The following is a 72089-nucleotide window of genomic DNA, read 5'->3' on the forward strand; positions in this document are numbered from 1 at the left end:
AAAAACTAGACAGTAGCTTTCTGAGAAAACTCTTTGTGACACTTCCATGCACCTTTACGGGTTTACCATTTCTTTTCATTGAGCAGTTTGGAAACAGTCTTTTTGTTCAAACTGCAAAGGGATATTTCTGAGCGGTTTGAGGCCAATGGAGAAAAATAAATGTCTTCACATGAAAACTAGACAGAAGCATTTTGAGAAACTTCTTTGTGATGTGTGCATTTATCTCACAGAGTTGAACCTTTCTTTTGATTTAGCAATTTGGAGAAAGTCTCTTGGTAGTGTAAGCAGATTTATATTTGTGTGCAGTTAAATGCCTAAGGTCAAAAAGGAATGACCTTCATATAAAAAGTAGACGGAAGCTTTCTGAGAAACTTCTTTGTGATGTGTGCTTTCATCTCACGAGTTGAGCCTTTGTTTTGATTGAGCAGTTTGGAAACATTCTTTTTGTATAATCTGCAAATGGATATTTGAAGCAATTTGTGTTTTATGGTGAAAAAGGAAATATGTTCACATAAAAACTAGACAGAAGAATTCTGAGAAACTTCTTTGTGATGAGTCCATTCATCTCACAGAGCTGAAACTTTCTTTGATGGACCAGTTTGGAAACAGTCTTTTTGTAGTATCTGCAGAGGGATATATTTGAGTGGTGTAAAGACTATGGTGAAAAAGGAAATATTTTCACATAATAACTAGACAGAAGCATTCTGAGAGACTTCTTTGTGATGTGTGAATTCATCTCACAATGTTGAAAGTTTCTTTTGATTGAGCAGTTTGGAAACAAAACTTTTGTAAAATCTGCAAAGGGATATTTGTGAGCCCATTGAGGCCTGTGACAAAATAAGAATAATTTTGAGATAAAAATTAGACAGAAGATTTCTGAGAAACTTCTTTGTGATGTGTGCTTCCATTTCAAAAAGTTGAAAATTTCTTTTGATTGGGCAGTTTGGAAACAGTCCTTTTGTAGAACCTGCAAAAGGGTATTTCTGAGCCTATCGATGCCTGTGTTGAAATAGGAAATATCCTCACCTAAAAACCAGACAGAAACCTAATGAGAAACTTCTTTGTGATGAGTGCATTCATCTCACAGAGTTGAACCTTTATTTTGATTGAGCAGTTTGGAAACAGTCTGTTTTTGGTAACTGCCGAGGGATATTTGTAAGTGATTTAAGGCTTATGTTGAAAAAGGAGATGTCTTCACATAAAAACTAGACAGAAGCATTCTGAGAAACTTCTTTGTAATGTGTGCATTCGTCTCACAGAGCTGAACCTTTCTTTTGATTGAACACTTTGGAAACCATCTTTTTGTAGAACCTGCAAATAGATATTTGGAGCGATTTGATCCTAGGGTGAAATAGGAATTGTCTTCAAATAAAAACTAGACAGAAGCTTTCTGACAAACTTCTTTGTGATGTGTGCATTCATCTCACAGAGTTGAACCTTTCTTTAGATTGAGCAGTTTGGAAACACTCTTTTTGTAGGATCTAAAGAGGGATATTTTTTAGCAGTTTGAGTCCTATGGTGAAAAAGAAACTATCTTCATGTAAAGACTAGACAGAAGCATTCTGAGAAACTTCTTTGTGATGTGTGCATTCATCTCACAGAGATTAACCTTTCTTTTCATTAAGCAGTTTGCAAACAGTATTTTAGAAGAATCTGAAATGGGATATTTGTGAGCCCTTTGAGGCCTATGGTGAAATAGGAAATATCTTCACATAAAACTTGTCAGAAACTTTCTGAGTAACTTCCTTTTATATGTGTGTTTATCTCACAGAGTTGAAATTTTCTTTTGATTGAGCAGTTCGGAAACATCTTTTTGTAGAATCTGCAGATGGATATTGGGTGGGCTTTGAGGCCTATGGTGAAAAAGGAAATATCTTCACATAAAAACTAGGCAGAAGCTTTCTGAGAAACTTCTTTGTGATTTGTGCATTCATCTCACAGAATTGAAACTGTCTTTTGATTGAGCAGTTTGGAAACAGTCTTTTTGTAGAATATGCAGAGGGAAATTTGTGAGCAGTTTGAGGACTAAAGTCAAAAAGGAAATATCTTCACATTAAAACTAGACAGCAACATTTTGAGAAACTTTTTTCTGATATGTGCATTCATTTAATAGAAGTCAATCTTTCTTTTGATTGAGCACTTTGGAAAAAATCTTTTTGTAAATCTGCAGAGGGATATTTGGGAGAGGTTTGAGAACTATGGTGAAAAAGGGGATATCTTCACATAAAAACTAGACAGAAGAATTCTAAGTAACATCTTTGTGATGTGTTCATTAAATGCACAAAGTTGAACCTTTCTTTTGATTGAGCAGTTTGGAAGCAGTCTTTTTGTAAAATGTGCAAAGGGATATTTTTGAGCCCTTTGAGGCCTATGGTGAAATAGGAAATATCGTCATATGGAAACTAGACAGAAACTTTTTGAGAAACTTCTTTGTGATTTTTTCATTCATCTGATAGAGTTGAACCTTACTATTCATAGAGCAGTTTGGAAACGGTCTTTTTGTGGAATCTGCAAAGGGATAGTTTTGAGCCCTTTGAGAACTTTGGTGAAATAGGAAATATCTTCACATAAAAACTAGACAGAAGCATTTTGAGAAACTTCTTTTCGATGTGTGCATTCATCTCATAGATTTGAATCTTTCTTTTGATTGGGCAGCTTGGAAACAATCTTTTTGTAGAATCTGCAAAAGGATAGTTTTGAGCCCTTTGAGGACTTTGGTGAAATAGGAAATATCTTCACATAAAAACTAGACAGAAGCATCTTGAGAAACTTATTTGTGATGTGTGCATTCAACCCATAGAGTTGAACCTTTCTTTTGGTTTAGCAGTTTGGAAACAATCTTTTTGTAGAATCTGCAAAGGGATAGTTTTTTGTCCTTTGAGGACTATGGTGAAATAGGAAATATCTTCAAATAGAAATTGTATAGAAGCTTTCTGAGAAACTTTTTTGTGATGTGTGCATGTATCTCAAAGAGTTGAAGCTTTCTTTTGATTGAGCATTTGGAAACAGTATTTTTGTAGAATATACAAAGGTATATTTGTGAAACCTTTGAGGCCTATGGTGGAATAGGAAACGTCTTCACATAAAAGCTAGACAGAAGTTTTATGCAAAACAGCTTTGTTATGTGTGCTTTGTTGTGTGTGCATTCATCTCACAGAGTTGAACCTTTCTTTTGATTGAGCAGTTGGGAAACAGTCTGTTCATGGAATCTGCAAAGGGATTTTTTTATTTTTTTGTTTTTATTTTTATTTTCGTTTCATTATTATTATACTTTAAATTTTAGTGTACATGTGCACAATGGGCAGGTTAGTTACATATGTATACATGTGCCATGCTGGTGTGTTGCACCCATTAACTTGTCATTTAGCATTAGGTATATCTCCTAATGCTATCCCTCCCCACTCCCCACACCCCACAACAGTCCCCAGAGTGTGATGTTCCCCTTCCTGTGTCCATGTGTTCTCATTGTTCAATTCCCACCTATGAGTGAGAATATGTGGTGTCTGGTTTTTTGCTCTTGCGATAGTTTACTGAGAAAAATGATTTAGAATTTCATCCACGTCCCTACAAAGACATGAACTCATCATTTTTTATGGCTGCATAGCTTCAGAGAGAATAAAATACCTTGGAATCCAACTTACAAGGGACATGAAGGACCTCTTCAAGGAGAACTACAAGCCACTGCTCAATGAAATAAAAGAGGATATAAAGAAATGTAAGAACATTCCTTGCTCATGGGTAGGAAGAATCAATATTGTGAAAATGGCCATAGTGCACAAGGTAATTTATAGATTCAATGCCATCCCCATCAAGCTACCAGTGACTTCTTTCACAGAATTGCAAAGGGATATTTGAGAGTCGTTTGAGGCCTATGGTGAAACAGGAAATATCTTCATATAAAAAATAGACAGAGGCTTTCAGAGAAACTTCTTTGTGGTGTGTTCTTTCATTTCAGAGGGTTGAACCATTCTTTTGATTGAGCAGTTTAGAAACAGTCTTTTCATATAATCTGCAAGTGGATATTTGGTGGGCTTTGAGGACTACGGTGAAAAAGGAAATATCTTCACAAGAAAACCAGACAGACGCTTTCTGAGAAATTTTTTTGTGATGTTTGCATTCACCTCCCATAGTTGAACCTTTCTTTTCATTGAGAAGTTAGGAAACAGAGTTTTTGTTCAATAGGCAAAGGGATATTTCTGAGCGGTTTGAGCCCTGTGGTGAAAAAGAAATATCATCACATAAAAACTAGATAGAAGCATTCTGAGAAACTTATTTGTGACGTGTTGATTCATCTCACAGAGTTGAAAATTTCTTGAGATAGAGGAGCTTGGAAAAAGTCTTTTTATAAAATCTGCAAAGGGATATTTGCGAGCACTTTGAGGCATACCGTGAATTGAAAATATGTTCACATAGAAACTAGACAGAAGCATTCTCATAAACCACTTTGAGATGTGTACACTCATCTCACAGAGTTAAAACCTTCTTTTGAATGAGCAGTTTGGAAACAGTCTTTTTGTAGAATATGCAAAGGGATATTTGTGAACCCATTGAGGCCTATAGTGAAATAGAAAGTATCTTTGCATAAAAACTAGACAGAAGCTTTCTGAGAAACTTCTTGGGGATGTGTGCTTTCATCTCACACAGTTGAACCTTTCTTTTGATTGAGCAGTTGGGAAACTGTTTTTTGTAGAATCTGGAAAGGGATATTTGTGAGCCATTTGAGGTCTCTGGTGAAACAGGAAATATCTTCATATAAAAACTAGATAGAAGCTTTCTGAGAAACTACTTTGTGATGTGTTCTTTCATCTCACAGAGTTGAACTTTTCTTTTGATTGAGCATTTTAGAAACAGTCTTTTTGTAGAGTCTGCAAATGGATATTTGGAGGGTGTTGAGCGAAGGGTGAAATAGCAACTGGCTTCACATAAAAACTAGACAGAAGCTTTCTGAGAACCTTCTTTGTGATGTGTGCATTCATCTCACACAGTTGAACTTTCCTTTGATTTAGCAGTTTGGAAACAGTATTTTTGTAGAATCTGCAAGTGGATATTTGCAGCGCTTTGAGGCCTGTGTTGAAAAAGAAATATCTTCCATAAAAATTAGACAGAAAATTTTTAAGGAAATACTTTGTGATGTGTTCATTCATCTCACAGAGTTGAACCTTTCTTCTGATTGAGCAGTTTTGAAAAACTCTTTTTGTAGAATCTGCAAGTGGATATTTATGTCACTTTTAGCCCTATGTTGGAAAAGAAAATATCTCCCCATAAAAACTGGACAGAAGAATTCTGAGAAACTTCTTTGTGGCGTGTGCGTTCAACTCACAGAGTTGATCCTTTCTTTTGATTCAGCGGTTTTGAAACACTCTTTTTGTAGAATCTGCAAGTGGATATATGGAGCGCTTTGTGGCCTAGAGTGGAAAAGGAAATATCTTCACGTAAAAACTAGACAGAAGCATTCTGAGAAACTTCTTTGTGATGTGTGCATTCATCTCACCGATTTCAAACTTTCTTTTGATTGACCAGTTTTGAAATACTCTTTTTTTAGAATTTGTAAGCGGATATTTGTGGTGATTTGAGGCCTATGTTGCAAAAGGAAATATCTTCATATAAAAACTAGATAGAAGCATTCTGAGAAACTTCTTAGTGATGTGTGTATTCATCCCAGAGAGTTTAACTACACTTTTGATTGAGCAGTTTGGAAACAGTCTTTATGTAGTATCTGCATGTGGATATTTGAAGCGCTTTGATGCCTATGGTGGAAAAGGAAATACCTTAACATAAAAATTAGACAGAAGCATTCTGAGAAAATTTTTTGTGATATTTGCATTCAGCTCACAGAGTTGAACCTTTCCTTTGATTGCACAGTTTTGAAACACTCTTTTTGTAGAATCTGCAAGTGGATATTTGAATTGCTGTGAGGCCTATGGTGGAAAAGGACATATCTTCACATAAGAACTGTAAAGCAGGTTTCCTAAAAACAGCCTTGTGATGTGTGCATTCATCTCACAGAGGTAAGCAGTTTCTTTTCTCTGAGCAGTCTAGAAACTCTGTTCTTGTAAAATCTGAAAAAGGGTATTTTTGGGCACTTTGAGGCCCATGTTGACAAAGGAAATATCTTCACATACAAAGTATACAGAAAGATTCTGAGATACTTCTTTGTGATATATGCATTCATCTCACAGAGTTGAACCTCTCTTTTGATTCATCATTTGGAAGCGGTATTTTTGTAGAATGTGGAAAGTGATATTTGTAAGCATTTTGAGGCCTATGCAGAAAAAGAAGTATCTTCACACAAAAGTATAAAGAAGTTTTCTGAGAAACTGTTTTGTGATGTCTGCATTAATCTCACAGAGGTAAATGATTTTTTTCTTTGATCATTGGGAAACTCTCTTATTTTAGAATCTGCTAAGGGATATTTGTGAGTGTGTAGAACCTCTATGGTGAAAAAGCAATTGTCTTCACATAAAAACTAGACAGAAACATACTGAGAAACTTCTTGGTGATGTGTGCATTCATCTCACAGAATTGAAACTTTCTTTTGATTGAGCAGTTTGGAAACGTCTTTTTGTGGAATCTGTAAAGGGATATTTCTGAGCACTTTGAGGCCTATGGTGAAAGAGAAAATATCCTTACATAAACACTAGACTAAAGAATTTGAGAAACTTCTTTGTGATGCATCCATTCATCTCACAGAGTTCAACAATTCTTTTGATTGAGCAGTTGAGAAACCGTCATTTTGTAGAATATGCAAAGTATATTTCCGAGCCCCTTGAGATCTATGGTTAAAGGGAAATATCTTCACATAAAAACTATAAAGAAGGTTTGTGAGAAACTTCTTTGTGATGTGTGCATTCATCTCACAGATTTGAACCATTCCTTTGGCTCAGCAGTTTGGAAACAGTCTTTTTTTAGGATCTGCAAAGGGATATTTTTAAGCACTTTGAGGCCCATGGTGAAAAAGGAAACACATTCACATAAAAAAAGATAGAAGCTTTCTGAGAATCATCTTTTTGATATACGCATTCATTCCACAGAGGTGAACCTTTCTTTTGATGAGCAGTTTGGGAGCAGTATTTTGTAGAATTTCCAAAGTATTTTGTAGAATTTAGTTAGTGTTTTTTGTCCTATGTTGAAAAATGAATTAACTTTATATAAATACTAGACACAATATTTCTGATAAACTGCATTGTGATATGTGCTTTCATCTCACAGAGGTTACCATTTCTCTTCCTTGAGCTGAATATCTTCTTGTAAAATCTGCAAAGGGATATTTGTCAGCATTTAGAGGCCTATGGTGAAAAAGTAATTATCTTCACGTAAAAAGTAGACAGAAGCTTTCTGTGAAACATCTTGGAGATGCGAGAATTCATCTCACAGAGTTGAAATATTCTTCTGATTGAGCAGTTTGTAAATAGTATTTTGGTATAATCTGCAAAGGGATATTTTTTATGCTTTGATGCCTATGGTGAAAAAGGAAATATTTTCACATGAAAACTAGAGAGAAGCTTTCTGAGAAACCTCTTTGTGATGTGTGCATTCATCTCACAGATTTGAAACTTTCTTTGGATTGAGCAATTTGGAAACAATATTTTTGTAGAATCTGTAAAGGCATATTTTTGAGAGCTTTGAGGCCTATGATGAAACAGGAAATATCTTCACATAAAAACTAGACAGAAGCTTTCCAAGAAACTTCTTTGTGATGTGTGCATTCATCTCATAGAGTTCAACCATTCTTTTGATTGAACAGTTTGGAAACAGTCTTTTTGTAGAATCTGCAAAGGGATATTTATGAGTGCTTTGAGGACTATGGTGAAAAAGGAAATATATTCACATAAAAAGTATAAACAAGGTTTCTCAGAAACAGCTTTGTGATGTATGCATTCATCTCACAGAGGTAAACGTTTCTTTTCTCTAGTCAGTCTGGAAACTGTTCTTGTAGAGTCTCTAAAGGGATATTTGTGAGTGCTTTGAGGCCTATGGTGAAAAAGGAAATATCTTCACATAAAAACTAGAGAGAGGCTTTCTGTGAAACCTCTTTGTGATGTGGGCATTCATCTCAAAAAGATTAAACTTACTTTTGATTGAGCAGTATGGAAACGGTCTGTTTGTCGAATCTGCAAAGGGATATTTATGAGCGCTTTGAGGCCAATGGTGAAAAACGAAATATATTCATATAAAAGGTATAAAGAAGGTTTCTTAGAAACAGCTTTGTGACGTGTGCATTGCTCTCACAGAGGTAAACGTTTATTTTCTCTGATCAGTCTGGAAACTCTGTTCTTGTAGAATCTGCAACAGGGTATTTGTGAGTGCTTTGAGGCCTATCATGAAAAAGGAAATATCTTCACATAAAAACTAGACAGAAGCTTTCTTAGTGGCATCTCTGTGATGTGTGCAATCATCTCACAAATTTGAACCATCCTTTTGATTGACCAATCTGGAAGCAGTCTATTTGTGGAATCTGCAAGGGATATTTATCAGGGCTTTGAGAGCTATGGTGAAAAAGGAAATATCTTCACATAAAAAATGGACAGAAGATCCCTGAGAAACCTCTTTGTGATGTGTGCATCCATCTCACAGAGTTCAAGCATTTATTTGGTTGATCTGTTGGGAAGCAGTCTTTTTGCAGAATCTGCAAAGGGATATTGCTGAGCACTTTGAGGCCTATGGTGAGAAAGGAAATATCTTCACATAAAAACTATAAAGAAGGTTTCTGAGAAACTTCTTTGTGATGTATACATTCATCTCACGGAGTTGAACTATTTTTTTGATGGAGCAGATTGGGAACAATCTTTTCATAGAATCTGCAAAGTGATATTTTTGAGCGCTTTGTGTCCTAGGCGGAAAAAAGAAATATCATCCCATAAAAAGTATACAGACGGTTTCTGAGAAACAGTTTCCTGATGTGTGCATTCATCTCACTGAGAAAAACCTTTGTTTTCCTTGATCAGTCTGGATTTCTGTTCTTGTAGAATCTGCTAAGGGATATTTGTGATCAGATGGAGGCCTATGGTGAAAAAGGAAATGTCTTCATATAAAAATTAGACAGAAGCCTCCTGTGAAACTTCTTAGTGATGTGTGCATTCATCTCACAGAGGTGAAACTTTCTTTTCATTGAGCCGTTTGGAAACAGACTTTTTGTAGAACCTGCAAATGGCTATTTAGAGCACTTTGAAGCCTATGGTGAAAAAGGAAATATATTCACATAAAAACTAGACTAAGCGTTTCTGAGAAACTTCTTTGAGATGTGTGCATTCATCTCACAAAGTTCAATAATTCTTTTTATTGAGCAGTTTGGAAACAGTCTTTTTGTAGAATCTGCAAAGAGATATTTGTGAGGGCTTTGAGGCCTATGGTGAAAAAGGAAATATCTTCCCAGAAAAACTATAAAGAAGCTTTCTGAGAAACTTCTTTGTGATGTGTGCATTAATCTCACACAGTTCAAACTTTTTTTTGATAGAGGAGTTTGGAAAAAGTCTTTTTAAATATTCTTCAAGTGGATATTTGTGAGCACTTTGAGGCTCGTGGTGACAAAGGAAACATTCATATAAAAACTTAATAGAAGCTTTCTGATAAACTTTTTTTTGACGTGTGCATTCATCTCACAGAGTTGAACCTTTCTTTTGATGAGCAGTGTGGAAACAGACTTTTTGTAGAATCTGCAAACGGACAATTTTGAGTGCTTTGTGTCCAGTGGTGAAAAACGAAATACCTTCACATGAAAACTAGACAGAATGTTTCTGAGAAACTGCTTTGTGATATGTGCATTCATCTCCCAGATGTGTCTGTTTCTTTTCAATGAGAAGATTGGAAACTCTTTTCTTGTAAAATCTGTAAAGGGATATTTTTGAGCCCTTTGAAGCATATGGTGAAAAAGGAAATATCTTCACATAAAAACTACACAGAAGCTTTCTGAGAAACTTCCTGGCAATGTGAGCATTTATCTCACAAAGTTGAAACATTATTTTCATTGAGCAGTGTGTAAAGAGTCTTTTTGTAGAATCTGTGAAGGGATATTTGTGAACGTTTTGAGGTCTATGGTGAAAAAGGAAATATCTTCACATAAAAAGTAGAGAGAAGCTTTGTGAGAAAACTCTTTGTAATGTGCATACATGTCACAGATTTGAACCTTTCTTTTGATTGAGCAATTTGGAAAAAGTATTTTTATAGAGTCTGTAAACATATATTTGTGAGCACTTTGAGGCCTATGGTGAAAAAGCAAGTATTTTTACATAATATCTACACAGAAGCATTCTGAGAAACTTCTTTGTGATGTGTGCATTCATTAAACAGAGTTGAACCTTTGTTTTGATTGAGCAGTTTGGAAACAGTTTTTTTGTAGAATCTGCAAATGGATATTTGGAACACTTTGTGGCCTATGGTGAAAAAGGAAATCTATTCACATAAAAACTAGACTTAAGGTTTCAGAGAAACTTCTTTGAGATGTGTGCATTCATCTCACAGTGTTCAATAATTCTTTTTATTGAGCAGTTTGGAAGCAGAGTTTTTGTAGAATCTGTAAAGGGATATTTGTGAGGGCTTTGAGGCCTATGGTGGAAAAGGAAATACCTTCACAGAAAAACTATAAAGAAAGATTCTGAGAAACTTCTTTGTGATGTGTGCATTCATCTCACAGAGTTGAAAGTTTCTTCGGATTGAGCAGTTTGGAAACAGTCTTTTTTTACAATCTGCAAAGGGATATTTAGGAGCACGTTGAGGCCTATGGTGAAAAAGGAAATATCTTCACATAAAAACTAGAAAGAAGCATTCTGAGAAGCTGCTTTAAAATATGTGTATTCATCTCACAGAGGTAAACGTTTCTTTTCATTGAGCAGTTTGTAAACTCTGTTATTCTAGGATGTACAAAGGGATATTTTTGAGTGCTTGGAGACCCAAGTTGAAAAAGGAACTATCTTCACATAAAAACTAGTGAGAATCTTGCTGAGAAACTTTCTGATGTGTGCATTCATCACACAGAGTTGAAACTTTCTTTTGATTGAGCAGTTTGGAAACAGTTTTTTTTGTAGATTCTGCAAAGGTATATTTGGGAGGGTGTTGAGGCCTATGTTCAAAAAGGAAATATCTTCACATAAAAACGAAAAGGGAGTTTTCTGAGAAACTTCTTTGTGATGTGCACATTCTTCTCACAGGGTTGAACCATTCTGTTTATTGAGCAGTTTGGAAACAGTCTTTTTATAGAAAATGCAAAGGGATATCTGGGAAGACGTTGAGGCAGATGGTGAAAAAGGAAATATCTTCACATAAAAAGTAGAAAGAAATTTTCTGAGTAACTCCTTTGTGACATGTGCATTCATCACACAGAAGTAAAATTTCTTCCCATTGAGCAGTTAGTTTTTAAGTGAAGATATTTCCGTTTTCACAATAGACCTCAAACCGCCTACATATATCCCTTTGAAGATTCTATAAAAAGACTGTTTCCAAACGGCTTAAAGAAAGCCTCCACTCTGCAAGAGGAAAACACACATCACAGAGAAGATTCTCAGAAAGTTTCTGTCTAGTTTTATTTGTTGATACTCAATTTCTCACCATAGGCCTCAAACCGCTCATAAATAACCCTTTGCAGATTCTACAAAAAGACTGTTTCCAAACTACTCAATCAAAAGAAAGGTTCAACTCTTTGAGGTGAATGATCACATCACAAAGAAGTTTCTCAGAAAGCTTCTGTCTAGTTTTTATTTGAAGATGTTTCCTTTTTCAATATAGGTCTCAAAGCCCTCACAAATATCCCTTTACAGATTTTACAAAAAGACTGTTCCAAAACTGCTCAACCAAATAAAGCTTCAACTCTTTGAGATAAATGCACACATCACAAAGAAGTTTCTCAGAAAGCTTCCATCCAGATTTTATGTGAAGATACTCCCTTTTTCACCATGTCTCAAAGCATTCAAATTATCACATTGCAGATTCTACAAAAAGACATTTTCCAACATGCTCTATCTAAAGAAAGGTTCAACGCTGTGAGAAGAATGCATACATCAAAAAGAAGTTTCTCAGAATGCTTCTGTCTAGTTTTTATGTGAAGATATTTCCTTTTTCACCATAGGCCATAAAGGGATCCCAAATATCCCTTTGTACATTCTACAAAAGGACTGTTTCCAAACTGCTCAATCCAAAGGTAGGTTCAGCTCTTTTGAATGAATGCACACATCACAACGAAGTTTCTCAGAATGCTTCTGTCTAGTTTTTGTGTGAAGATATTTCTTTTTTCACCATAGGCTTCAAAGGGCTCACAAATATCGCAAAGCAGATTCTACAAAAAGACTCTATCCAAACAGACCAATGAAAAGAAGACTTCAAATCTGTGAGATGAATGAGCACATCACAAAGAATTTTCTCAGAAAGCTTCTGTCTAGTTTTTATGTGAAGATATTTCCATTTTCACCATAGACCTGAAACTGTCTACATATATCCCTTTGCAGATTCTACAAAAAGGTTGTTTCCAAACTGCTCAATCAAAGAAAGCTTTCTACTCTGTGAGATGAATCAACACATCACAGAGAAGTTTCTCAGAAAGTTTCTGTCTAGTTCTTATTTGTCGATACTCCCTTTTTCACCATAGGCCTTTAACCGCTCATAAATAACCCTTTGCAGACTCTACAAAAGGACTGTTTCCAAACTGCTCAACCAAATGAAAGTTCAGCTGTGTGAGATGAATGCACACATTACAAAGAAGTTTCTCAGAACGTTTCTGTCTAGTTTTTATGTGAAGATACGTCTTTTTCACCATAAGCTTCAAAGAGTTCACAAATTTTCCTTTGCAGATTCTACAAAAAGACTGTTTCCAAACAGCTGAATCAAAAGAAAGGTTCAACTCTGTGTGGTGAATGCACACATCACAGAGAAGTTTCTCATAAGGCTTCTGTCTAGACGTTATTTGTGGATATTTCCTTTTTCACAATAGGCCTCAAAAAGCTCACAAATATCCCTTTGCATATTCTACAAAAAGACTGTTTCCAAACTACTCAATGAAAGAAAATTCAACTCTGTGAGATGAATGCACACATCACAAAGTGGTTTCTGAGAATGCTTCTGTCTAGTTTTTATATGAAGATATTTCGTTTTTTACCACATTCCTCAAACCACTCAAAAACATCCCTTTGCAGATTCTCCAAAAACACTCTTTCTAAACTGCTCAATCAAAAGAAAGATTGAACTCTTTGAGATGCATACACCCCTCACAAAGAAGCTTCCCAGAAAACATGAGCCTAGTTTTTATGTGAAGTTATTTCCTTTTTCACCATAAACCTCAAAGCATTCACAAATATCACTTTGCAGGTTCTACAAAAAGACTGTTTCCAAACTGCTCAATCAAAAGAAAGTTTCAACCCTGTGAGATGACTGCACACATCACAAAGAAGTTTTTCGGAAAGCTGCTGTCTACATTTTATTTTTTCATATTTCCTTTTTCACCATAAGGCTCAAACTGCTGAAACATATCACTTTGCAGATTCTACAAAAAGACGGTTTCAAACCTGCCCAATGAAAAGAAAAGTTCAACTCTCTGAGATGAATGCACACATCACAGACAAGTCTCTCAGAATGCTTCTGTCTAGGTTTTATGTTAAGATATTTCCTTTTTCACTGCAGACCTCAAACCGCTCATAAATATCCCCTTGCATATTCTAAAAAAAGACTGTTTCCAACCCAATAAGTTGAAAGAAAGTTTCAACTCTTTGAGAAGAATGCACACATCACAAGGAAGTTTCTCAGAAAGGTCCTGTCTTGTTTTCATGTGAAGATATTTCCTTTTTCACCATAGGACTCAAAACGCCTTCAAATATCCCTTTAAAGATTCTACAAAAAGACTTTTTCCAAACTGCTCAATCAAAACAAAGGTTCAACTCTGTGAGATGAAAGCACACATCTCAGAGAACTTCCTCAGAAAGCTTCTGTAAAGTTTTTTTGTAAAGATATTTCATTTTTCACCACAGGCTTCAAAGAGCTCAAAAATGTCTCCTTACAGATACTTCAAAAAGACTGTTTTTTTATTGATGAATCAAAAAAAATGTTCAACTCTGTGAGATGAATGCACACATCCTAAAGAAGTTTCTCAGAAAGCTTCTTTATAGGTTTTGGTGAAGATATTTCCTTTTTCATCATAAGCCTGAAAGCATTCACAGATATCACTTTGCAGATTGTACAAAAAGACTGTTTAAAAACTGCTCAATCAAAACAAAATTCAACTATGTGAGACGAATGCACACATCACAAAGAAGTTTCTCAGAAAGCTTCTGTTTAGATTTTATTTGCGGATAATTCCTTTTTCACTGTAGGTTTCAAACTGCTCACAAATATTCCTTGCAGTTTCTAAAAATGACTGTTTCCAAACGACTCAATCAAAAATGAAGTTCAACTCTGTGAGATGAACACACACATCACAAAGAAGTTTCTCAGGAAGCTTCTGTCTAGTTTTTATGTGAAGATAATTCCTTTTTCAACATAGGCCTCAATGGGATCACAAATATCCTCATGCAGGGTCTACAAAAAGACGTTTCCATACTACTCAATCAAAAGGAAGATTCAAGTCTGTGAGATGAATGCACACATCACAAAGAAGTTTCTCAGAGAGCTTCTGTCTAGATATTATTTGAGGATATTTACTTTTTCACCATAGGCCTCCAATGGCTCACAGATATCCCTTTGCAGATTCTACAAAGACACTGTTTCCAAACTGCTCAATCTAAAGAGGGGTTCAACACTGTAAGCTGAAGGCACACATCACAAAGAAGTTTCTCAGAATGCTTCTTTCTAGTTTTTATTTGTATATATTTCTTTTTCACCATAAGCCACAAAGCGTTCAAAATATCCACTTTCAGATTCTACAAAAAGCATGTTTCAAAACTGGTCAATCAAAAGATAGGTTCAATTCTGTGAGATGAATGGACACATCACAGAGAAGTTTCTCAGGATGCTTCTGTCTCTTTTTTATGTGAAGATACTCCCTTTTCCAACATAGGCCTCAAAGCACTCCAAATATCCAATTGCAGTTTCTACAAAAACGTGTTTCACTACTGAAAAATCAAAAGAAAGTTTCATCTCTGTGAGATGAATGCACACATCACAAAGAAGTTTCTCAGAGTGCTTTTGTGTACTTTTTAAGTGAAGATATTTCCTTTTTCACCATAGGCCTCAAAGTGCTGAAAATATTCACTCACAGATTGTACAAAAAGAGTGTTTCAACACTGCTCAATAAAGAGAAATATTCATCTCTGTGAGATGAATGCACACATCACAAAGAAGTTTCTCAGAATGCTCCTGTTTAGTTTTTATGTGAAGATATTTCCTTTTCCACTGTAGACACCAAGGCACTCCAAACATCCACTTGCAGATTCTACAAAAGGACTGTTTCAAAACTGCCCAATCAAAAGAAGGATTCAACTCTCAGGGATGAATGCACACATCACAAAGAAGTTTCTCAGAATGCTTCTGTCTAGTTTTTGTGTGAAGATATTTGCTTTTCCACTCTAGGACACAAAGCATTCCAAATATCCACTTAAAGATTCTACAGTAAGAGTTTTTCAAAACTGCTCAATCAAAAGAAGGTTTCATCTCTGTGAGTTGAATGCACACATCACAAATAAGTTTCTCAGAATGCTACTGTCTGGTATTTATGTGAAGATATGTCCTTTTCCTCCATAGGCCTCAATCTGCTCCAAATATCCATTTGCAGATACCACATAAAGAGTATTCCAAAAATGCTCAATCAAAAGAAAGGGTCAACTCTGTGAGTTCAATGCACACATCAAAAGGGAGTTTCTCAGAATGCTTCTGTTTAGTTTTTGTGTGCAGATATTTCCTTTTCCACCATAGTCCCCAAAGTGCTCCAAACATCCACATGCAGATTCTACAAAAAGAGTGTTTCAAAACTGCTAAATCAAAATAAACTTTCAACTCTGTGAGATGAACACTGTCATCACAAAGAAGTTTCTCAGAAAGCTTCCATCTAATTTTTATATGAAGATATTTCCTTTCCCACCATAGGTCTCAAAGTGCTCCAAATATCCACTTGCAGATTCTACCAAAAGAGAGTTTGAAAACTGCTCAATAAATAGAAAGTTTAAACTCTGTGAGACGAATGCAAAGATCAAAAAGAAGTTTCTCAGAATGCTTCTGCCTAATTTTCATGTGAAGATATTTCCTTTTCCACCATATGCTTCAAAGCGCCCCAAATAGCCACCTGTCGATTCTACAAAAGTGTGTTTCAAAACTGCTCAATCAAAAGAAAGTTTCAACTCTCTGAGTTGAATGCACTCATCACAAATAAGTTTCTCAGGATGTTCCTGTCTAGTATTAATGTGAAGATATGTCCTTTTCCACCATATGCCTCAATCCGCTCCAAATATCAACATGAAGATATTACAAAAAGAGTGTTTCCAAACTGATCCTTCAAAAGAAAGGTTCAACTCTGAGAGCTGAATGCACACATCACAATTTTCTCAGATTGCTTCTCTGTAGTTTTTACGTGAAGGTATTTTCTTTTTCACCATAGGCCCCAATGTGCTCTGAACATTCACATGGAGATTCTACAAAAAGAGTGTTTCAAAATTGCTCCATCAAAAGTAAGGTTCAACTCTGTGAGATGAATGCAGACATCACAAAGAAGTTTCTCAGAATACTTCGGTCTAATTTTTATTTGAAGATATTTCCTTTTCCACCATAGGCTTCAAAGCGCTCCAAATATCCACCTGCAGATTCTACAGAAGAGTGTTTCAAAACTGCTGAATCAAAAGAAATGTTCAACTCTCTGAGATGAACGCACACATCACTAGGATGTTTGTCAGAATGCTTCTGTCTAATCTTTATATGAAGATATTTCCTTTTCAAACATTGACCACAAAGCTCTCCTAATATCCACTTGCAGATTCTACAAATAGAATGTTTATAAACTGCTCAGTCACAAGAAAGGTTCAACTGTGTGAGATGAAAGCACACATCACAAAAAAGGTTCTCAGAATGCTTCTGTTCAGTTTTTATGTGAAGATATTTCCTTTTCCTCCACGGGCCTCAAACTCTCCAAATATCCAATTGCAGGTTCTACAAAAAGAGTGTTTTAAAACTGCCCTATCAAAATAAAGGCTCAAGTCTGTGAGATGAATGCACACATCACAAAGAAGTTTCTCAGAATGCCTGGGTCTAATTTTTATCTGAAGATATTTCCTTTTCCACCATAGGCCTCAAAGCCCTCCAAATATCCACCTGCAGATTCTACAGAAGAGTGTTTCAAAACAGCTCAACATAAACAAATGTTCAACCCGGTGAGATGAATGCACACATCACTAGGATGTTTCTCAGAATGCTTCTGTCTAATATTTATATGAAGATATTTCCTTTTCAAACATTAACCTCAAAGGTCTATAGATATCCTCTTGCAGATTCAACAAATAGAGTGTTTAAAAACTGCTCAGTCAAAAGAAAGGCTCAACTCTGTGAGATGAATGCACTCATCACAAAAAAGTTTCTCAGAATGCTTCTGTGTAGTTTTTATGTGAAGATATTTTCTTTTCCTCCAAGGGCCTTAAACTCTTCAAATATCCAATTGCATGTTCTACAAAAAGAGTGTTTTAAAACTGCTCAATCAAAATAAAGGTTCAACTCTGTGAGATGAATGCACACATCACAAAGAAGTTTCTCAGAATGCATCTGTCTAGTTTTTACATGAAGATATTTCCTTTTCCACCATAGCCCTCAAAGCGATCCAAATATCCACTTGCAGATTCTACAAAAAGAGTGTTTCAACACTGCTTAATTAAAAGAAAGGTTCAACTCCGTGGGATGAATCCACATGTCACAAAGAAGTTTCTCAGAATCCATCTGTCTTGTTTTTATGTGAAGATATTTCCTTTTCCAATAAAGGTCACAAATCACACAAAATATCCAATTGCAGATTCTACTAAAACTGTGTTTAAAAACTGCTCAATCAAAAGAACAATTCAAAGTTGTGAGTTGAATGCACGCATAACAAAGAAGTTTCTCAGAATGCTTCTGTGTAGTTTTTATGTGAGGATATTTCCTTTTCCCCAATAGGCCTCAAAGGGCTCCAAGTATCCCCTTCAGATTCTACAAAAAGAGTGTTTCCAAACTGTTCAATCAAAAGAAATGTTCAACTCTGTGACATGAATGCACACATCACAAAGAAGTTTCTGAGAAGGCTTCAGTGTAGTTTTTCTCTGAAGATATTTCCTTATCCAAAATCGGCCAGCGACGGCTCTAAATATCCACTTGGAGATACTACAAAAACAGAGTTTCATAACAGTTCAATCAAAAGATAGTTTCAAATCTGTGAGTTGAAAGCACACATCACAAAGAAATTTCTCAGAATGCTTCTTTGTAGTTTCTTTGTGGAGATATTTCCTTTCCACCACAGGCCATAAGTGCTCCAAATATCCATTTGCAGATTCTACAAAAAGAGTGTTTCCAAACTGTTCAATCTAAAGAAATATTCCACTATGTGAGATGAATGCACACATCACAAAGTGGTTTCTCAGAATGCTTCTGTGTAGTTTGAAGGTGAAGATATTTCCTTTTCCACAATAGGCATAAAAGTGCTTCACATATCCACTTGCATATTCTACAAAAAGTGTTTCCAGACTGCTCAATCAAAAGAAACGTTTAACACTGTGAGATGAATGCACACATCACACGAAGTTTCTCGGAATGCTTCTTTGTAGTTTTTCTGTGAAGATGTTTCCTTTTCCACCATAGGCCTAAAAGCACTCCAAATTTCCACCTGCATATCCTACAAAAAGACTGTTTAGAAACTGCTCAATCAAAAGAAAGTGTCAACTCTGTGAGATGAATGCACACTTCACAAGAAATGTCTCAGAATGCTTCTGTGTAGTTTTTATGTGAATATATTACCTTTTCCGCAAAAGGCCTCAAAGGCTTCAAATATCCACTTGCAGATACCATCAAAAGAGTGTTTCAAAACTGCTCCATCAAAAGAAAGGTTCAAATCTGGGAAATGAATGCACACATCACAAAGAAGTTTCTCCGCATGCTTCTGTGTAATTTTTATGTGAAGATATTTCCTTTTCCAAAATAGGTCACAAAAGTCTCCAAATATCCATTGCAGATTCTACAAAAGGAGAGATTTAAAACTGCCGAATCAAAAGATAATTTCAACTCTGTGAGTTGAATGCACACATCAAAAACAAGTTTCTCAGAATGTTTTGCCTGTTTTTTATGTGAAGATATATCCTTTTCCACCATAGACCACAAAGCTCTCCTAACATCCACTTGCAGATTCTCCAAAAAGAGTGTTTCCAAATGGCTCAATCAAAATAAAGGTTCAACTGTGTGAGATGAAAGCACAAATCACAAAGAATTTTCTCATAATGCCTCTATGTAGTTTTTCTGTGAAGATATTTCTTTTTCCACAATAGGCCTTAAAGTTCTCCAGATATCCACTTGCAGATTTTAAAAAAGACTGTTTCAAAACTGCTCAATTAAATGAAATTTTCAACTCTGTCAAATGAATGAACACATCACAAAAAGGTTTCTCAGAATACTTCTGTGTAGTTTTCATATGAAGATATTTCCTTTTCCACCATATGCCACAAAGGGCTCCAAATATCCACTTGCAGATTCTACAAAAAGAGAGTTTCAAAACTGCTTTATCAAAAATAGGTTCAACTCTGTGAGTTGAATGCACACATCACAAAAATTTTATCAGAATGATCCTGTGTATTTTTTCTGTTATTTCCTTTTTCAAAATAGGCCAGAAAGGTCTCTAGATATCCACTTGCAGATTCTGCAAATAGAGATATTCTAAACTGCTCAATGAAAAATAGTTTCAACGCTGTGAGTTGAATGCACACATCAGAAAGAAGTTTCTCATAATGCTTCTGTGTACTTTTAAGGTGAAGATATTACGTTTTCCACCATAGGCCTCAAAGTGCTCCAAATATCCACTTTCAGATTCTACAAAATCAGTGTTTACAAACTACCAAATCAAAAGAAAGGTTCAACTCTGTGAGATGAGTGCACACATCACAAAGAAGTTTCTCAGAATGCTTCTGTGTAGTTTCTATGTGAAGATGTTTCCTTTAACACCACAGACGGCAAAGGGCTCTAAATATCTGCTTGCAGATTCTACAAAAAGAGATTTTCAATACTGCTCTATTAAAAGATAGGTTCAACTCTGTGAGATGAATGCACACGTCACAAAGAAGTTTCTCAGAATATTTCCGTGTAGTTTTTTTGTGAAGATATTTCCTTTTCCACCATAGGCTTCAAAGTGCTCCAAATATCCAATTGTAGATTCTACAAAAAGAATGTTTCCAAACTGCTCAATCAACAGAAAAGTTCAACTCTGTGAGATGAATGCACACATTGAAAAGAAGTTTCTCAGAATGCTTCTGTGCAGTTTTTATATGAAGATATTTTCTTTTCCACCATGGGCCGCAAAAGTCTCCAAATATGCATTTGCAGATTCTACAAAAATAGTTTCAGAACTGCTCCTTTAAAAGATAGGTTGTACTCTGTGAGTTGAATGCACACATCACTAGGAGTTTCTCAGAATGCTTCTGTGTAGTTTTTATGTGAGGATATTTCCTTTTCCACAATAGGCCTCAAAGGGCTCCAAATATCGACTTGCAGATTCTACAAAAAGAGTGTTTCCTAACTGTTCAATCAAAAGAAAAGTTCACATCTGTGAGATTGATGCACACATCACAAAGTAGTTTCTCAGAAGGCTTCTGTGTAGGTTTTCTGTGAACTTATTTCCTTTTCCAAAATAGGCCAGAAAGGGCTCCAAATATGCATATGCAGATTCTACAAACAGAGTGTTTCAAAACTGCACATTCAAAAGAGATGTTCAACCTTGTGAAATGAATGCACACATTACAAAGAAGTTTCTCAGAAGGCTTTTGTATAGTTTTTAAGTGAAGATATTTCCTTTTCCAAAATAGACCACAAAGGGCTCCAAATATCCACTTGCAGATTCTTCAAAAAGAGAGATTCAAAACTACTTAATCAAAAGAAAGGTTCAATTCTGTGAGATGAATGCACACATTGCAAAGAATTTTCTGAAAATGTTTCTGTGTAGTTTTTTTGTGAAAATATTTCCTTTTCCACCATAGGCTGTAAAGGGCTCCAAGTATCAACTTGCAGATTCTACAAAAGTGACTTTCCAACTGCTCTATCAAAAGTGAGTTTCAAAACTGTGCGTTGAATGCACACTTCACAAAGAAGTTTCTCAGAATGCTTCTTTGTAGTTTTTATGTGAAAGTATTTCCTTTTCCACTATAGGCCTCAAAGCATTCCAGATACCCACTTGCAGATACTACAAAAAATTGTGTTTCATAAATGATGAATCAAAGAAAGTTTCAACTCTGTGAATTGAATGCACACATCACAAAGAAGTTTCTCACAATGCTTCTGTGTAACTTTTAGTGAAGATATTTCCTTTTCCACAATAGTCCGCAACGGCTCCAAATACACACTTGCAGATTTTACAAAAAGAGAGTTTCCAAACTACTTTATCAAATGATAGGTTCAACTCTGTGAGTTTAACCACACCTCACAATGAAGTTTGTCAGAAAGCTTCTGGGTAGTTTTCATGTGAAGATATTTCCTTTTCCACTACAGTCCTCAAAGCACTACAAATATCTCCTTGCAGATTCTAAAAAAATGTGTTTCAAAATTGCTCACTAAAAAGAAATCCTCAACTCTGAGATGAATGCACACATCACAAAGAAGTTTCTCACAATGCTTCTGTGTAGTATTTATGTGAAGATATTTCCTTTTCCTCAATAGGCTTCAAAGCACTCAAAATATCCCTTGCAGATTTTACAAAAAGAGTGTTTCAAACCTGCTTAACCAAAAGAAATGTTCAACTCTGTGAGATGAATGCACACATCATAAAGTAATTTCTCAGAATGTTTCTGTGTAGTTTTTATGTGAAGATACTTCCTTTTCCACAACAGGCCTCAAAGCACTCCAAATATCCACATGCAGATCCTACAAAATGAATGTTTCAAGACTGCTCAATCAAAAGAAAGTTTCAACTCTGTGAGATGAATGCACACATAACCATGATGTTTCTCAGAATGCTTCTGTGTAGTTTTTATGTGAACATATTTCCTTTCCCACGGTAGGCTGCAAAGGGCTCCAAATAACAACTTGCAGATTCTACAAAAAGAGAGTTTTGAAATTGCTCATTCAAAAGATATTTTCAAATTTGTGAGTTGTATGCACACATCATAAATAAGTTTCTCAGAATGCTACTGTGTAGTTTTTATAAGAAGAAATTTCCCTTCCAACAGTAGGCCTCAACCTGCTACAAATATCCTCTTGGAAATTCTACAAAAAGAGTGTTTCAAAACTGCTCAATCAACTGGAAAGTTCAACTATATGAGGTGAATGCACACTTCACAGAGAAGTTTCAAAGAATGCTGCTGTGTAGTATTTATGTGAAGATATTTCCTGTTCCACCATAAACCTCAAAGCTCTCCACGTATCCTCTTGCAGAATCTGCAAAAAGAGTGTTTAAAAAATGCTCAATCAAATGAAAGGCTGAACTATGTGAGATGAATGCACACATCACAAAAATATTTCTCAGAATGTTACTGTGTAGGTTTTATGTGAACTTATTTCCTTTTCCGAAATGTGGTGGAAAGGGCTCCAAATATCCACTTGCAGATTCTACGAAAAGAGATTCAAAACTGCTCAACCAAAGCATAGGTTCAACAATGTGAGTTGAATGCACACATCACAAAGAAGTTTCTCAGAATGCCTCTGTGTAGTTTTTATGTGAAGATAATTCCTTTTCCACCATAGGCCTCACAGTGCTCCAAATATCCAATTGCAGATTCTGCAAAAAGAGATTTTTGAAACTGCTCAATCAAAAGAAATTTTCACCTCTGTGAGATGAATGCACACATCATTAAGAAGTTTCTCAGAATTCTTCTGTGTAGTTTTTATGTGAAGATATTTCCTTTTCCACAATAGGCCTGAAAGCACTCCAAACATCCCCTTGCAGATTCTACGAAAAGACTGTTTCAAAACTGTTCAATCAAATGAAAAGCTCAAATCTGTGAGATGAATGCACACATCACAAAGAAGTTTCACATAATGCTTCTGTGTAGCTTTTATGTGAAGATATTTCCTTTCTGACCATAGGCCGCAAGGGGTCCAAATATCCACTTGTGGATTCAACAAAAAGAGAGTTTCAAAACTGCTCTATCATAAGATATTTTCAACTCTGTTGGTTGAATGCACACATCACAGAGTAGTTTCTCCTAAAGCTTATGTGTATTTTTTATGTCAAGATATTTTCTTTTCCACCATAGGCCTCAAAATGCTGTAAATATCCTCAAGTTTCTATTCCATTCCATTCCAGTCCACTCCATTCCATTCCAGTCCACTCCATTTTATTCCATTCCACTGCACTACACTCCACTCCATTCCACTCAATTCCATTGCACTTCACTCCACTCCATTCCATTCCACTCCTTTCCACTCCATTCCTATCCAACCATTCCACTCCACTCCATTCTATTCAATTTCACTCCTCTCCACTCCGTTCCAATCCACTCCATTCCACTCCACTCCACTCAATTCGATTCCATTCCACTCCTCTACACTCCACTCTTGTCAATTCCACTCCATTCCATTCCACTGAATTCCACTCCATTCCACTCCAATCCAAGGCATAACATTCCACTCCATTCCATTCCACTCCATTTCACTCCACTCCACTCCATTCCAGTGCACTCTATTGCATTTCATTCCACTCCACTCCACTCCAGTCCATTACACTACAATCCACTCTTTTCAATTCCACTCCATTTCACATCAGTCCACTCCATTCCACTCCACTCCACTGCATTCCTCTTCACTGCTCTCCATTCCTTTCCGTTCCATTCCAATCCACTGAATTCCAATGCATTCCACTCCATTCCACCACACTCCACTAAATTCCATGCCATTCCACTCCATTCCATTCCATTCCATTCCAGTCCAATCCATTCAAGTTCAATCCACTCCATTCCACTCCACTTCACTCCACTTCACTCCACTCAACTCAACTCCATTCCATTCCATTCCAATGCATTCCATTCCATTCCATTCCACTCCACTCCTCTCCAAACCATTCCATTGAACTCGATTCCACTGCAGTCCATTCCATAACTCTCCATTCCATTCCATTCCACTCCATTCCACTCCACTTTACTCCAATCCACTCCATTCCATTCCATTCCATTCCATTCCGCTTCATTCTAATCCATACAATTCAATTCCACTCCAATCCATTCCATTCCACTCTACTCCACTCCACTCCATTCCACTCCACTCCATTCCGCCCCACTCCATTCCACTCCACTCCATTCCATTCCATTCCATTCCACTACACTCCATTCCACTGCACTCCATTCCATTCAAATCCATACCATTCCACTTCACTCCATTCCATTCTACTCCACTCCACTCCATTCCTCTCCATTCCAGTACATTCCACTGAATTAAGCTCCAATCCATTCCATTCCATTCCACTACACTCCATTCCACTCATCTCCACTCCACTCCACTACAATATACTCCATTCCATGCCATTCCATTCTACTGCACTCCATTTCACTGCATTCCACTCCATTCCATTCCACTCCATTCCTCTGCACTCAAATCGACATCAAACCATCCCATTCCATTCCACTCTTCTCCATTCCATTCAGTTGCAGTCCACTCCACTCCACTTCATTCCACTCCACTCCATCCCACTCCACTCCACTCCTTTCCATTCTATTCCATTCCACTCCTTTCCATTTCACTCTACTACATTGTATTCCACTCCAATCAATTCTATTCCATTCCATTGCATTCCATATATCTCCATTCCTCTTCACTGCACTCCATTCAACTCCTCTCCACTTCATTCCTTTCCATTCCATTCCACTCCAGTTCATTGCAATCCACTCCATTCCACTCCACTTCACTCCATTCCATTACATTCTACTCCAGTCCATTGCATTCCACTCCATTCCACTCCACTCCACTGCACTCCGTTCCATTATATTTCATTCCATTCCACTACAATCCATTGCACTCTACTCCATTCAAGTCCACTGCACTCCATTCCACTCCACTCCACTCAACTGCATTCCATTCCATTCCTCTCCACTGCATTCCGTTCCACTCCACTCCATTCCGTTCCATTTCCTTCCACTGAACTCCACTCCACTCCAGTCCACTCCATTCCACAACATTCCGCTCCATTGCTCTCCACTCCATTCCACTCCACTGCATATCACTCCATTCCATTCCACTCCATTCCATTACATTCCACGCCATTCCACTCCCCTCCACTCGACTCCACTGCATTCCATTCCACTCCACTCTACTCTACTCCACTCCATTCCGTTCCACTCTACTCCATTATATTACATTCCATTCCACTGAATTCCACTCCACTCCATTGCACTCCATTCCTCTCCATTCCAGGCCACTAAGCTACACTCCATTACATTCGATTCCACTGCACTCCACTTCACTCTATTCCATTAAAAACTATTCCCTTCCACTCCATTCCATTCATGTCCACTCCAATGCACTCCATGCCATTCACATCCACTCCATTCCATTCCACTCCATTCCATTCCTTTCCACTCACTTCCACTCCACTCCATTCCATTCAATTTCACTCCACTCCACTCCATTCAACTCCACTTCATTCCATTCCACTCCATTACAATCCTTTCCATTCCATTCCAGTCCATTCCACTCCATTCCACCCCATTCCATTCCATTCCACTCCATTCCCGTCCATTCCACTCCATTCTACTCCACTGCACTCCATTACACTCCATTCCCCACCATTCCACTGCATTTGATTCCACTAAGTTCAAGTCCACTCCATTTCAGTCCATTACACTCCACTCCACTCTACTCACTTCCCTTACACTCCATTCACCCTACTCCTTTAAACAACACTCCACTCCATTCCATTCCACTACATTCCATTCTTCTCTATTCCACTCCACTCTACTCTTTCCATTCTGTTGCATTCCATTCCATTCCATTTCATTCCAATACACACCATTCCACTCTAATCCACTCCATTCCATTTATCTCCATGGCACTCCACTCCACTCCATTCCACTCCCCTAAATTGCAATCCACTCCATTCCATTCCCTCCATTCCATTCCACTCCACCCCACTTCATTCCACTCCACTGCTCTCCTTTCCACTCCACTCCACACCATTCCATTCCATTCCATTCCATTCAATTCCACTCTACTCCACTCAACTCCACTCCACCCATTCCATTCCATTGCATTCCATTCCATTCCATTGAATTCCATTCCACTCCACCCCACTTCATTCCACTCCACTGCACTCCTTTCCACTCCACTCCACACCATTCCATTCCATTCCATTCAATTCCACTCTAGTCCACTCAAATCCACTCCACCCATTCCATTCCATTGCATTCCATTCCATTCCATTGAATTCCATTCCACTCCACCCCACTTCATTCCACTCCACTGCTCTCCTTTCCACTCCACTCCACACCATTCCATTCCATTCAATTCCACTCTACTCCACTCAACTCCACTCCACCCATTCCATTCCATTGCATTCCATTCCATTCCATTGCATTCCATTCCACTCAACGCTATTTCACTCCACTCCACTCCAGTCAATTCCATTACATTCCATTCCAATCCATTCCATTCCACTCCACTCCGTTCCAGTACACCCCACTTAATACCACTCCACTACACCCCACTCCACTCGTGTCCACTCCACTCCAATAAATTCCATTCCATTCCACTTGAATACACTCCACTCCTCTCCATTCCATTCCACTCCAATCCACTCTACTAAATTCCGTTCCACTTGAACCCATTCCTTTCCACTCCAACCCATTCCATTCCACTCCATTCCATTCCTCTCCATTCCAGTGCAATCCACTGCGTTCCTGTCCACTCCATTCCTTTCAACTCCACACCACTCCACTAAAACCCATTCCACTACATTCCAATAGATTCCACTGTATTCTGCTCCACTCCACTCCATTCTAATCCACTCCATTCCATTCCATTCCACTCCATTCCATTCCATTGCATTCCCCTCTATTCCATTCTACTCCAGTCCATTGCACTCCACTCCATTCTATTTCATTCCATTCAACTCCATTCCCCTACACTCCACTCCATTCCACTATAATCCACTCCATAGGTTTTCATTCCATTCCACTCCAATCCGTTCCACATCACTCCACCCCATTCCACTCCATTCCAATCCACTCCATTCCATTCCGCTCCTCTCCATTCCAGTCCACTCCAATCCATTCCACTCCATTCCACTCCATTCCACTCAAATCCCTTCCATTTCATCCCATTCCACTACACTCCAGTCCATAACAATCCACTCCATTCAATTCAATTCCATTCAATTCCACTGCACTCTGGTGAACTCCACTCCATTCCACTCCATTCCAATGCATTCCATTCCACTCCATTCCACTCGACTCAATTCCATTCCATTCCACTTCAATCGACTCCACTCCATTCCACTCCACTCCAGTCCATTCCACTCTGATCCACTCCACTCCAATCCACTCCACTCCACACCTCTGCATTCCACTGCATTCCACGCCATTCCATTGCTCACCATTCTACTCCACTCCATTCCATTAAATTCCACTTCTCTCCACAGTACTCCACTCCATTCTATTCCTATTCATTCCATTCCATTCGACTCCGTTCCATTCCATTCCACTCCAATACACTCCAGTGCATTCCACTCCTTTCCACTCCATTCCTCTCCACTCCACTCCATTCCACTCCACTCCACTCTATCCCATTCAATTCCAGTCCATTCCATTCCACTCCACTACACTCCATTCCATCCCATTCCGCTCTATTACAGTCAATTCCTCTCAATTCCTCTCTATTCCTCTCGTCTCCATTCAACTCCATTCCATTCCATTCCATTCCACTACTTTCCATTCACACCATTCGTCCCCAATCCCCTCCATTCCACCACACTCCAATCCATTCCATTCCATTCCACTCCTTTCCCCTCCACTCCTTTCCACTCTACTCCAATGCACTGCACTCCATTCCACTTCATTACAATCCGTTTCATTCCATTCCGTTCCATTCCATTCCATTCCATTCCACTGCATTAGATTCCATCCCACTCCATTCCAGTCCACTACACTCCATTCCACTCAACTCCACTACACTCCACTCCATTCCATGGCATTCCATTCCACTCCACTCCATTCCATTCCTTTCCACTGCATTCCATTCCATTCCATTCCACCCCACTACACTCAAACCCACTCCATTCCATTCTATTCCATTACATTCCACTCTATTCCATTACATTGCATTCCATTCCACTCCAGTCCAGTCCCTTCCACTCCAGTCCACTCCATGACACTCCGCTCCACTCCATTCAATTTCATTCCATTCCACTCCATTCCATTCCATTCCACCTTAATCCATTCCACTCCACTCCACTTCCATCCACTCCATTCCATTCCATTCCATCCAACTCCATTCCTCTCCACTCCACTCCATTCAACTCCACTCCCATCCATTCCATTCCATTCCATTCCACTTCACTCCATTCCTCTATACTCCAATCCACTCCACTCCATTCCTCTATACTCCAATCCACTCCACTCCACTCCATTCCATTCCATTCCATTCCATTCCACTCCACTTCAATCCATTCCACTCCACTCCATTTCATTCCATTCCAATCCACACCACTGAATTCCAATCCATTCTATTCCACCACTCCCCATTCCATTCCAGTCCATTCCCTCCCACTACACTCCATTCTACTCCACTCCACTTCACTCTACTCTACTCCATTCCATGACATTGCATTCCATTCCACTACATTCCTTTCTACTCTACGCATTCAATTCCATTCCGCTCCACTCCACTACACTCCACTCCAGTAAATTCCACTCCACTCCACTCCTCTCCACTACTGTCAATTGCACTCCATTCCATTCCATTCTATTACACTCCACTCCATTCCATTCCATTCCACTCCACTCGACTCCACTCAATTCCGTTCCACTCCATTGCACTCCACTCCACTGAATTCCATTCCACTCCACTCGACTCCACTCCATTCCATTCCACTCCATTGCACTCCATTCCACTGAATTCCATTCCATTCCATTCCACCGATTTCCATTGATTCCAATCCATTCCATTCCACTACACTTCGTTCTACTCCACTCCACTCCACTCTATTCCATTCCACGTCATTGAATTCCATTTCACATCTTTCCATTCTATTCCACGGCATTCCATTCCATTCCATTCCACTCCCCTCCACCCCAGTCCAATCCACTCTACTCCCGTCAATTACACTCCATTCCATTCAATTCCATTCCACTCCACTCCATTCCATACCATTCCACTCCAGTCGACTCCACTCAATTCCATTCCACTCCACTCCACTTGAATCAACTCCATTCCATTCCACTCCATTGCTGTCCACTCCACTCCATTCTACTTCATTCCATTCTATTCCACTCCATTCCACTCCATTTCATTAAATTACTTTCCCTTCCACTCCATTCCACTCCTTTTCCTTCAATTCCATTCCTTTCCTCTCCGTTCCACTCAACTCCACTCCACTCCCCTCCTCTACACTCCATTCCATCCCACTCCATTACATTCCACTCCATTCCACTCCAATCCTCTCCATTCCACTTCAGTCCATTCCATTCAATTTCACTCCACTCCAGTCTATTCCACTACACCCCACTCCAGTCCATTCCACTCCACTCCTTTCCACTCCATTCCTCTCCACTGCATTCCATTCCATTCCATTGCACTCCATTTCTTTCCATTCTACTGTCCTAGATTCCACTTCGCTGCATTCCACTCCACTCCATTCCATTCCTTTCCATTCAACTCCATTCCACTCTATTCCACTCCATTCCTTTCCACTCGAATCCACTCCATTGCATTGCATTCCACTCCACTCCATTCCTCTCCACTCCACTCCATCCCACTCCACTCTACTCCATTACATTACATTACATTCAGTTAAACTCCATTCCATTCCACTTCACTCCATTCTAGTCCACTGCACTCCCATCCATTCCATTGCATACCATTCCATTCCTTTCCATTTCGTGCCACTAAACTCCACTTCATCCCGCTCCACTCCGTTCTATTCCATTCCATTCCATTCCATTCCACTCCATTCCATTCCATTCCAGTCGACTCCACTCCATTCCAATCCATTCTACTCCACCCCATTCCATTCCATTCCAATCCAATCCACTCCATGCCATTCCACTTCATTCCACTCCCCTCCATTCCATTCTATTCCTTTTCATTCCACTCCACTTCACTCCACTCCTTTCCATGCCATTGCATTCCACTCCAGTCCATTCCGTTCCATTCTTCTGCATTCAATTCCATTCCACTCCACGCTACTCTACTCCTCTCGAATCCATTCCTCTCCTCTCCACTGCACTCTATTCCATTCCATACCTGTCCATTCCATTCCATTCCTCTCCATTCCATTCCATTCCACTCTACTCCATTCCACTCCACTCCATTCCTCTCCACTCCTTTCCATTCTATTCCTTTGCATTCCACTCCACTCCACTCCAACACGTTCCATTGCTCTCCACTGAACTCCAATCCACTCCATTCCACTCCACTCCAGTCCATTCCATTCCTTTCTCCTCCTCTATACTCCATTCCACTCCACTCCACTCCATTCCATTTCACTCCATTCCATTCCCTTCCACTCCATTCCATTCCATTCCACTCTACACCATTCCACTCTTCTCCATTCCACTCCACTCCTTTCCATTTCTTTACATTCAACTCCATTCCACTCCACTCCATTCCACTCCAATCTACTACATTCTTTCCTTTCCAATCCACAACACTGCATTCCACTCCACTACACTCCGCTCCATTCCATACCATTCCACTCAATTCCATTTCACTCCAATCCATTCTAGTCCACACCACTCCATTCCACTCCACTCAATTCCATTCTATTCCACTCCACTCCACTCAACAACTTTCCATTTCATTCCATACCATTCCATTCCAATTCTTACCTCTCTATTCCACTCCATTCCACTCCACTGCACTCCATTCCATTCAGTTACATTCCTATCCACTCCACTTCACTCCACTCCTCTTGACTCCATTCCAATCCGCTCCACTCCATTCCATGCCTTTCCACTCCATTTCACTTCACTCCTCTCCATTCCGTTCAATTCCATTCCTATCCTTTCCAGTCCATTCCACTGCATTCCACTCCACTCAACTCCATACCACTCCATTCGCCTCCATTCCACTCCATTAAATGCAAGTCCATTCCATTCCGTTCCATTTCACTCCACCCCACTCCACGCCTTTCCACTCGACTCCTTTCCACTCCATTCCACTCTTCTCCTCTCCATTCCACTACACTCTATTCCACTCCACTCCACTCCATTCCAATCCATTGCAGTCCACTCCACTCCACAGCATTCAAGTTCATTCCATTCCGTTTCATTCCATTCTTCTCCACTGCATTGCATTCCATTCCATTGCATTCCACTCCACTCCACTGCACTCCACTCCATTCCACTCCTTACCATTCCACTCCATTCCACTCCAATCCATTCAATTCCACTCCACTACACTCCACTACATTGCACTCCTTACCATTCCACTCCATTCCACTCCAATCCATTCAATTCCACTCCACACCACTCCATACCGCCCATTCCATTGCACTCCATTCCACTCCACTCCATTCCATTCCAGTCAATTCCATAGCATTCCATTCCACTCCACTCCATTCCACTCCACTCAACTCCACTGCATTCCACTGGACTCCATTCCAGTACAGTTCATTGCATTCCACTCCATTTCATACCATTCTATTTGACTCCATTCCACCTCACTCCACTACATTCCTTTCCTCTCCACTCCATTACATTCCACTCCACTCCACTCCACTCCTTTCCATTCCACTCTACTCCATTTCTTTCCATTCAGTTCCACTCCATTCCACTCCATTCCACTCCATTCCTTTCTATTCCACTCCATTCCATTCCATTCTACTCCACTCCATTCCATTCTACTCCACTCCATTCCATTCTACTCCACTCCATTCCATTCCACATAATGCTGTTCCAATCCACTGTACTCCACTAAACCCCTCTCCATTCCATTGCACTCCATTCCATTCCACTCTAAACCACTCCACTCCAATCCATTCCGCTGCTCTACATTCCATTCCACTTTGCTCCATTCCATTCCACTCCACTGCATTCGTATTCATTCCGTTCATTCCACTCCACTCCACTCCATTCCATTCCATGGCTTCCGCTTCACTGCACTCCTTTCCATTCCATTCCACTGCATTTTATTCCATTCCCCTCCATTCCAGTCCATTCCACTCCACTCCACTCATTTCCAGTCTACTCAACTCCATTGCACTCTATTCCATTTCCCTCCACTTCACGCACCTCCACTTCACTCAACTCCATTTGATTCCATTCTAACCCACTCCACTCCATTACATTTCAGTCCACTCCATTCCATTCCATTCCATTGCACTCCATTCCACTCCACTCCATTAATCTCCATTCCATTCCATTCCACTGCACTCCACTCCACTCCACTCCATTAAACTGCATTCCATTGCAGTCCACTGCACTCCATTATTTTTGATGCCATTCCACTCCACTCCATTCCATTCCATTCAACTCCACTCCACTCCAGTCAAGACCATTCCACTCTTTTCCACTCCGCTCCACTCCATTCCATTCCATTCCATTCCTCTCCAGTCCACTCCATTCTATTCCACACCATTCCTCTCCACTCCACTCATCTCTAATCCACTGCATTGCATTCCACTCCATTCCACTATATTCCACTCCACTGAATTCCACTCCACTCGACTCCATTCCAGGCCACTAAATTCCATTCCATTCCACTCCACTTTACTTCATTCCACTCCACTCCATTGCACTCCATTTCACTCCATTCCAGTCCAATCCACTCCACTCCACTCCATTCCATTCCATTCCACTGCAGTCCCCTCCATTCCACTCCATTCCATTGCACTGCATTCCGCTCCAATCTATTCCATTCCACGCAATTCCCTTCCATTCATTCCATTCCATTCCATTCCATTCCACTCCACTCCACTGCATTCCATTCCACTCCATTCCATTCCACTCCACTCTATGCCACGCCAACACTCTCCGTTCCATTCCACTCCATTCTATTCCACTCCAAACGACTCCACCCACTCCATTCCACTCCAGTCCATTCCACTCCTCTCTGATCCATTCCGTTCCACTCAATTCCACTCCACTCCACTGCATTCCAATCCATTCCACTCCATTCCACTCCAGTCAACTCCCTTCCATTCCATTCCATTCCACTCTTTTCCACTCCACTCCACTCCATTCCACTCCACTCTACTCCATTCCTTGTCATTCCAATCCATTCCACTTCATTTAATTCCATTCCACTCCCTTCCATTCCATTCCACCCAATTCCAATCCATTCCACTCCACTACACTCCATTCCAGTCCATTTGACTCCATTCCACTCCACTCCTCTCCACTCTACTTCACTCAACTCCATTCCATTCTATTCCATTTGACTACACTCCATTCCATTCCAGTCCACTCCATTCCATTCCATTCCACTATACTACATTACAGTCCTCTCCATTCCTCTTCATTCCATTGCAATCCACTGAATTCCACTCCATTACACTCCGTGCAACTGCATTCCTATCCCCTCAATTCCTCTCCAATCCATTCTATTCCATTCCACTCTACTGCACTCCACTCCAGGCCATTCCGTTCCATTTCACTCCACTCCCTTCCATTGCATTACATTCTGCTCCTCTACACTCCACTCCAGTCCTTTCCAGGCCATTCCACTCCACTCCACTCCACTCCACTTCACTCCACTCCAATACACTGCATTCCATTCCACTCCACTCCATTTCATTCCAGTCCACTCCATTCCATTCCATTCCAGTCCTTTCCATTCCATTCCATTACCTTCCACTCCGCACCACTCCGTTCCATTCTACTCCATTGTATTCCACTCCACTCCATTCCATTCCTCTCCATTGGAAACCTCTCCAATCCATTCCATTTCATTCCAATCCATTCCACTCCGTTCCAACCCATTTCTTTCAATTCCATTCCATTACACTCCGTTCCACTCCACTTCTCTCCACTCATTTCCACTAGATTACATTCTTCTCCATTCCACTCCACTCCACTCCATTCCACTCCATAACATTTCATTGCATTCCATTCCAGTCCAATGCACTCCATTCCACTCCATTCCACTGCATACCAATCCACACCATTCCATTCCATTCCATTCCACTCTACTCCACTCCACTCTACTCCATTCCACTGCACTCCATTCCACTCCAATCCCTTCCATTCCTTTCCATTTCATTCCACTCCACTGCATTCCACTCAACTCCACTCCATTCCATTCCACGCCATTCCACTCAAGTCCATTCCATTCCTCTCCACTCCACTCAACTCCATTCCATTCGACTCCATTCCACTCCACTCTACTCCATTCTATTCCACTCCATTTAATTCCATTCCACTCCATTCCACCCCATGCCTCTGCATTCCATTCTACTCCATTCCATTCCTCTCCATTCAACTCCACTCCATTCCTTTCCACTCCAATCCATTCCATTCCATTCCATTCCATATCCTTGCACTCCACTCCACTCCACTACATTCCATTCCATTCCACTCCAATGCACTCCACTCTTGTCCATTCCACTCCACTCCATTCCACTCCACTATATTACATTCCAATCCCTTCCACTCTACTCCATCCAGTCCAATCCACTCGATTCCACTCCACTCCTCTGCATTCCATTGCATTCCATTGTTCTCCATTGCAATCCGTTCCACCCTACTCCATTGCACTCCACTCCAATCCACTCCCCTACACTCCATTCCATTCCATTCAGCTCCATTCCACTACACTGCAGTACATTCCACTCCAATCTACTCCATTTCATTCCATTGCATTCCACTCCACTCCATTCCATTCCAATCCACACAACTCCTCTCCAATCCACTCTACTCCTCTCCAATCCACTCTATGCCATTCCACTCCACTCCACTCAATTCCATTCAAATCCATTCCACTCCATTTCACTCCAATCAATTACATTCCATTGCACTCCACTTCACTCCAATCCATTCATTTGCACTGCATTCCACTTAACTCCATTTCATTCCACTCCATTTCATTTCTTTCCATTCCACTCCATTCGATTTCATTCCACTCCACTCCACACCGTAACATTTCACTCTGCTCAATTCCACTCCTCTACAATCCTCTCCACTCCATTCCATTCCATTCCACTCAACTCCATTCCATTCCATTCCGTTTCATTCCTCTCCACAAGCCTCCACTATACTCCACCACATACCATTGCTCTCCACTGCACTCCACTCCACTCCATTCCACTCCACTGCATTCCAACCCACTCCATTCCACTCCACTCCACTCCATTCCACTCCACTCCACTCCACTCCATTTCATTCCATTCCATTCCATTTCACTCCATTCCATTCCATTCCACCATACTCCATGCCACTCATCTCCATTCCACTCCACTCCATTCCATTTCATTCCATTACACTGCATTCCACTCCACTTCACTCTATTTTACTCAACTCCGCTGTATTCCATTCTATTCCATTCTATTGCATTCCACTCCATTCCACTTCTTTCCACTCCATTCCACTCCAATCCACTTCATTAGATACCACTCCACTCCACTACATTCCATTCCATTCCACTCCATTCCATTCCGTTACACTCCGTTCCATTCCACACCACTGCATTCCAGTCCATTCAACTCCACTCCATTCCATTCCGTTCCACTCCACCAAATTCCATTGCACTACATTCCAGTCCATTCCACTCCATTCTTGTGTACTCCACTGCATTCTACTCCATTCCACTCCACTTCACTCCATTCCGTTACACTCCATTCCACTCCATTCCATTCCATTCCATTAAGCTCCACAGCACTCCACTCCATTCCATTCCACTCCATTCCAATCTACTCCATTCCATTCCACTCCACTCCAGTCCACTCGACTCCTCTCCATTTCATTCCACTCCTTTCCATTCCTCTCCATTCAACCCCGTTATACTCCGTTTAACTCCACTCCATTCTATTCCATTCCATTTCATTCCAGTCTACTCCACTCCACTCAACTCCACTCCATTCTTTTCCAACTCACTCCACTCCACGCCACTCTATTCCTCGCCACGCCATTCCATTACATTCCATTTCATTGCACTCCACTCCACTCCACCACATTCTGTTGTCCTCCAGTGCACTCCACTGCACTGAATTCCACTCCACTGCATTGCAACCTACTCCATTCCATTCCATTCCACTCCACTCCACTCCATTCCATTCCACTCCACTTCATTCCATTCCATTCCACTCCACTCCATTCCATTTCTTTTCATTCCATTCTGATCCACTCCATTCCATTCCATTCCACTATACTCCATTGCTCTAATCTCCGTTACATTCCACTCCTTTCCATTTCATTCCATTACACTCCATTCCACTTCACTCCACTCCATTCCACTCCACTACATTCAATTCCATTTCATACCACTCCACTCCACTTTATTCCTCTCCATTCCACTCCACTCCACTCCTTTGCACTCCACTCCTCTCCACTACATTCAATTCCATTCCCATCCATTCCATTCTATTCCACTCCATTCCAGTCCATTCCACTACATACAAGTCCATTCCTCTCCACTCCATCAAATTCCATTAAATTCGATTAAATTCTATTCCACAACATTCCCGTCCATTTCACTCCATTCTACTATACTCCATTCCATTCCACTCCATTCGAATCCATTTCACCACATTCCGTTCCACTCTATTCCACTCCATTCCATTCCATTCCATTCCATTCCATTCCATTCCATTCCATTCCATTAAGCTCCACAACACTCCACTCCATTTCATTCCACTCCATTACACTCTACTCCATTCCATTCCACTCCACTCCATTCCATTCCACTCCACTCCATTCCATTCCATTCCATTCCTCTCCACACCACTCCACTACACTCCACCACATTCCATTGCTCTCCACTGCACTCCACTCCACTCCATTCCACTCCACTGAATTCCAACCCACTCCTTTCCACTCCTTTCCACTCCACTCCACTCCATTCGACTCCACTCCACTCCCTTTCATTTCATTCCATTCCATTCCATTTCACTCCATTCCATTCCATTCCACTATACTCCAATCCACTCCTCTCCATTTCACTCCACTCCATTCCATTTCATTCCATTTCACTGCATTCCACTCCACTTCACTGTATTTTACTCAACTCCTCTCTATTCCATTCTATTCCATTCCACTCCATTCCACTTCTTTCCACTCCATTCCACTCCAATCCACCCCATCAGACACCACTCCGCTCCACTGCATTCCATTCCATTCCACTCCATTCCATTCCATTACGCTCCATTCCATTCCATACCACTCCATTCCAGTCGATTCAACTCCACTCCATTCCATTCCTTTCCATTCCATCAAATTCCATTGCACTACATTCTAGTCCATTCCACTCCATTCTTCTGTACTGCACTCCATTCTACTCCATTCCACTCCATTCCACTCCATTCCACTCCATTCCATTAAGCACCACAGCACTCCACTCCATTCCATTCTACTCCATTCCAATCCACTCATTCCATTCCACTCCACTCCAGTCCACTCAACTCCCCTCCATTTCATTCCACTCCTTTCCATTCCTCTCCATTCCACCCCACTATACTCCATTTCACTCCACTCCATTCCATTTCATTCCAGTCTACTCCACGCCAATCAACTCCACTCCATTCCTTTCCAACCCATTCCACTCCACTCCATTCTTCAGCACGCCATTCCATTACATTCCATTTCATTGCACTCCACTCCACTCCACCACATTCCATTGTTCTCCACTGCCATCTACTGCAATAAATTCCACTCCAGTGCATTCCAACCCACACCAATCCATTCCATTCCATTCCACTCCACTTCATTCCCTTCCACTCCTCTTCATTCCATTCCATTCCACTCCATTCCATTCCATTTCATTTCTTTCCATTCCAATCCACTCCATTCAATTCCATTCCACTATACTCCATTGCTCTAATCTCCATTACACTCCACTCCTTTCCATTTCATTCCATTACATTCCATTCCCCTTCACTCCACTCCATTCCACTCCACTCCGCTACATTCAATTCCATTTCATACCACTACACTCCACTTTTTTCCACTTCATTCCACTCCACTCCACTCCTTTCCACTCCACCCCACTCCACTACATTCAATTCCATTCCACTCCATTCCATTCCATTCCACTCCATTCTTTTCCATTCCACTACGTACCAGTCCATTCCGCTCCACTCCATTAAATTCCATTCCATTCGATTAAATTCCATTCCACAACATTCCCGTCCATTTCACTCCATTCTACTATACTCCACTCCATTCTACTCCATTCCAATCCATTTCACCACATTTCGTTCCACTCTATTCCACTCCACTCCATTCCATTCCATTAAGCTCCACAACACTCCACTCCATTTCACTGCACTCCATTACACTCTACTGCATTCCATTCCACTCCACTCCAGTCCAATCCACTCTGCTCCATTTCATTCCACTCCATTCCATTCCTCTCCATTCCACACCACAACACTCCGTTTCACACCACTCCATTAGATTCCATTCCATTTCATTCCAGTCTGCTCCACTCCACTCAACTCCACTAAATTCCATTCCAACCCACTCCACTCCACTCTATTTCACTCCACTACATTCCACTCCACTCCATTTCATCCCATTCCTTTAGACTCCAATCCATTCCATTCCACTCTACTCCAATTGTCACCACTCCATTCCACTCCATTAAATTCCGTTACATTCCACTCCTTTCCACTCCGCTCCACTCCATTCAACTCCACTCCACTAGATTTCAAGCCATTCCGTTTCATTTTACTACATTCTATTCCATTAGACTGCATTACAGTGCATTCCACTCCACTCCTCTCCATTGCATTCCACTCCATTCCCCTGCACTCCACTCCACTCCAGTCAACTCCATTTCATTCCACTCCATTTCATTCCTCTCCATTCCAATCCACTCCACTCTGTGCCACTCCACTCCATTCTATTCCATTCAATTTCATTCCTTTAAACTCTACTCAACCCCACTCCACCTCATTCCATTGCTCTCCAATGCACTCCACTCCACTCCATTCCACTTCACTGCATTCCAACCCACTACATTCCATTCCATTCCATTCCACTCCACTCCACTCCACTCCACTCCACTCCACTCCATTCCACTCCACTCCAATCCATTTCAATCCAATCCACTCCATTCCATTTCATTCCATTCCTTTCCATTCCACTCCATTCCATTCCATTCAACTCCATTCTATTCCATTCCTCTCTACTACAAACCTCTACTCTCTAATCCACTCCATTCCATGCTATTTCATTGCACTCAACTCCTTTCCACTATACTCCATTCCATTCCACTCCATTCCATTCCATTCAACTCCATTCTATTCCATTCCACTCTACTTCAAACCTCTACTCCCTAATCCACTCCATTCCATCCCATTTCATTGCACTCAACTCCTTTCCACTATACTCCATTCCATTCCATTCCAGTCCAATCCCGTTAACTCCACTCCATTCCATTCATTTCTTTTTCACCCCACCAAACTCAGTTTCACTCAACTTCATTCCATTCCACTCCGTTTCATTTCAGTCTACTGCACTCCAACCCAATCAACTGCACTCCATTCCATTCCAGGCCACTCTCCTCCACTCCATTCCACTCCACTTCATTCCACTCCACTCCATTCCATTCCATTCCATTCCATTCCACTCCACTCCACTCCATTCCATTCCATTCCAATCTACTCCTTTCATCTGCATTCCATTCCTCTCTACTCCATTAAATTATATTCCACTCCTTTCCACTCCACTCCACTCCATTCAACTCCACTCCACGCCATTTCATGCCATTCCGTTCCATTCCACTTCATTCCAGTCGATTACACTCCACTCCATTCTGTTCCATTCTATTCTACTCCATTCCTCTCCACTCCACTCTACTCCATTTCATTACACTCCATTCCATTCCTTTCCATTCCACTCCACTCCACACCACTCCATTCCACTCCACTCCATTTCTTACCACTGCAATCCATTCCTCTCCAATCCACTCCACTCCACTCCATTCCACTCCTCTCCATTTCATTCCATTCCATTTCATTCCACTCCACTCCACTCCACTCCACCACATTCCATTGCTATCCACTGCACTCCCCTCAATTCCACTCCACTGCATTCCAATCCACTCCATGCCATTCCTTGCCATTCCACTCCCCTCCACTCCATTCCACTCCACTCCACTCCATTCCATTCCACTCCACTCCACTCCATTCCATTTCATCCCATTCCATTTCCATTCCATTCCACTCCATTCCATTCCATTTCCTTCCATTCCACTCCATTCCATTCCACTCAATTCCATTACATTCCACTATACTCCATTCCACTTCTCTCCATTCCACTCCACTCCATTCCTTTTCATTCCATTACACTCCATTCCACTCTCCTCAACTCCATTCCACTCCACTCCATTCCATTCCATTCCATTCCACTCCACTCCACTTTTTTCCACTCCATTCCACTCCACTCCACTCCATTCCACTCCACTCCACTCCAGTTCATTCCATTCAATTCCTCTCCATTACATTCCATTCCTCTCTGTTCCCTTCCATTCCAATCCATTCCAGTCCATTCCACTCCACTCCATTCCATTCCATTCCATCAAATTCTATTCCACTACATTCCAGTCCATTCCACTTCATTCTTCTGTACTCCACTCCGTTCTACTCCATTCCACTCCATTTCACTCCATTCTGTTCCACTCCATTCCACTTCATTCCACTCCATTCCATTCCATTCCATTAAGCTCCACAACATTCCACTGAATTCCATTCCAATTCCTTCCACTCTACTCCATTCCATTCCACTCCACTCCAGTCCACTCCACTCCACTCCACTCCATTTCATTCCACTCCATTCCATTCCTCTCCATTCCATCTCACTACACTCAGTTTCACTCCACTACATTCCATTCCATTCCATTATATTCCAGTCTACTTCATTCCACTCAACTCCACTCCATTCCATTCCAACCCACGATACTACACTCCATTCCACTCCACTCCATTCCATTACTTTCCACTTCATTCCACTCCACTCCACTCCAACACATTCCATTGCTCTCTACTGCCCTCCAATGCACTGCTTTGCAATCCACTGCATTCCAGCACCCTCCATTCCGTTCCATTCCATTCCACTACACTCCACTTCATTCCACTCCGCTCCACTGCATGCCTCTCCACTCCAATCTACTCCTTTACACTTCATTTCGTTCCATTCTGTTCCACTTCATTCCATTCCATTCCACTATAATCCATTGTACTCCATTCCGTTGCACTCCTCTCTATACCATTTCATTACATTACACTCCATTACACTCCACTCCACTCCATTCCACTCCACTCCACTCCATTCCATGTCATTCCATTCCATTGCACTCCACTCCACTTCTTTCCACTCCATTTCACTCCAATCCACTCTGTTCCACTCCACTCCACTTCACTCCATTCCATTCCATTCCACTCCATTCCATTCCATACCACTCCGTTCCATTCCTTTCCACACCATTCCACTCAATTCCACTCTACTCCATTTCAGTCCATTACATTTCATTCCACTCCACTCCACTCCACTACACTCCACCACAATCCATTTCTCTCCACTGCACTCCACTCCACTCAATTCCACTCCACTGCATTCCAACTCTCTCCATTCCATTCCATTCCATTCCACTCCACTCCACTCCATTCCACTCCACTGCACTCCATTTCACTCCACTCCACTCCTTTCCATTTCATTCCATTCCATTCCGTTCCGTTCCATTCCATTGCACTCCATTCCATTCCTTTCCATTCCACTCCATTGCATTCCATCATACAATACTACATTCCACTCCTCTCCATTCCTCTCCACTCCTTTCCATTTCATTCCCTTACACTCCATTCCTTTCCACTCCACTCCATTCCACTCCACTCCACTCCGTTCCATTCCATTACATTCCACTCCACTCCACTTCTTTCCACTCCATGGCACTCCACTCCACTACATTCCACTCCACTCCACTGAATTCCATTCCATTCCACTCCATTCCATTCCATTCCACTCTGTTCCATTCCGTTACTCTCCATTCCAGTCCATTCCACTCCACTCCATTCCATTCCATTCCATCAAATTCCATTCCCCTACATTCCACTCCATTCCACTCCATTCTTCTTTACTCCACTCCGTTTTACTCCATTCCACTCCATTTCACTCCATTCCGTTCCACTCCATTCCACTCCTTTCCATTCCTTTAAGCTCCAGAACACTTCACTCCAATCAATTCCAATCCATTACACTCTACTCCATGCCATTCCACTCCACTCCAGTCCATTCCACGCCTCTCCATTTCATTCCACTCCATGACATTCCTCTCCATTCCACCTCAATACTCTCCGTTTCACTCCACTCCAGTCCATTCCGTTCCATTTCTTTCCAGTCTTCTTCACTCCACTCAACTTCACTCCATTCCATTCCAACCCTCTCTACACCACTCCATTCCACTCCACTCCATTCCATTACATTACATTTCATTGCACTCCACTCCAATCCGCCACATTGCATTGCTCTCCACTGCACTCCACTGCACTTCGTTGTACTCCACTGCATTCCAACCCACTCCGTTCCAATCCATTCCTTTGCACTCCACTCCACTCCATTCCACTCCACTCCACTCCTTTCCTCTCCACTCCACTCCACTCCATTCCATTTCATTTTATTCCTTTCAATTCCAATCCATTCCATTCTATTCAACTATACTCCATTCCACTCCTCTCCGTTCCATACACTCCACTCCATTTCATTCCATTCCACTCCAGTCCATTCCACTCCACTCCACTCCATTCCATTCCATTCCAGTCAACTCCACTCCACTTCTTTCCACTCCGTTCACCTCCACTCCACTCCATTCCACTCAATTCCACTCTACTACATTCCATTCAATTCCACTCTGTTCCATTCCATTCCACTGCTTTCCGTTCCATTCCTATCCAAGCCACTCCATTCCACTCCACTCCATTTCATTCAATTCGATTTCATTCCACTCCACTCCACTACACTACACTCAACCACATTCAATTGCTCTCCACTGGACTGAATTCCACTACATTCCACTCCACTGCATTCCAAACCACTCCATTCCATTCAATTATATTCCACTCCGCTCCACTCCACTCAAATCCACTCCACCCCATACCACTCCGCTCTTCTCCATTCCATTTCATTCCATTATATTCCATTCCATTCCACTCCATTCCACTCCATTCCATTCCACTCCATTCCACTCTACTCCATTCCATTCCACTCCACTCCAGTCCACTCCACTCTGCTTCATTTCATTCCACTCCATTCCATTCCTCTCCATTCCACCCCTCTGCACACCATTTCACACCACTCCATTTCACACCACTCCATTCCATTACATTCCATTTCATTCCAGTCTACTTCACTGCACTCAAAACCACTCCATTCCATTCCAACCCACTCTACTCCACTCCAGTCAATGGTACTCCATTTCATTACATTGCATTTCATTACACTCCACTCCACTCCACTCCACCATATTCCGTTGCTCTCCACTGCACTCCACTGCACTAAATTGCACTCCACTGCATTCCAACCCACTCCATTCCATTCCATTCCATTCCCTTCCACTTCACTCCAATCCATTCCACTCCACTCCACTCCATTACACTTCACTCCATTCCCTTCCCCTCCACTCCACTCCACTCCTTTCCATTTTATTTCATTCCATTCCTTTCCACTCCATTCCATTGCATTCCACTATACTCCATTCCACTCCTCTCCGTTCCACTCCACTCCATTCCTTTTCATTGCAATAAACTCCATTCCATTCCACTCCACTGCATTCCACCCCACTCCACTCCATTCCATTCTATTCCATTCCACTCCACTCCACTTCTTTCCACCCCATTCCACTCCACTCCACTCCATTCCACTCCACTCTGTTCCATTCCATTCCACTCCGTTCCATTCCATTCCAATCCATGCCACTCCAATTCACTGCACTCCATTTCATTCCATTCCATTTCATTCCACTCCACTACTCTCCACTACACTCCACCACATTCCATTGCTCTCCACTGCACTCCATTCCACTCCATTCCACTCCACTGTATTCCAAGCCACTCCATTTCATTCCATTCCACTTCACTCCACTCCACTGAAATCCACTCCACTCCATTCCACTCCACTCCTCTCCATTCCATTCCATTCCATTCCATTCCACTCCATTGCATTCCATCCCATTCCACTCCATTCCATTCCATTCCACTATACTCCATTCCACTCCTCTCCATTCCTCTCCACTCCATTCCATTTCATTTCATTACACTCCATTCCATTCCTCTCCACTCCATTCCATTTCATTTCATTACACTCCATTCCATTCCACTCCACTCCATTCCACTCCACTCCTTTCCATTCCATTCCATTCCACTCAACTCCACTCCATTCCACTCCACTCCTCTCCAATACAGTGTACTCCATTCCACTACATTCCGTTCCATTCCTCTCCGTTCCGTTCCATTCCAATCCATTCCATTCCAGTAAAACTCACTCAATTTCATTCCATTCAATTCCACCAAATTCCATTCCACTACATTCCCATACATTCCACTCCATTCTTCTGTACTCCACTCCATTCTACTCTATTCCAATCCGTTTGACCACATTCCATTCCCCTCTGTTCCACTTCTTTCCATTCCTTTCCATTCCATTAAGCTCCACAACACTCCACTCCATATCATTCCACTCCATTCCACTCCACTCCATTCCATTCCACTCCATTCCAGTCCACTCCACTCTGCTCCATTTCATTACCCTCCATTCAATTCCTCTCCATTCCACCCCACTACTCTCCGTTTAACACCACTCCATTAATTTCCATTCCATTTCATTCCAGTTTACTCCACTTCACTCAACTGCACTCCATTCCATTCCAACCAACTTCACTCCACTCGATTTCACTCCACTACATTCCATTCCACTCCAGTCCATTCCATTCCATTAGATTCCAATCCATTCCATTCCACTCTACTCCATTTGTCACCACTCCATTCCACTCCACTAAATTCCGTTACATTCCACTCCTTTCCACTCCACTTCACCCCATTCAGCTCCACTCCGCTAGATTTCATGGCATTCCATTCCATTCTACTCCATTCCAATCCATTGCTCTGCATTGTAGTGCATTCCTCTCCACTCCACTCCATTCCATTTCATTCCATTCCACTGCACTCCACTTCACTCCAGTCAACTACATTTCATTCCACTCCATTCCATTCCAGTCCATTAGACTCCAATCCATTCCTTTCCACTCTACTCCATTTGTCAGCACTCCATTCCACTCCACTAATTTCAGTTACATTCCACTCCTTTCCACCTCACTCCACTCCATTCAAATCCACTCCGCTAGATTTCATGCTGTTTCATTCCATTCTACTCCATTCCATTCCACTCCATTCCATTCCATTGCACTGCATTGCAGTGCATTCCACTCCATTCCATTCCATTCCCTTCCACTGCACTCCACTCCACTCCAGTCAACTCCATTTCATTCCACTCCGTTCCATTCCTTTCCATTCCAGTACACTTCACTCCACTATATTCTATTCCATTCAATATCATTCCATTCCAGTCTACTCAACTTCACTGCACCAAATTCCATTGCTCTCCACTGCACTCCACTCCACTCCATTCCACTCCACTGCATTCCAACCCACAGCGTTCCATTCCATTCCTTTCCATTCCATAACTTTCCATTCCACTCCACTCCTTTCCACTCCACTCCAATCCATTCGAATCCAATCCACTCCTTTCCATTCCATTCCATTCCATTCCATTCCACTCCATTCCATTCTATTCCACTCCATTCAATTCCATTCCACTCTACTCCATTCCACTCCTCTCCAATCCACTCAATTCCATTCCATTTCATTCCATTCAACTCCATTCCACTATATTCCACTCCATTCCACTACACTCCAGTCCATTCCACTCCACTCCTTTCCATTCCACTCCATTCCATTCATCTCCATTCCACCAAAATACACTCCGTTTCACTCCACTCCTTTCCATTCCATGCCATTTCATTGCAGTGTACTGCACTCCACTCCAATCCACTCCAATCCATTACATTCCAGCCCACTCCCTTTCCCTCCAGTCCACTCCATTCCATTCCTTTCCATTCCATTCCACTTCATTCCAGTGGATTCCACTCCACTCTGTTCCATTCCATTCCATTCCACTCCATTCCATTCCATTCCATTCCACTCCACACCACTCCACTCCACTCCACTCCACTCCACTCCATTTCATTACATTCCATTCCACTCCACTCCACTCCATTTCATTACACTCCATTCCATTCCTCTCCTTTCCACTCCACTCCACTCAATTCAATTCCAATCCATTTCCTTCCACTCCATTCCACTCCACTCCAATCCATTCCAATCCAAGTCACTGCATTCCATTCCATTCCATTCCATTCCATTCCTTTCCACTCTACTCCATTCCACTCCTCTCCAATCCAATCCATTCCATTCCATTTCATCCCATTCAACGCCATTCCACTATACACAATTACATTCCACTACACTCCAGTCCACTCCACTCTACTCCATTCCATTCATCTCCATTCCACCCCACTAAACTCCACTCCATTACATTCCACTCCATTTCTTTCCCGTCAACTGCACTCCACTCCAATCCACTCCACTCCGTTCCATTCCAGCCCACTTCCATCCACTCCATTCCACTCCATTCCTTTCCCTTCCATTCCATTGCACTCCATTCCACTCTAGTCCTTTCTTTTTTTATTTATTTTATTTTATTATTATTATTATTATTATTAAACTTTAGGTTTTATGGTACATGTGCGCAATATGCAGGGAAGTTACGTATGTATACATGTGCCATGCTGGTGCGCTGCACCCACTAACTCGTCATCTAGCATTAGGTATATCTCCCAATGTTATCCCTCCCCCCTCTCCCCACCCCACAACAGTCCCCGAAGTGTGATGTTCCCCTTCCTGTGTCCATGTGTTCTTATTGTTCAATTCCCACCTATGAGTGAGAATATGCGGTGTTTGGTTTTCTGTTCTTGCAATAGTTTACTGAGAATGATGATTTCCAATTTCATCCATGTCCCTACAAAGGACATGAACTCATCATTTTTTATGGCTGCATAGTATTCCATGGTGTATATGTGCCACATTTTCTTATTCCAGTCTATCGTTGTTGGACATTTGGGTTGGTTCCAAGTCTTTGCTATTGTGAATAATGCCGCAATAAACATACGTGTGCATGTGTCTTTATAGCAGCATGATTTATAGTCCTTTGGGTATATACCCAGTAATGGGATGGCTGGGTCGAATGGAATTTCTAGTTCTAGATCCCTGAGGAATCGCCACACTGACTTCCACAAGGGTTGAACTAGTTTACAGTCCCACCAACAGTGTAAAAGTGTTCCTATTTCTCCACATCCTCTCCAGCACCTGTTGTTTCCTGACTTTTTAATGATTGCCATTCTAACTGGTGTGAGATGGTATCTCATTGTGGTTCTGATTTGCATTTCTCTGATGGCCAGGGATGGTGAGCATTTTTTCATGTGTTTTTTGGCTGCATAAAAGTCTTCTTTTGATAAGTGTCTGTTCATGTCCTTCGCCCACTTTTTGATGGGGTTGTTTGTTTTTTTCTTGTAAATTTGTTGGAGTTCATTGTAGATTCTGGATATTCGCCCTTTGTCAGATGAGTAGGTTGTGAAAATTTTCTCCCATTTTGTAGGTTGCTTGTTCACTCTCATGGTAGTTTCTTTTGCTGTGCAGAAGCTCTTGAGTATAACTGGATCCCATTTGTCAATTTTGGCTTTTATTGCCATTGCTTTTGGTGTTTTAGACATGAATTCCTTGCCCATGCCTATGTCCTGAATGGTAATGCCTAGGTTTTCTTCTAGGGTGTTTATGGTTTTAGGTCTAACATTTAAGTCTTTAATCCACCTTGAATTGACTTTTGTATAAGGTGTAAAGAAGGGATCCAGTTTCAGCTTTCTACATATGGCTGGCCAGTTTTCCCAGCACCATTTATTAAATAGGGAATCCTTTCCCCATTGGTTGTTTTTCTCAGGTTTTTCAAAGATCAGATAGTTGTAGATATGTGGCATTATTTCTGATGGCTCTGTTCTGTTCCGTTGATCTATATCTCTGTTTTGGTACCAGTACCATGCTGTTTTGGTTACTGTAGCCTTGTAGTATAGTTTGAAGTCAGATAGTGTGATGCTTCCAGCTTTGTTCTTTTGGCTTAGGATTGACTTGGTGATGCGGGCTACTTTTTGATTCCATATGAACTTTAAAGTAGTTTTTTTCCAATTCTGCAAAGAAAGTCATTGGTAGCTTGAAGGTGATGGCATTGAAACTGTAAATTACCTTGGGAATGATGGCCATTTTCATGATATTGAGTCTTCCTACCCATGAGCATGGAATGTTTTTCCATTTCTTTGTATCCTCTTATATTTCCTTGAGCAGTGGTTTGTAGTTCTCCTTGAAGAGGTCCTTCACATCCCTTGTAAGTTGGATTCCTAGGTATTTTATTCTCTTTGAAACATTTGTGAATGGGAGTTCACTCATGATTTGGCTCTCTGTTTGTCTGTTATTGATGTATAAGAATGCTTGTGATTTTTGTACATTGATTTTGTATCCTGAGACTTTGCTGAAGTTGCTTATCAGCTTAAGGAGACTTTAGGCTGAGACAACGGGGTTTTCTAGATATACAATCATGTCGTCTGCAAACAGGGACAATTTGACTTCCTCTTTTCCTAATTGAATACAATTGATTTCATTCCCCTTCCTAATTGCCCTGGCCACAACTTCCAACACTATGTTGAATAGAAGTGGTGAGAGAGGGCATCCCTGTCTTGTGCCAGTTTTCAAAGGGAATGCTTCCACTTTTTGCCCATTCAGTATGATATTGGCTGTGGGTTTTTCATAGATAGCTCTTATTATTTTGAGATACTTTCCATCAATACCTAATTTATTGAGAGTTTTTAGCATGAAGAGATGTTGAATTTTGTCAAAGGCCTTTTCTGCATCTATTGAGACAATCATGTGGTTTTGTCTTTGGTTCTGTTTATATGCTGGGTTACATTTATTGATTTGCGTATATTGAACCATCCTTGCATCCCAGGGATGAAGCCCACTTGATCATGGTGGATAAGCTTTTTGATGTGCTGCTGGATTCTGTTTGCCAGTATTTTATTGAGGATTTTTGCATCAATGTTCATCAAGGATATTGGTCTAAAATTCTCTTTTTTTGTTGTGTCTGTGCCAGGCTTTGGTGTCAGGATGATGCTGGCCTCGTAAAATGAGTTAGGGAGGATTCCCTCTTTTTCTATTGATTGGAATAGTTTCAGAAGGAATGGTACCAGTTCCTCCTTGTACCTCTGGTAGAATTCGGCTGTGAACCCATCTGTTTCTGGACTTTTTTTGGTTGGTAAGCTATTGATTATTGCCACAATTTCAGTTCCTGTTATTGGTCTATTCAGAGATTCAACCTCTTCCTGGTTTAGTCTTGGGAGGGTGTATGTTTTGAGGAATTTATCCATTTCTTCTAGATTTTCTAGTTTATTTGTGTAGAGGTGTTTGCAGTATTCTCTGATGGTAGTTTGTATTTCTGTGGGATTGGTGGTGATATCCCCTTTATCATTTTTTATTGCATCTATTTGATTCTTCTCTCTTTTTTTCTTTATTAATCTTGCTAGTGGTCTATCAGTTTTGTTGATCCTTTCAAAAAACCAGCTCCTGGATTCATTAATTTTTTGAAGAGTTTTTTGTGTCTCCATTTCCTTCAGTTCTGCTCTGATTTTAGTTATTTCTTGCCTTTTGCTAGCTTTTGAATGTGTTTGCTCTTGCTTTTCTAGTTCTTTTAATTGTGATGTTAGGGTGTCAATTTTGGATCTTTTCTGCTTTCTCTTGTGGGCATTTAGTGCTATAAATTTCCCTCTACACACTGCTTTGAATGCATCCCAGAGATTCTGGTATGTTTTGTCTTGGTTTTCGTTGGTTTCAAATAACATCTTTATTTCTGCCTTCATTTCGTTATGTACCCAGTAGTCATTCAGGAGCAGGTTGTTCAGTTTCCATGTAGTTGAGCGGTTTTGAATGAGATTCTTAATCCTGAGTTCTAGCTTGATTGCACTGTGATCTGAGTGATAGTTGGTTATCATTTCTATTCTTTTACATTTATTGAGGAGAGCTTTACTTCCAAGTATGTGGTCAATTTTGTAATAGGTGTGGTGTGGTGCTGAAAAAAATGTATATTCTGTTGATTTGGGGTGGAGAGTTCTGTAGATATCTATTAGGTCCAGTTGGTGCAGAGCTGAGTTCAATTCCTGGGTATCCTTGTTGACTTTCTGTCTCATTGATCTGTCTAATGTTGACAGTGGGGTGTTAAAGTCTCCCATCATTAATGTGTGGGAGTCTAAGTCTCTTTGTAGGTCACTCAGGACTTGCTTTATGAATCTGGGTGCTCCTGTTTTGGATGCATATATATTTAGGATAGTTAGCTCTTCTTGTTGAATTAATCCCTTTACCATTATGTAATGGCCTTCTTTGTCTCTTTTGATCTTTGTTGGTTTAAAGTCTGTTTTATCAGAGACTAGGATTGCAACCCCTGTCTTTTTTGTTTTCCATTTGCTTGGTAGATCTTCCTCCATCCTTTTATTTTGAGCCTATATGTGTCTCTGCACGTGAGATGGGTTTCCTGAATACTGCATATTGATGGGTCTTGAGTCTTTATCCAGTTTTCCAGTCTGTGTCTTTTAATTTTAGCGTTTAGTCCATTTACATTTAAAGTTAATATTGTTATGTGTGAATTTGATCCTGTGATTATGATGTTAGCTGGTTATTTTGCTCGTTACTTGATGCAGTGTCTTCCTAGTCTCGATGGTCTTTACATTTTGGCATGATTTTGCAGTGGCTGGTACCGGTTGTGCCTTTCCATGTTTAGCGCTTCCGTCAGGAGCTCTTTTATGGCAGGCCTGGTGGTGTCATAATCTCTCAGCATCTGCTTGTCTGTAAAGTATTTTATTTCTCCTTCACTTATGAAGCTTAGTTTGGCTGGATATGAAATTCTGGGTTGAAAATTCTTTTCTTTAAGAATGTTGAATATTGGCCCCCACTCTCTTCTGGCTTGTAGGGTTTCTGCCGAGAAATCCGCTGTTAGTCTGATGGGCTTCCCTTTGATGGTAACCCGACCTTTCTCTCTGGCTGCCCTTAACATTTTTTCCTTCATTTCAACTTTGGTGAATCTGACAATTATGTGTCTTGGAGTTGCTCTTCTTGAGGAATATCTTTGTGGCCTTCTCTGTATTTCCTGAATCTGAATGTTGGCCTGCCTCGCTAGATTGGGGAAGTTCTCCTGGATAATATCCTGCAGAGTGTTTTCCAACTTGGTTCCATTCTCCCCGTCACTTTCAGGTACACCAATCAGACGTAGATTTGGTCTTTTCACATAGTCCCACATTTCTTGGAGGCTTTGCTCGTTTCTTTTTATTCTTTTTTCTCTAAACTTCCCTTCTCACTTCATTTCATTCATTTCATCTTCCAGGGCTGATACCCTTTCTTCCATTTGATCACATCGGCTCCTGAGGCTTCTGTATTCTTCACGTAGTTCTCGAGCCTTGGTTTTCAGCTCCATCATCTCCTTTAAGCACTTCTCTGTATTGGTTATTCTAGTTATACATTCTTCTAAGTTTTTTTCAAAGTTTTCATCTTCTTTGCCTTTGTTTTGAATATCCTCCCGTAGCTCGGAATAATTTGATCGTCTGAAGCCTTCTTCTCTCAACTCGTCAAAGTCATTCTCCGTCCAGCTTTGTTCCATTGCTGGTGAGGAACTGCGTTCCTTTGGAGGAGGAGAGGTACTCTGCTTTTTAGAGTTTCCAGTTTTTCTGCTCTGTTTTTTCCCCATCTTTGTGGTTTTATCCACTTTCGGTCTTTGATGATGGTGATGTACAGATGGGTTTTTGGTGTGGATGTCCTTTCTATTAGTTTTCCTTCTAACAGACAGGCCCCTCAGCTGCAGGTCTGTTAGATTACCTGGCCAGCCGTGTGAGGTGTCAGTCTGCCCCTGCTGGGTGGTGCCTCCCAGTTAGGCTGCTCGGGGTTCAGGGGTCAGGGACCCACTTGAGGAGGTAGTCTGCCCATTCTCAGATCTCCAGCTGCATGCTGGGAGAACCACTGCTCTCCTCAAAGCTGTCAGACAGGGACATTTAAGTCTGCAGAGGTTACTGCTGTCTTTTTTTTGTCTATGCCCTGCCCCCAGAGTTGGAGCCTACAGAGGCAGGCAGGCCTCCGTGAGCTGTGGTGGGCTCCACCCAGTTCAAGTTTCCCAGCTGCTTTGTTTACATAAGTGAACCTGGGCAATGGCGGGCAACCCTCCCCCAGCCTCGCTGCCGACTTGCTGTTTGATCTTAGACTGTGTGCTAGCAATCAGCGAGACTCCGTGGGTGTAGGACCCTATGAGCCAGGTGCAGGCTGTAATCTCCTGTGGCACCGTTTCCTAATCCTGTCGGAAAAGCACAGTATTTGGGTGGGAGTGGCCCTATTTTCCAGGTACCGTCTGTCACCCCTGGAAAGGGAATTCCCTGACCCCTTGCGCTTCCCGAGTGAGGCAATGCCTCGCCCCTGCTTCGGCTGACCCACGGTGCACTCACCCACTGACCTGCGCCCACTGTCTGGCACTCCCTAGTGAGATGAACACGGTACCTCAGATGGAAATGCAGAAATCACCTGTCTTCTGCGTTGCTCACGCTGGGAGCTGTAGACCGGAGCTGTTCCTATTCGGCCATCTTGGCTCCTCCTCCACTCTACTCCTTTCATCTCCACTCCATTCCACTCCACTCTATTCCGTTACATTCCACTACTCTCCTCTCTATTTCACTCCATTCAACTCCACTCCACTCCATTTCATGCCTTTCCATTCCATTCCACTTCATTCCAGTGAATTTCACTCCACTCGTATCCATTCCATTCAACTCCAATCTACTCCTCTCCACTCCACTCCATTTCATTACACTCCATTCCATTCCTCTCCATTCCACTATACTCCACTCCACTCAACTCCACTCCATTCCACTCCATTCCATTCCTCTCCATTCCACTCCACTCCACTCCATTCCACTCTTTTCCATTTCATTCCATTCCATTTCATTTCACTACGATCCCCTCCACTACACTCCACCGCATTCCATTGCTCTCCACTGCACTCCACTCGATTCCAATCCACTGCATTCCAACCCACTCCATTCCAATCCTGTCCATTCCACTCCCCTCCACTACATTCCACTCCACTCCACTGCATTCCATTCCACTACACTCCATTCCATTTCATCCCATTCCTTTCCATTCCTTTCCACTCCATTCCATTCCCTTCCATTCCACTCCATTCCATTCCATTCCCTTCTATTCCATTGCATTCCACTATACTCCATTCCACTGCTCACCATTTCACTCCACTCCATTCCATTTCATTCCATTACACTTCATTCCACTCCTATCCACTCCATTCCACTCCACTCCACTCCATTCCATTCCATTCCACTCCACTTTTTCCCACTCCTTTCCACTCCACTTCACTCCACTCCATTCCACTCCACTTCATACCAGTACATTCCATTCCATTCCTCTCCATTACCTTCCGTTCCTCTTCGTTGCCTTCCATTCCACTCCACTCCACTCCATTACACTCCACTCCAATTCACTACATTCCATTCCATTCCACTCCATTCCACTCCGTTCCATTCCATTCCACTCCATTCCACTCCATTCCACTACACTCCATTTCCTTCCATTCCATTTCATTCCACTTCACTCCACTGCACTCCACTACACTCCACCACATTCCATTGCTCTTCACTGCACTCCACTCCACTCCATTCCACTCCACTGCATTCCTACCCACTCCATTCCATTCCAGTCCACTGCACTCCTTTCCAATCCACTGCACTCTCTTCCACTCCACTTACTCCAATCCATTTGATTTCATTCCATTCCATTGCATTCCTTTCCATTGCATTCCGTTCCATTCCACTCCATTCCATTCCATTCCAGTCCAATCCATTCCATTTCATTCCACTATATACCATTCCAGTACTCTCCATTCCTCTCCACTCCATTCCATTTCTTTACACTCCATTCCTTTCCACTCCTCTCCATTCCACTCCCCTCCTCCCCATTCCATTCCATTCTACTCCACTTCTTTCCACTCCATTCCACGCCACTCTACTATATTCCACTCAACTCCTTTCCACAACATTCCCTTCGATTCCACTCCGTTCCATTCCATTCCACTGCATTCAATTTCATACCACTCTGTTCCATTCCATTGCACTCCATTCCAGTACATTCCACTCCACTCCATTCTATTCCATTCCATTCCATCAAATTCCATTCCACTACATTCCACTCCATTCTTCTGTACTCCACTCCATTCTACTCCATTCCACTCCATTTCACTCCATTCCATTCCACTCCATTCCACTCCATCCTACTCGATTAAGCTCCACATCACTCGATTCCATTCAATTCCACTCCATTCCACTCTACTCCATTCCATTTCACTCTGCTCCAATCCACTCCACTCCGCTCCGTTTCATTCCACTCCATTCCATTCCTCTCCATTCCACCCCACTACACTTAGTTTCACTCCAATCCATTCCATTCCATTCAATTTCATTCCAGTCTACTTCACTCCACTGAACTCCACTCCATTCCATTCCAACCCAATCTACTCCACTCCATGACATTACATGCTATTTCATTATTCTCCACTCCACTCGACTCCACTCCACCACATTCCATTGCTCTCCACTGCACTCCATGGCACTACATTGCACTCCACTGCATTCCAACCCACTCCATTCCAATCCATTCCATTCTACTCCACTCCACTCCACTCCATTCCACTCTACTCCACACCCTTCCTCTCCACTCCACACCCTTCCTCTCCACTCCATTCCATTCCATTCCATTCCATTCCAGTCCATTTTATTCCATTCCATTCTACTCCATTCCATTCCATTCCCCTCCTCTCTGTTCCACTCCACTCAATTCCATTTCTTTCCATTACACTACATTCCACTCCACTCCACTCCATTCCACTCGATTCCTTTCCATTCCACTCCACTTCACTTTATTCCACTCCATTCCTTTCCATTCCATTCCACTCCACTTCACTTTTTTCCACTCCACTCCATTCCACTCCACTCCATTACATTCCATTCCATTCCATACTGTTCCATTCCATTCCACTCAGTTCAATTCGATTCCAATCCATGCCACTCCATTCCACTCCATTCTTTTTCATTCCATTCCATTTAATTCGACTCCACTCTACTCCACTACACCACGTTCCATTGCTCTCCACTGCACTCCATTCCACTCCATTCCACTCCACTGCTTTCCAACCTACTCCATTCCATTCCATTCCATTCCAATCCACTCCACTCCTTTCAAATCCACTCCACTCCATTACACTCCACTCCATTACACTCCACTCCACTCCATTCCATTTCATCCCATTCCATTCCACTCCATTCCACTCCATTCCATTCCATTTCATTCCATTTCACTACATTCCACTCTACTCCATACCATTTCACTCCACTCCAGTCCACTCCACACCGCTCCATTTCATTCCTCTCCATTCCATTCCTCTCCATTCCCCCCAACTACACTCCATTTTTCTCTAATCCATTCCATTCCATTAAATTTCTTTCCAGTCTATTTCACTCCACTCAACTCCACTCCATTCCATTCCCACCCACTCTACTCCACTCCATTTCACTCCACTCCGTTCCATTGCATTTCATGTCAATACACTCCACTCCACTCCACCACATTCCATGGCTCTCCACTGCACTCCACTGCACTACATTGCCCTATAATCCATTCCAATCCACTCCATTCCATTCCATTCCATTCCACTCCACTCCACTCCATTCCACTCCACTCCACTCCCTTCCTCTCCACTCCCCTCCACTGCATTCCATTTTCTTTCATTCCATTCCATTCCACTCCATTCCTTTCCATTCCACTGTACTCCATTCCACTCCTCTTCATTACACTCCATTGCATTCCATTTCATTCCATTACTCTCCATGCCAATCCACTCCACTACATTGCGCTCCATGCCACTTCATTCCATTCCATTCAATTCCACTCCATTCCACTTCTTTCCACTCCCTTCCACTCCACTCCACTCCATTCCAATCCATTCCACTCCACTCCACTACATTCCATTCCATTCCACTCCGTTCCATTCCATTCCACTCCGTTCCACTCCATTCCAATCCATGCCATTCCATTCCACTCCGCTCCATTTCATTTCATTCCATTTCTTTCCACTCCACTCCTCTCCACTAAACTCCACCACATTCCATTGCTCTCTCCTGCACTCCATTCCACTCCATTCCATTCTACTGCATTCCAACCAACTACATTCCATTCCACTTCACTCCACTCCATGCAAATCCAATCCACTCCATTCCACTCCACTCCTCTCCATTCCGTTTCATTCCATTCCATTCCATTCCATTCCACTGCATTCCATTGCATTCCATTACACTTCATTCCATTGCATTCCACTATACTCCATTCCACTCCTCTCCATTCCTCTCCACTCCATTCCATTTCATTGCATTTCACTCCATTCCATTCCACTCCTTTCCACTCCATTCCACTTCACTGCACTCCATTCCATTCCATCCTATGCCACTACTGTCCACTTTTTTCCACTCCATTCCACTGCACTCCACTACATTCCACTCCACTTCACACCACTACATTCCATACCATTCCATTCCATTCCATTTATCTCCATTCCTTTCCATTCCAATCCATTCCATTCCATTCCACTCGACTCCATTCCATTCCATTCCACTCCACTCCATTCCATTCCATCAAATTCCATTCCACTACATTCCAGTCCATTCCACTGCATTCCATTCCACTACATTCCTCTCTATTCCCTTCCATTCCTCTCCACTCCATTCCATTCCACTCCGTTCCGTTTAATTCCAATCATTTGCTACATTACACTCCACTACATACCACTCCACTCCTTTCCATTCCATTCCACTCCATTCCACTCCATTACACTCTACTCCATTCGCCAACACTCCATTCCACTCCATTTCATTACATTCCACTCCTTCACAAACCACTGCACTCCATTCAACTCCACTCCACTAGATTTCATGCCATTCCGTTCCTTTCCACTCCATTGCATTCCTTTCCACTCCATTCCAGTGCATTCCACTCCACTCGACTCCATTCCATTTCATTCAATTCCTCTGTACTCCACTCTACTCCACTCAGATCCATTTCATTCCACTCCATTCTTTTCCTCTCCATTCCATTCCAATCCACTCCGATCCACTGCACTCCACTCTATTCCATTCAATTTCATTTCATTCCATTCCACTCTACTCCTTTCATATCCAATGCATTCCAATCCACTCCATTCCACTCCATTCCACTCCTTTCCACTGCACTCCACACTATTCAACTCCACTCCACTCCATTTCATGCCATTCCATTCCATTCCACTTCATTCCAGTGCATTCCACTCCACTCCACAACATTCAATTCAATTCCATTCCAATCCACTCCAATCCACTGCACTCCACTCCAATTCATTCCACTCCATTCCATTCCTCTCCTTTCCACTCCACTCCACTCATATCCACTCCACTCCATTTCATTCCATTCCATTTCATTCCACTCCACTCCACTACCCCTACACTCCACCACATTCCATTGCTCTCCACTGCACTCCATTCAACTCATTCCACTCCACTGCAATCCAACCCACTCCGTACCATTCCATTCCATTCCACTCCACTCCATTCCATTTCACTCCACTCCACTGCATTCTACTCCACTCCATTGCATTCCGTTTCACTCCACTCAATTGCATTTCATTAGACTCAATTCCATTCCATTCCACTCTACTCCATTCCATTTCATTCCATTCCACTCCATTCCACTCCATTCCACTGTACTCCATTCCACTCCTCTGAATTCCACTCCACTCCATTCAATTTCATTCCATTACACTCCATTCCACTCCACTACACTCCATTCCACTCTAATCCACTCCATTCCTTTCCATTCCATTCCACTCCACTCCTCTTCTTTCCACTCCATTCCACTCCACTCTCCTCCATTTTACTGCACTCAACTCCACTGCATTCCTTTCCATTCCACTCCATTCCATTCCACTCCATTCCAGTCCTTTCCACTCCACTCCATTCTATTCCATTACATCAAATTCCATTCCACTACATTCCAGTCCATTCTACTCCATTCTTCTGTACTCCACTCCATTCTTCTGTACTCCTCTCAATTCTACTCAATTCCACTCCATTTCACTCCATTCTGTTCCCCTCCATTCCTCTCCATTCCATTCCATTCAGCTAGAGAACACTCCACTCCATTACATACCACTCTATTCCACTCTACTGCATTCCATTCCACTTCAATCCAGTCCACTCCACTTCACTCCATTTCATTCGACTTCATTACATTCTTCTCCATTTCACCCAAATGCACTCCATTTCACTCCTCTCCATTCCATTCCATTCCATTTCATTACAGTCTACTCCACTCCACTCAACTCCCTCTGTTTCATTCCAACGCATTCCACTCTTCTCCATTCCACTCCAATCCATTCCATTACATTCCATTTCATTCCACTCCACTCCCCGGCACTCCACTCCATCACATTCCATTGCTGTCCACTGCACTGCACTGGACTCAGTTACACTCCACTGCATTCCAACACAATCCATTCTATTCCTTCCATTCCACTTCACTCCACTCCATTCCACTCCACTCCTCTCCATTCCACTCCACTCCACTCTATTCCATTTCATTTCATTCCATTCCATTTCACTGCATACCATGCCATTCCAGTATACTGCATTCCACTCCTCTCCATTCCAATCCTCTCCATTCCATTTCACTCCATTTCACTCCATTCCACTCCACTCCACTCCATTCCATTCCACTCCAGTTCATTCCATTCCACTCCTTTCCACTCTACTCGGCTGCTTTCCACTCAATTCCACTCCACTCCACTCCATCCCTCTCCACTCCATTCCATTCCATTCCATTCCATTCCATTCCATTCCATTGTATGACACTCCATTCCATTCCATTCCACTCCATTCTATTCCATTCCACTCCACTCCATTCCATTCCATTCCATTCTGTTAAATTCCATTCCACTACAATCCAGTCCATTCCACTCCATTCTACTGTACTCCAATGTATTCTTCTACATTCCACTCCATTCCACTCTATTCCGTTCCACTCCATTCCACGTCATTCCATTCCATTCCACTCCATTCCATTCCATTCCATTAAACTCCACAACACTCTACTCCTTTCCATTCCACTCGATTCCACTCCACTCCATTCCATTCCACTCTACTCCAGTCCAATCCACTCCACTCCAGTTCACTCCACTCCATTCTATTCCTCTCCATTCGAACCCTATGCACTCCATTTCACTCCACTCCATTCCATTCCATTCCATTTCATTCCAGTCTACTCCACTTCACTAAACTCCACTACATTCCATTCCAACCCACTCCACTCCACTACATTCCACTCCACTACATTCCACTCCGCTCCATTCCAATCCATTAAATTCCATTCCACTGCATTCCATTCCATTCCACTCTACACCACTCGTCACCCCTTCATTCCACTCTACTCCATTCCATTACATTCCAATCATTTATACTGCATTCCCCTCCATTCAACTCTACTCCCCTTGATTTCATGCCATTCCATTCCATTCCACTCCATTCCATTCTATTCCACTCAATTCCACTGCATTCCACTCCACTCCACCACTTTCCATTCCATTATATTCCACTGCATTCCACTCCAATCCACTCAGCTCCACTTTATTCCACTTCAATCCATTCCTCTCCATTCCACTCCACTCCACTCATTTCAGCTCCAGTCCATTCTATTCCATTCAATTTCATTCCATTCCACTCCACTCCACTCCACTCCACCACATTCCATTGCTCTCCACTACAATCTAATCCACCGCATTCCACTCCACTGCATTACAACCCACTTCATTCCATTCCATTCCAATACACTCCACTCCACTCCAATCCATTCCACTCCACTCCAGTCCATTCCAATCCACTCCTCCGCATTCAATTTCATTCCATTCCATTCCATTGCAATCCATTCCATTCCGTTCAATTCTACTCCATTCCACTCGTCTCCATTCCACTCCATTCCATTCCGTTTCATTCCATTCATCTCCATTCCACGCTACTCAATTCCATTCCACTCCACTCCAGTCCACTCAATTCTAGTCCAATCCATTCCACTCCATTCCCTTCATTTCCATTCCACCCCACTACACTCCTCTTCATTCCACTCCATTCCATTCCTCTCCTTTCCACTCCACTACACTGCATTCCACTCCACTCCATTCCATTTCATTTCACTCCACTCAAATCCACTACACTCGACCACAATCCATTGCTCTCCACTGCACTCCACTCCACTCCATTCCACTCCACTCCACTCCATTCCACTCCACTCTACTCCATTCCATTCCACTCCATTCCATTTCATTCCATACCATTTCATTCCACTCCATTCCTCTACATTCCATTCCATTCCATTCCATTGCATTCCACTCTATTCCATTCCATTCCACTCTATTCCATTCCACTCCTCTCCTTTCCACACCACGGCATTACATTTCATTCCATTACACTACGTTCCACTCCACTCCACTCGATTCCACTCCTCTCCACTCCATTCCATTCCATTCCATTACATTCCATTCCACTCATCTCCACTCTATTCCACTCTATTCCAGTACACTGCTTTCCATTTGACCCCATTGCATTCCTTTGCAATGCACTCCACTCCACTCCATTCAATTTGAATCTATTCCAATCCACTCTATTCCATTCCACTCCACTTCACTACATTCCACTCCTTTCCACACCACTCCAGTCCACTCTCTTCCACTCCAATCCATTCCTCTCCATTCAACTCCACTCCACTCCACTCCACTCGATTCCATTCCATTCCATTGCATTCCATTCCATTCCATTCTATTGCATTCCATTAAATCCCATTCCATTCTATTCCATTCCACTCCTTTCCACTCCACTCTACTGCACTCCACTCCACTCCAGTTAATTCCACTCCACTTCACTCCTTTCCATTCGATCCCATTCCTTTATATTCCACTCCATTCTAGTCCATTCCACTCTATTCCACTCCACTCCACTCCATTCCACTGCATTCCCCTCGATTCGACTCCATTCAACTAAACGCCATTAAATTCCTTTCCACTGTACTCCATTACACTCCACTCCATTCCACTCCTCTCCATTCCATTTTATTCCATTCAACTCCATTGCATTCCTTTCCACTCTACTCCATTCCACTCAACTCCACTCCGCTCCATTCCATTCATCTCTCCTCCACTCCGCTGCAATCCATTCCACTGCATTCCTCTTCACTCCACTCCATTCCACTCCACTTCACTGCATTCCATTACATTCCATTACATTCCACTCCATTCCATTCCGTTCCACTATACACCATTCCACTCCAATACATTCGCTTCCATTCCATTCAAATCCATTTGACTCCACTCCACTCCACTCTACTCCACTGCACTCCATTCTATTCCATTCCACTCCACTCCATTCCATTACACGCCACTCCATTCCAGTCCACTCCAGTTCACTCCACTTCACTCCATTCCACTCCCCTCCGTTCCACTCCACTCAACTCCATTCCATTCCATTCCATTCTACTCCTCTCCACTCGATTCCAATCCATTCCAATCCATTCTACTCCACTCCACTACATTCCTTTCCAATCCATTCCACTCCAATCCTGTCCACTCCTCTCTATTCCACTCCACTCCACTCCATTCCTTACCATTACATTCCAATCCAATCCATACCATTCCGTTCCACTCTAATCCATTCCATTCCACGTCATTCCAGTTCATTCCACTTACTTCACTTCATTCCATTCCTTTCCATTCCATTCTGTTACAATCCATTGCACTCCATTCCACTCCATTCCGCTCCACTCAACTCCATTCCTTGCCACTCCACTCCTTTCCGTTCCACTCTACTCCACTCTATTCCACCCTATTCCTACATTTCTTTCCACCGTTCCATTGCATTGCATTCCATCGCATTCCATTCCATACCATTTCACTCCACTCCACTTCACTCTACTCCATTCCATTCCACTCCATCCAATTCCATTCGACTCCATTCCAAACCACTCCACTGCCCTCCACTCCACTCCATTTCATTCCGTTTCACTCCATTGCTTTCCACTCTTTTCCTTCGACAGTATATCACTGTGTCACACAGGCTGGTGTGCAGTGGCAGAATCTCAACTCACACTACATGTCACATTCCATTGCATTGCATTCAATTCCTTTGCATTATATTGTATTCCACTGCACTCTCTTTCACTCCACTCCACTCCACTACATTCCATTACATCCCATTCCATTCCTCTCCATTCCTCTCCAATCCACTTCACTCCAACCAACTCCAATCCACTCCAATCCAATCCATTCCATTACATTCCACTGCATTCCATTCCATTCCTTTCTTTCGAGAATTTCTTAGTCTGTCAACCAGCCTGAAGAGTAGTGGGACAATCTCAGCCTCCATTACAATACATTCCATCCCACTCCACTGCACTCCACTCCCCTTCATTCCACTCCACCCCTCTCCCATCCATTCCAGTACGAACGACTCCTTTCCACTCCATTCCATTCCACTCCTTTCCACTCCACCCAATTCCATTCCATTCCACTCCACTCCACTTACTCCACTCCATTCCATTCCATTTCATTCCACTCCACTACACTCTATTCCATTCCACTCCATTCCACTCCATTCCTCTTAACTCCACTAAATTACACTCCACTCCACTCAATTCCATTGCATTCCATTACATTACTTTCCATTCCCCACGATTCAATTCCATTCCACTCCATTGTAGTCCATTCCACTCCATTCCACTCTACTCCACTCCACTCCATTCCATTCCACTCCACTCCTTTCCATTCCACGCCATTCCACCCCACCCAATTCCATTCCACTCCACACTTTTCTATTCCATTCCACTCCATTCCATTCCATTCCACTCCACTCCACTCCATTCCACTCCACTCCTCTCCACTTCATTCCATTCCATTCCTTTCCACTCCACATCATTCCATTCCACTGCAGTTCTCTCTACTCCATTCTATTCCAATATATACCACTCCACTCCATTCCATTCCACTCCACTTCACTCCACTCCACTCCATTTCATTCCACTCCATTCCATTTATATCCGTTCAACACCATTCCACTCCATTCCATTCCATTCCACTATGATCCATTGCATTCCACTCCATTCCAGTTCATTCCATCCAGTCCAATGCATTCCATTCCATTCCATTCCATTCCATTCCATTACATTACATTACATTACATTTCATTCCATTCCATTCCATTTCTTTCCACTCCATTACAGTCCGTTCCACTCCATTTCACTCCATTCTACTCCATTCCACTCTAATCCCCTCCATTCCACTCCATTCCATTCCACTACATAATATTCCATTCCACTCCATTTCATTCCACTCCATTCCATTCCATTCCCCTCCAATCCATTCCATTCCACTCCATTCCTCTCCACTCCACTACGTTACACTCCACTCCACTCCCCTCCAATCCATTCCATGCCAATCCCTTCCTTTCAACTCCAATCCATTCCATTCCACACCACTACATTCCACAACACTCCACTCCACTCCATTCCATTCTATTCCACTCCTTTCAATTCCATTCCTTTCTTTCCACAGGACCTCACTATGGATCAAAAGGTGTAGTGCAGTGGCATAATCTCAGCTCACTTTTCTTTTCACCATCCCATTGCATTCCACTCCATTCCATTCCATTAAATACTATTTCACTCCACTCTTCTGCACTCCACTCCATTCCTTTCCACTCCATCCCTTTCCTTTCCACTCCATTCCAAACCACTCTACTGAACTCCACTCGACTCCATTCCATTCCATTCCATTCTATTCCATTCCATTTCACTCCGTTGCATTCCATTCCTTTCCTTCGACAAGGTATCACTGTGTAACCCAGGCTGGAGTGTAATGGCACAATGTCAGCTCACATTACATGTCACTTTCCATTGCATTGAATTCTATTCATTTCCATTCCTTTGCATTCCATTCCAATGCATTCCATTTTATTAAATTCCATTCATTTCCAATCCACTCTTTTCCACTCCAATCCACTCCACTCCATTCCATTATATCCGATTCCATTCCACTCCATTCCACTCCTTTCCTCTGCACTGCACTCCACTCTATTCCACTCCATCCCATTCCATTCTGCTCCATTCCACTACACTAAACTCCACCCCACTTCCCTCCACTTCATTCTGTTCCATTAAATCCCATTCCATTCCTCTCCATACCACTCCTCTCCACTTCACTCCACTGCACTGTAGTCCACTCCAATCTATTCCATTCTGTTACATTGCATTACAATCCTTTCTTTCTAGAGTATCTCACTCTGTCACTCAACCTGGAATTCAGAGGCACAATCTTAACTTGAACTACATTCCATTCCATCCCACTGCACTCCAATCCACTCCACTCCACTCCATTCCACTCCACTCCACTCCACTCCATTCCATTCCTTTCAATTCCACTTCACTCCACTCCATTCCACTCCACTCCACTCCATTCCATTCCTTTCCATTCCACTTCACTCCACTCTACTCCATTCCATTCCTTTCCATTCCACTTCACTCCACTCCACTCCATTCCATTCCTTTCCATTCCACTTCACTCCACTCCATTCCATTCCTCCAGACTGCACTACATTCCAATCCATTCCATTCCATTACAATCCATTCCATTACATTCCTGTCCATTTCTTTCCATTCCACTCCACTCCACTCCTTTCCATTCCACTTCATTCCAATCCATTCCACTCCAGTCCACTCCAATCCTCTCCACTCCACATGACTCTATTCCATTCCATTCCAGTACACTCCATTCCACTCCACTCCATTCAATTCCATTCCATTCCACTCCTTTCCTTGCCACTCCATTCTACTCCATTCCACTACATTTCAGTCCACTCCATATAACTCCACTCCATTCCAAAATATTCCACTCCACTCCATTCCACTACATTCCATTCCATTCCACTCCACTCCATTCCAATCAACCCCACCGCATTCCATTCCATTCCATTCCATTCCACTCCATTCCTCTCCACCCCACTCCATTCCACTCCACTCCACTCCATTCCATTCCCTTCCACTCCACTCCAATCCACTCCATTCCACTACACTATACTGCATTCCATTACAATTCATTCCATTAAACTCAATTCCATTTCACTCCAGTCATTTCCAGTCCACTCCACTAAATTCCACTCCACTCTACTGCATTCCATTCCATTCCATTCCATTCCATTAAACTCCCTTCCATTCCACTCCACTCCATTCCAGTCCACTCCACTGCATTCCACTCCACTCCAATCAACTTCATTCCATACCATTCCATTCCATTCTACTCCATTCCATTCCACTCCTTTCCTTTCCTTTCCATTCCAGACCACTAATTTCCAATCCACTCCACTCCATTCCACTCCACTCCATTCCACTCCATTCCATTGCACTCCATTCCACTCCACTCCATTCCATTCTATTCGACTCCACTCCACTCCATTCCATGCCACTCCATTCCACTCCACTGCACTCCCTTCCAATGAGTTCTTTTCCATTCCATTCCACTCCTTTCCTTGCCACTCCATTCCACTCCATTCCACTCCATTTCAGTCCACTCCATTCAACACCACTCCATTCCATTCTATTCCACTCTACTTCATTCCACTACATTCCATTCCATTCCACTCCACCCCATTCTATTCCAATCCACTGCATTCCATTCCACCCCATTGCATTCCACTCCATTACTCTCCACTCCACTCCATTCCATTACACTCCACTCCATTCCATTCCATTTCATTCCATTTTACTGCACTCCTTTCCACTCCAATCTACTGCATTGCACTAGATTCCATTCCATTAATCTCCATTCCATTTCACTCCAGTCCTGTCCAGTCCACTCCACAAAATTCCACTCCACTGTACTGCATTCCATTCCATTCCATTCCATTAAACTCCATTCCACTCCACTCCACTCCGTTCCAGTCCACTTCACAACATTCCACTCCATTCCCCTCCATTCCACCCCTTTTTATTCCACTCCATTCCACTGCACTCCATTCCATTCCATTACACTACATTCCACTCCACCCCATTCCATTCCACTCCATTCCACTCTACTCCATTTCATTCCACTGCACTACACTCCACTCCCCTCCACTCCATTCCATTTCACTCTCTTCCATTCTTCTCTGTTCTCTCCACTCCACTCCTTTCCTCTCTCCTCCATTCCATTCCATTCAGTTCCATTCCATTCCTTTCCATTCCATTCCATTCCACTCTACTCCATTGCACTCCACTCGATACCACTCCACTCCCTTTCACTCCACTCCTTTCCTTTCCACTCCATTCAATTACATTCCACTCCTTTCCACTCCTCTCCACTTGATTCCATTCCATTTCATTCCATTCCATTCCATTCTCTTCCAATCCACTTCATTCCATTCCATTCCATTCCATTGAACTCCGGTCCATTCCATTTCATTCCATTCCATTCCATTCCATTCCATTCCCTTCCCTTCCAATCCACTCCATTCCATTCCATTCCATTAATTTTCATTCCATTCCATTCCATTCAATTGAACTCCATTCCATTCCATACCATTCCATTCTACTCTACTCCATTCCAGTCCATTGCATTTCACTCCATTCCATTCCTCTCCATTCCACTCCACTCCAATCCATTCAACTGCACTCCATCCATTCCACTCCATTCCCCTCCATTCCACTCCATTCTGTTCCACTCCATTCCACTCCATTCCATTCCATTGAATTGTGTCCATACCACTCCACTCCATTCCATTTCAGTAAATTCTACCCTACTCCATTCCATTTCACTCCACTCCAGTCCACTCCACTCTATTCCATTACATTACACTCCATTCCATTACATTACACTCCATTCCATTCTTCTACATTCCACTTCACACTACTGCATTCCACTCCTCTCCACTCCATACCACTGCACTCCACTCCCTTCCATTTCATTCCATTCCATTCCCTTCCATTCCACTCCTTTCCATTCCACTCAACTCTACTCTGTTCCACTCCTCTCCATTAGAATCCACTCCATTGTTTTCATTCCATTCAACTCCATTCCACTCCATTCAACTCCATTCCACTCCATTTCACTTCATTAAATTCCACCCACTCCATTTCACTCCACTCCATTCCACTCCACTCCACTCCCCTCAACTCCATTCCATTGCACTTCACTCCATTCCATTCCACTCAACTCCATTCCATCCCACTCCATTTCACTGCACTCCACTCCACTTCACTCCATTCCACTACATTCCTTTCCAATCCAATTGACTCATCTCCATTCCATTCCACTCCAGTCCATTCTATTCAACTCAACTCCATTTTATTGCATTGCACTCCACTCCACACCATTCCAATCCATTCCATTGCACTCCAATGCTATCCAATACATTCCATTCCTTTCCACTCCACTCTGTTACTTTACACTCTACACCATTCCATGCCATTCCATTGCACTTCACTCCATTCCACTCCACTCCATTCTACTCCACTCCATTCTACTCCTGTCCATGCTTTAAAAATCCATTCCATGACACACCACTAAATTCCATTCCACTCCACTCCATTTCATTACACTTCACTTCAATCCACTTTACTACAATCTCTTCCACTCCACTCCATTCCATTCTACTCCATTCCATTCCACTCCAATCCACTCCATTCCAATCCATTCCATGACACTCCAATAAATTAACTCCACTCCTCTCCACTCCATTTCACTCCAATTCCCTCCAATCCACTCCACTCGACTACATTCCATTCCACTCCATTCCATTCCACTCCACTCCAATTCATTCTGTTCCCTTCCACTCCATTCCATTCCATTCCACTAAATTCCATTCAACTCCACTCCATTCCAGTGCATTCGACCCCATTCCACTCCCCTCCAGTCTGCTCCATTCGACTCCATTCCATTACACTCCTTTCCACTCGTCTCCATTCATTCCTTTCCTTTCCACTGCACTCCGTTCCACTCCACTCCATTCCATTCCACTCTACTCCAATCCATTCCACTCCATTGCACTGCGCTGCACTCCACTCCATTCCATTCCACTCCTTTCAATTCAACTCCATTCTATCCTACTCCAGTCCGTTCTACTCCACCCCATTCCATTCCATTCCATTCAGTTCCATTCCATTCCAGTCCAGTGCACTCCACTCCATTCCATTCCATTGCACTCCACTCCATTCCACTCCATTCTACTCCACTCCATTCCATTGCATTCCATTCCACTCCACTCCATTCCATTCCACTCCACACCATTCTACTCCACTTCATTCCACTACATTCTACTCCACTACACTCCATTCCATCTCGTTAGATTCCATTATTCTCCATTCCTTTCCACTCCACTACACTCCCCTCCACTCCACTCCCTTCCAAGCCATTGCATTCCACTCAACTCCATTCCATTCCATTCCACTGAATTCCATTCCATTCCAATCCACTACTCTCCACTCCACTCTATTCCACTAAATTCCACTCCATTACATTACAATCCACTCCATTTCATTCCATACCACTGCATTCCACTCCTTTTCACTCCACTCCACTCCATTCCTTTCCATTCCACTCCAGTCCTTTCCACTCCAATATACTCCATTCTACTCCAAACCTCTCCATTCCGTGCCATACCATTCCATTCCATTCCACTACATTCCATTCCATTCCATTCCACTCCATTCCATTCCATTCTACTCCATTCCATTCCACTCCATTCCAGTCTATTCCACTCCATTCCCCTGTTCTCTACGCCATTCCACTCCATTCCCCTTCATTCCACTCCATTCCGTTCCACTCCATTTCACTCCATTCCATTCCATGTCATTACACAGCAAACCACTCGACTCCATTGCATTCCACTCCATTACACTCTTCTCCATTTCATGCCTCTCCACTCCACTCCACTCCATTCCACTCCATTACACTCTTCTCCATTTCATGCCTCTCCACTCCACTCCACTCCATTCCACTCCTCTCTATTCCACTCGTCTGCACTGCATTCCACTCCACTCCACTCCTTTCCATTCCGTCTCACACTAATCAAATCCCCTCCCCTCCACTCCACTCCACTCCATTTCATTCAACCCCCTCCACTGCACTCCATTCCACTCCACCACATTCCACTCCATTCCATTCCATTCCCTTCCACTGCACACCACTGCATTCCAGTCCATTCCACTCCATTCCATTCCACTCCACTCCACTCCATTCCATTCCATTTCTCTCCACTCAACTCCTCTCCATTCCATTCGATTCCATTCCACTCTACTCCATTCCACTCCACTCCACTCGACGCCACTCCACACCACTCCTTTCTATTCCACTCCACTCGACTCCACTCCACACCACTCCTTTCCATTCCACTCTATTCCATTCCTCTCTTTTCCCTTCCACTCCATTCCACTCCCCTTCATTCCATTTCATTCCACTCCACACCACTCCAATCCACTCCATTCCATTTATCTTCTTTCAAACCCACTGTACTCCGTTTCACTCCTCTCCACTCCATTCCATTCCATTTCATTACAGTCTATGCCATTCCACTCAACTCCACTCCATTCCATTCCAACCCATTCCACTCTACTCCATTACACTCGAATCCATTCTATTACATTCCATTTCATTCCACTCTACTCCGCTGCACTGCACTGCATCACATTCCATTGCTCTCCACTGCACTGAACTGGACTCCATTGTAAACCACTGCATTTCAACCCACTCCATTCCATCCATTCCTTCCCACTTCACTGCACTCCATTCCACTCCACACCTCTTCATTCCACTCCACTCCGCTCTATTCCATTTTATTTCATTCCATTCCATTCCACTCCATACCATGCCATTACAGTATACTCCATTCCGCTCCTCTCCATTCCAATCCCCTCCATTCCATTTAACTCCTTTACACTCCATTCCACTCCACTCCACTCCATTACATTCCACTCCACTCCATTCCATTCCACTCCACTCCATTCCATTCCATTCCTTTCCACTCCACTCCACTGTTTTCCAATCCATTCCACTCCACTCCACTCCATTCCACTGCACTCCACTCCACTACTTTCCATTACATTCCATTCCATTCTATACCACTCCATACCATTCCATTCCACTTCACCCCATTCCATTCCATTCCATTAAATTCCATTCCACTACATTCCAGTCCATTCCACTCCATTCTACTGTACTCCAACCCACTCTACTCCAATCCACTCCATTTCACTCCATTCCGTTCCACTCCATTCCACTCCATTCCATTCCATTTCATTCCATTAAACCCTGCAACACTCTACTCCTTTCTATTCTACTTGTTTCCACTCTCCTTCATTTCATTCCACTCGATTCCACTCTACTTCATTCCATTCCACTCCACTCCAGTCCACTCCACTCCACTCCAGTTCATTCCACTCCATTCTATTCCTCTCCATTCCACTCCATTTCACTCCACTCCATTCCATTCCATTCCATTTCATTCCAGTCTACTCCAATCCACTCAACTCCACCTCGTTTCATTCCAACCCACTACATCCCACTCCATTCCACTCCAGTACGTTCCACTCCACTCCATTCCATTCCATTATATTCCTTTCCACTCCATTCCATTCCATTCCATTCTACTCTATTTGTCACCACTCCATTCCACTCCACTCCATTCCATTACATTCCAGTCCTTTCCAATCCATTCCACTCCATTCAACTCCACCACACTTGATTTCATTCCATTCCATTCCCTTCCACTCCATTGCATTCTATTCCACTCAATTCCACTGCATTCCACTCCACTACACTATATTCCTTTCCATTATAGTCCACTGCACTTCCCTCCACTCCACTCAACTCCATTTTATTCCACTTCATTCCATTCCTCTCCATTCCACTCCACTCCACTCCTTTTCACTCCACTCCATTCTTTTCCATTAAATTTCATTCCATTCCACTGCACTCCGCTCCACTCCACCATATTCGATTGCTCTCCACTGAAATCCAATCCACTCCATTACACTCCGCTGCATTCCAACCCACTTCATTCCATTCCATTCCATTCCAATCCACTCCACTCCACTCCAATCCATTCCACTCCTCTCCAATCCATTCCAATCTACTCCTACCCATTCAATTTCATTCCATTCCATTCAATTGCACTCCATTCTATTCCATTCCATTCTATTCCATTCCACTCCATTACATTCCATTTCATTACAATCAATTCCATTCCACTCTACACCATTCCATTCCAATCCACTGCAGTCCACTCAACTCCACTCCCATCCATTCCACTCCATTCCCATCATTTCCATTCCACCCCACTATACTCTGTTTCACTCCAATCCATTGCATTCCATTCCATTTCATTCCAGTCTATTGCACTCTACTCCAAACCAC

This window comes from Pongo abelii, chromosome 17, assembly GCF_028885655.2.
Source record: "Pongo abelii isolate AG06213 chromosome 17, NHGRI_mPonAbe1-v2.0_pri, whole genome shotgun sequence".
Lineage (NCBI taxonomy): Eukaryota > Metazoa > Chordata > Mammalia > Primates > Hominidae > Pongo > Pongo abelii.